Genomic DNA, 72,089 nt, shown 5'->3' with positions numbered 1-72,089 from the left:
GTAAACTAGGCCTAATATGCTCTCGGACACCAAAACTTGAGAGACATAGTACACTTCTGTTTCATTTCTTTGTGATGTCTCATATTTTCTTCAGAGACTCACTTTTTTCACATTTTATTATTTGTGGCTAACGTGATCGATGTGAACCGTCTCAAATTGTCTGAGAGAAACTTCTAGTACACTGGATTTACTATTTACAGTTGAAGAAAAATGGCGACAATATCACTCTTAGTACTCCTAACACAGCACGCACGTTTGCAGACAATTGAGATAATGTTTCGTAAGTTTTCGAAACATGTGTCCCCTTTATTCGTAGTATGTAGAGGGGGAAGAGGTACCTGCAATGGCACGGTACATTTCTTTTTGAGAACAGCTCTACTAATTAACTGTTCGTGTTTGTCTCACCCCTCACACTACTAAAGTGTCACTGTCTTCATTTCTCTAACATTTTGAGTAACACTTTTTCTACTCTCCTTCATACATACACTTAGCTTTTAGGTCCTTACTGCATGTGACTTCCTCTTTGTAAATACAACAGCTGTTCATGTTTCGTTTAATACAGTGATGTGATTGAAAGATACAGACTCAAAACCGTCAGGGACAAGGTTGACGGAAATAGATCACTTCGCCAGAGTTAAACAGAACTAGATTTTTACTATCATGTATTTCATGCTGTGATTTTTGGTCACTGTACAACTTGCAGTGTTAATTCTCCTGTTAGATACGATACAGATTCCAACTACGAATTTAGAGGTAATTATGGACTCAAACTCTCGAAAACTCTTTACTTATCGGCACTTTGTGCTTCACATCGGCATTTGATACACCTCGAAGTACGAAACAATTGGAAAATAAATAGACGTATTAGTGCATATACGCACTTGTTGACATGGTTTCAGTGAAGGAGAGCTGACGAAGGAAATGCCAGCTTGTGGGCGTTGTTCAGCGCACCGTAATAACAGCTTAGGCCTCCGTCTGAGAGGAAAACAGTTCAAGGGTGGGAAGCCTAATCTGGAAATAATTGGCTCTGTTCCACGAAAGAAAACTTCCTCCTTGACTAAGACAACGGCTACAGCGAAATACCTGCAAAGGAATAACACTGTTACTTTTAACACAATCACATAAGAAAACCGCTTCTTGGTTCGTCACACAAATAATTCAAAATCTTCAATGTGCTATCATCATTAACGTTGGAAAAGGATGGGAGGGTAATAGTTGAGGCGTTATATAAATAAAATGTTGCTACAAAGAGTATATGCTACAGAGGTTGTGCTTAGAATTCCTGTCTGGTCTACCATATATTATATTCGAAAAGAATTCAGTCAGTGCCATGTATTCATCTCCATTAACAAATCACCTGAGACCTGAATGGACTTAGTTATTTACACCAACCGCATCAAGACCTCCCCTCGGGTACGGACGAACGCCTTGGATCTGTAAGTAACCGTTATCAAATCAAACACAAGATCTATTTAGATTACTGATCTGTTCACTTAATGCAATATGTTTGTTTCAGAGAGGAATGCATTTAAGTGTGAGTGATAAATAACAACCAAATTCTGAAGACATAACACATCCTAACTCAGATTGAAATATCTTGGAGTATGATAAAGTCCTCGGATTAGAGAAGACATAAAGAAAGAACGCAGTGATTTATTTGGACCCATGAATTGTGTCTGACATACTCCTAATGATGTACACAAATAGTGTTACAGAAGCATAGGAGACGAAACGATACGCTGTGCATGACGCTGTTAAAGTATATCCATCGGATATTGCATAGATTCGTAAAACCTAAACGTTACCGTATAACTGTACCGTGCAAGAAAAGATTTAATAAAAACAATTGTGCGAAGTGACTATTCAGTTGACGATATTAATAATTTTAAGATATTATTATACCTTTTCATGTCGCTAAGACTGGCTACTGCGTAGTTTTCGAACCATGGAACTTAAAATTTTGTGTGAATCATCTAAATAATATTAGTTTGAACAACAGAAACTTTGTTCGCTTCACTTCATAAAACTAACTTACGGCAGGCGTTAAGCATTATTGGAGAATATGCATAATAATGTTCTATAAATATATCATCAATATAAGATCCTGAACTACGTTCTAGGGAAGTAGTTGTGTTGATATCAATCTCTGCAGAAATGTTCGAATGTGTGTGAAATCTTATGGGACTTGACTACTAAGGTCATTAGTCCCTAAGCTTACACACTACTTAACCTAAACTATCGTAGGGACAAACAGAAACACCCATGCCCAAGGGAAGACTCGAACCTCCGCCGGAACCAGCCACACAGTCCATGACTGCAGCGCCTTAGAGCGCTCGGCTAATCCCGCGCGGCCCATCTCTGCAAAAGAGGGCAGAATATAATGCGCAATATGAAACGGATCGTCCTACTTAAAAAAAGTACTCGTTGCGACTGCCCCTTATCAAGTCAGCGTTTTTAAAATCGGAAAATATGGTTAGTTTTCGGAAGGAAGGCACCAAGAAATGAATAGAGTAATGAAGTTTCGGGAAGACTTTTGTTTACGTAGCATGTCTTAAATATAAATTTGTATTAAATACATGTTAATATTCCAAGATCACAGGTTCAAGTAAGTGCGAGATAAGACATTGTAAATGAGAAATGCTGGTACATTAGTGACCGGGTGTAACCAGCACAAATTTGAATACAAGCAAACAAACGTGAAAGCACTGCGTTATACAGGTGCCTGCTACGGAGTGGCCGAGCCTTTCTAGGCGCTACATTCTGGAACCGCGCGACCACTACGGTCGCACGTTCGAATCCTGCCTCGGGCATGGATGTGTGTGATCTCCTTAGGTTAGTTAGGTTCAAGTAGTTCTAAGTTCTAGGGGACTGATGACCTCAGAAGTTAAGTCCCATAGTGCTCAGAGCCATTTCAACCGTTTTTGATGCCTGTTACACTTCGTCGTCCAGTGTGGAGCAATCGTTCGGTGACGTACGATATGTGCTCGACTGGAGACATATCTGGTGATCGATCACGCCAAGGAAACATATTGACCCTCTGTAGAGCGTCTTGGGCTACAACAGAGGTATGTCAGTATACGTTATCCCGCTGAATAATACGCTCTGGAATGATGTTCATGAATGGCAACAGAAAAAGTCGTTTTAAGAGACTTACAAATTTGCAGTTACAATACGTGTGATAACCAAGAGAGTGCTCCTGCTGACACACAAAATCGCACTGAAGACCATAATAATCCATGTGGAGGTCCCGTGTGTCTAACGCGCAGTAAGGTTGGTTTCATGCCCTGGAAGTGTCCTCCTTCTAACCAACATACGGCCATCACTGGAACCGAAGCAGAACCAGGTTTCATCAGAAAACATAACATACCTCCACCTAGCCCTCCAATGAACTCTCGATTAAACGACTGATGTTGTCAATGGCAGTAGTTTAACGACAGAGGAATGTATGCTACAGGGCGTCGAACTCGGAGATTCCTTGAAGCAAACGGTTTGTACAGCTCCTTGTGTCACTGGTGTGCCAACTGCTGCTCGAGTTCCTGCGGCAGTAGTGCCACGTGAAACATCTGAAGCCCGGTCTTCTTGCGACCGTGTATTCCTGTGACGACCGCTACCGGCAGACATACACTCCTGGAAATTGAAATAAGAACACCGTGAATTCATTGTCCCAGGAAGGGGAAACTTTATTGACACATTCCTGGGGTCAGATACATCACATGATCACACTGACAGAACCACAGGCACATAGACACAGGCAACAGAGCATGCACAATGTCGGCACTAGTACAGTGTATATCCACCTTTCGCAGCAATGCAGGCTGCTATTCTCCCATGGAGACGATCGTAGAGATGCTGGATGTAGTCCTGTGGAACGGCTTGCCATGCCATTTCCACCTGGCGCCTCAGTTGGACCAGCGTTCGTGCTGGACGTGCAGACCGCGTGAGACGACGCTTCATCCAGTCCCAAACATGCTCAATGGGGGACAGATCCGGAGATCTTGCTGGCCAGGGTAGTTGACTTACACCTTCTAGAGCACGTTGGGTGGCACGGGATACATGCGGACGTGCATTGTCCTGTTGGAACAGCAAGTTCCCTTGCCGGTCTAGGAATGGTAGAACGATGGGTTCGATGACGGTTTGGATGTACCGTGCACTATTCAGTGTCCCCTCGACGATCGCCAGTGGTGTACGGCCAGTGTAGGAGATCGCTCCCCACACCATGATGCCGGGTGTTGGCCCTGCGTGCCTCGGTCGTATGCAGTCCTGATTGTGGCGCTCACCTGCACGGCGCCAAACACGCATACGACCATCATTGGCACCAAGGCAGAAGCGACTCTCATCGCTGAAGACGACACGTCTCCATTCGTCCCTCCATTCACGCCTGTCGCGACACCACTGGAGGCGGGCTGCACGATGTTGGGGCGTGAGCGGAAGACGGCCTAACGGTGTGCGGGACCGTAGCCCAGCTTCATGGAGACGGTTGCGAATGGTCCTCGCCGATACCCCAGGAGCAACAGTGTCCCTAATTTGCTGGGAAGTGGCGGTGCGGTCCCCTACGGCACTGCGTAGGATCCTACGGTCTTGGCGTGCATCCGTGCGTCGCTGCGGTCCGGTCCCAGGTCGACGGGCACGTGCACCTTCCGCGGACCACTGGCGACAACATCGATGTACTGTGGAGACCTCACGCCCCACATGTTGAGCAATTCGGCGGTACGTCCTCCCGGCCTCCCGCATGCCCACTATACGCCCTCGCTCAAAGTCCGTCAGCTGAACATACGGTTCACGTCCACGCTGTCGCGGCATGCTACCAGTGTTAAAGACTGCGATGGAGCTCCGTATGCCACGGCAAACTGGCTGACACTGACGGCGGCGGTGCACAAATGCTGCGCAGCTAGCGCCATTCGACGGCCAACACCGCGGTTCCTGGTGTGTCCGCTGTGCCGTGCGTGTGATCATTGCTTGTACAGCCCTCTCGCAGTGTCCGGAGCAAGTATGGTGGGTCTGACACACCGGTGTCAATGTGTTCTTTTTTCCATTTCCAGGAGTGTATGTAGTGGCTACACTCCTGCCATGCACAGTATGTCGCACACTTCCTTCTCCATGCTGCGATTTTTTTTTCCGCCAATGTAGATGAGTCCCAGGGACCATTTGAAAATTTTAATCATTTTAAAAATTTTGGCGATTATTATTAGACTATAGACTAAAATGATTATCATGCTAGCCACCACCAGAGGGTGTAACTGCCCTGATAATGTTAACAGCACCAGTTGTCGAATGTGTGATATTGCTTTATCACAATATGTTTCTGGACTACATTTTCTCGTTATCAAGTGCTTAAAGCTTCTATGTCATTATGCACTTAATAATAGGCTATCATAGTCACTAAACATGTTGTTACAAAAATTTCACACATTTGACAATTGGAGGCTGAACACTCTCAGTACGCATTCATGAACTGTCGTACGATGTTCACAACAGATAAAATATATGGAGTGTTTTCTTTGCCTCTGGTGGGATCAGGTCAGTTTACTTTATGGTCCGGGAGTGTTAAGCAGATTGTATATTTCAAATCATATCAAATACATAATATCAATAATGATTAACACTAGATAATGCCATTCCAATTTTCCATTTTCATTAACTGTAGAACAACTATTTTCAAAAAACCCTCGGTTTTCTGCATCGCTTTCGGTAGTAAGGGTGATCGCTCTACAATGGCGTTCTGTAGCCTGCAACTCAACGTCAAAGATGAGTATTACATAGCAACTTATAAGATGCCGTGAGTAGTAATATGCTATATCGCGAGTGATTTACTCCGTAAGCAGGTAGTTGAATCGTTATGAACGCAATGCGATTAACCTTCTGTACTCGTTAGGGAATTTCTGGCGATTGGTGTCGAAAGAATTGTTGTAGCCGCAATATCGCACTATGTAGTACGAGTATAGTGTATACGAATATTCGCAGTTTAACTTCTAACATTCAGCAATATATATATGTTGTTGAAGTAATAGGTCATGCGTCAGATGTTGTTGTTATTAGGTAATGTTCTCACTGTAAAGAATTTATGAAATTTATGGTGGACTCTTATTGTTGTCGTTGTTGTTGAAGTCTTCAGTCCTGAGACTGGTTTGATGCAGCTCCTCATGCTACCCTATCCTGTGCAAGTTTCTTCCTCCCCCATTAGGTGGTAAGTGTATTGATGCATTGTGCCTTCCAGAATCACGAGATAACCCAGGGATACGTCGAAAACATTCCCCAGACCACAACGCTCTCTCCTCCGGTCTGGACCCTTCCAATAATTGTTGCAGGACTTTTCACGCCAACGGCCAGCCGTTCGAGGGAGCGTAAGATGTGGTTCATCTGAAATGGGCTACATGTCACCTCTCAGTGGGCGACCAGTTTCGGTGTTCGAGTATAAAGTCCAGAATTTGTCATCCATGAAAATCAGTCAGCATGAGTGCGTGAAGCAGGCCCTGCTGCAGAGGCCCATAAGCAGCAACGGCCGTTGAGGAGACGCTGCTGGTACCCATTGCTTCATCTGGACGGTCTGTTACTGAACAGTTGCACGTGTATTGGCCTGTACACAACTCTGCAACCGCCGTTCACCCATGTCAGCTATGGCACGTTACGTACTACAGCTGCCTCTGCGCCAAGTTTAAATAGTGTCGTTTTGCCTTGCATGATATATTTAACCAAACCGGCACGTAAACAGATGATAAACTTTTTCGTTTCTAAATCCAATCCATCCCCTCTTGGGCCGAAAGCCAAAAAGCGTACACTTAAGGACGTCAGATAAATCGTTTCGTTTCCGCATTACGACAACGACTGCACCGTCATCCACGTGCCCCCACACGCTTGTATACCCCTCCATTGCTAGCGCTGCCATCTGTCGTGTGTGATTACTGCACGCTGACGTCGAACACAGGCGGTGGTAACATCGTTTATTGACGTTTACTTATCTCGTTGGATCTCTCGGGCTGCTGAGGAGTACCACTAAATAGATTTTCGCACTTTGATGCTGCTGCTTTCTCTCTCTCCCCAGTTTCTTACTGAGATAGCGCACTCTAAAAAAAAAAATCCGAGTCCGTAAGCTAATTTTAAATAATTCTGACACCAATAGAGGGCACTTTTTTTTTCTTTTTGGGAAAAGTGTCAGTTCCGTTAGCCTCGTTCGACGTTTCTAATATCGCTTGCATCCACTTGTCAGACAACAATAATAAACAGAAGTTCCATCCATCTGTATTCTGAGAGGGACGTCAGAGGAGGACAAAACAATTTTCTTTTACGCAGAGTGTTATCATATATTCCATCACAATGTGCAATATACCCTTCCAGATTTCTGAATTCTCCTGAGCATTCTACATCTATCTCAGCAGACGGCATAGTAGCCTCACAACCCGAAACATATGTCTTGTATCTCTTCTTCTCCATCTAGCATCATCACTGCTTCAGACTTATCAGACAGAATTCGCAGAGCAAACCCGATGACAGGAATTTCTGGTCGTCTTCCAATCCTAAAGACATTCGACAATGGAATGTCACAGGCATTGTTTCCGAGAAGCAACAAACGCACTAGACGTTTCACTTCTTTCGGAACTGGATGTTGGTAAAAACGACCAATACCACTAATCTGCGAAAACAATTTTCCAGGCAATACTTTTTAAGCAATTCTGTCAAATTTGGTTAATTCCGAGTGATAGAAGGACAGAACGGAGGCCAAGTAAAGAATTAATTGATGTTAGCAGCCATTCCTGGAACGTCAGTAGCTGCTTTGTTACCAAACTGCATTTTTTCACAGCAAGAACACATTTTGTAGAAGATCATTTTCTGCATCTGCTCGTTAGTTCCGTAAGTGTTCGTTAATGCCTTTTCGTCAAACATTCTACCAGAATTCAGGGTACCAAATATGTCATTAACAAGCTGAAAGAAGTCTGCCGTTTCCTTTTCTTCCGGTGGCAGGTAACCAGCTGCTAGAGCAATTTTATTCGAAAACAGTTGCAAGACTACGTATACACAATCTAAGCTTTCTATGTAATTTATCTACATGTCATATACTGAATATTCTGTATTCAATTAAACTTTCGCTACGTGTAACATGTGCTTGAAATATCGTATTCAAATGCTGAGCAGAACTGTTGGTTGATTCTGTGCCGTGCATGTGAACAGTGTCATGAAACAAAATTTACATCTTAATGAATTGTTGAATTTGAAATAATCAGAATGAATCTAATAAAATGCAAAGAAACTAATTATGTTCTTAGTGAAAATTATATAACTGACACTCGACACTGAAGTACATTATTAAAGCTACGCAAAACGAAGTGAAATGTCTAACTTGAAACAACCACGAAATAAAACACTACTAAATATGAAATAAATGATAGTTTATTATTACCTTTACTTTTCACTGTAAAATAATCTGCTTACTTAGCACAGCAACTGAAAACTTAACGACGTACCGTTTGCTCATAAGAACGCAAAATGGTATTTCCCTTGAAAGAAAAGTAACTTACCTCTTGCATAGCAAACTATTTCGCGTCTGGTGCACTGACGTTTTCGACCTAAATTGAAATCAGCAAATGCGGCAGTTAAAAAAGAAAGATCAACTCTAAGTTTTCATTTACTTGTCAGAAACATTCTGAGGCTGGGTGTGTCGTAAGGTGCAATGCACATACTACAAAATATTTTAAACTTCACTAAGAACGATGGAGGGCGGACGAACTTACTGTAAAGAAAATCGATCTTCAAAAATTAAAGTGTACAACATAAAAAGATACTAACAATTACGAAATTCTCTCTTTATAAAAACACTGGCATCTCGACCAGTTAAGTAATTTGTGAAATAAAGAAAACAAAGAGATCAAATTAACACAAGTAATGAATATTATTAGGTATCTAAGGGACACAGATCTCCTTGAGTTCATAGTTCTGACAAACAAACATTTCATTCTTGAGATACTCCTCCAAATATCTGCTCCGTTGATACAATTATAAATTCTTTGGAAACAACTTCATCATAAAATTATTTTGAATTTAACAACAAAATTCATACCCGAGCAGATGGCGTAGCCATGTGCAGCAGGCACATTAGCCGATATTTACCTTAATTCCCTGGAAGAGAAATTCTTTACCTCTGATTGGCCTATTCTCAACCATATTGTGTACTTTTTTTGTATGTAGATGCTACCCTCATAATGGTAGATAACAGCCGCGCAGATATCGAAAATATTCACCAAAAGCTGAATCAACTGCAGCCTAAAATTAAATTCACTGTGGTAGTTGAGAAGACAATATCATTAACTATCTAGATCTCACAATTGGCAAAAATAATAATCGCCACACATTTGATATCTATTGAGAGCATAACACTTCTGACAATTTTATAAATACCCCAAAACAAGCATTATTTCCATTCCATGGGTAATAGATTGAGTAATCAACCATTATAAAACCAGCATTTCAAAAATAATTTAACACACTTCGTTATGTGGCCTCAACAAATGATTTTGTCCCCAAACATTATCACAAAATTATACCACTAAAGTAAAACTCGAAAGCAGAATACAATACTTAGAGAGAGATCCGTAACTCGAGAAATATCACCGACACAGATAGTAAGAGACGTACCAGCAGCCTACCATGGTAGAATCTCCACAGAATTAATGCACTTTTTAAAGCCACAAATATTCAACAAACTTTTCGATTCAGCAACAATCTTTCAGTAAAATTACGTTCCGCCACCACTAGAACATCGAAATATGGTAACCCTGGCATATGTAAAATTACATGTGGCAGCTGTAATAGATTTTACATCGGCCAAACGGGAAGAAATCTTAACGTATGACACAAAGAACACAGTGGGTGAATATAATTAGTCGAGCATTATTCGACACTTGAAAAATCAGAATCATACTGCTGATACTATCGAAAATGCTCTACTGATTCTGCACAGGATACCGAAACGTTCTGCGGCGAACATTCTTGAAGATTAGAAGTCTGTATGTACACGAGAAAGTACCCACAAGAAATACTGAACGAACAAACAGAATTTAGACACAAATACTATCTCAGAAACTTCATTGAGCCCTTAGAACACGTAAATGGATAAATCGGAAGTAATATATATACAACCAAAGACAATCGTAACAAATTTTAGTTAATAAAATAATATCGCTGTTCATCTGCACGATCTTTGTAAACATACAGCGTTGTAAGAGTGGAACTGTCAAACTAGTGTCACTTATTAACATTTTATTCTCAACATTTTGACATCATTTACCATCTTATTAAAACAGTGTTAGTTATAAGACAGTCGACTAGCGACATATCAATCTAAACCTGATTTCAATACAGGAACTCTAATGTAAATTACACCGAAATCCATTCCTGTTCTCACCAAAATTGTAATCTCAGGTACTTGAAAATGGCGATAAAGCTGAAACAGTGTGTCGTGAATAAAGCTTACTTATTATAGGCAGCTATTTGGTGCATCTACTCTAATAATCAATAAAATAGCTTTATAAACAAGTTTTCATCTCCACACTAAAGTATTCTAGATAATTTCTCCAAATTCACAAATATCACATCTCCTTCCCTAAAACTGAACTGCTTACCACTCTGCCCCTAATAAGAATGGCTCAGCACTGCGTAAGTGACTGGAGATCTGGTGAACCACAGGTTACATTAAACACAGACTGCTCGCGCAGCGTGTTTATGTATCTTTGTCCAGTATAGTAACGGTGAATTATTTACAGTTCCCGAAAACATACGAAAATCTTACATCGTTAGCGCTCTCTGCATTTAACACGGAGATGAAACTGCGACGGTTCGGGGCACATCTTAATTCCTGAGTTACGTGATGACAGCAGTTTCTCGATTAGTGCTTTCGAAAATACTTCCCCACCGGAAGCTTTAAGCCATTGTCAAGAAAATGTGTGCGAAGTAATTTGTCCAAGTGAGGGTCATCTGAAAATCCAGAGCCCTGTGGATGCAAAAACGCATTAACTGAGGTGATCAATATGTCTTTCGTTCGGAACAAATCGATGTTTCGGCCCAAGACCAGAAATGACCGCGACAACACTGTACCCTTCAGTATGAAGGGAGGAGACTATTGACTTTAGCAGCGTTGCTGTCATCAGAAGGTCAAAGTCATTCCATTTTGAACAAGTTACACTAACCATAATCACAATCACGGTACAATGGGGGCCTACAACACGATCCTACAGTCACTCAAATATCGCACTTCCATCGATGTTAATTTCGTCAAAAGACAAGACACACACTCACGATACTAGAAAATGATTGTGCATTAGCTTTCACAAAATATAACAATATAACGAGTCACTCGTTGAATTTCCAGGCAGTGGAAAATCGCGTTTGTTCCTTAAGAAGGTAGAGATAGTGCGACCAAACACTGCTTTGCCTATGTCCGCTCTTTTCCACTTGGCTTGCTTCTTCCCGGAGATCAGACAGCTGATCTAACTTTCAGAGAAAATTTTCTTCAAAACATCCTTCACTTTAGTAACTACTAGATTACTTGCAGCCAATTGACGCTGCCTCTGCTGTGACAGTATAATAGACATGGAAATCACCGCTTCAGTTGTAGGGCTTTTATTTTCAAATTCACGACCGGTTTCGAGCAAACAAATGCCCGGCATTAGGTGCAGTTAGTGAAAATAAACAAGAGAAGTGGGGTAAAAAATAATGTTTACGAACGCTGGTATGCATAAAATAAAGCGAGTGAGGATAATCTAACAATTCTAACAGCGGTCGGGCTAGGGTGTGTCCCTTGTAAGCTGGTAAACCTTGGTGTGACGATACTATGGCCGTCTGTTAGGACGACTGGAAGTGAATGGCCTAAGACCGACTAGCCCAGCCGTTCATATTAAAACTGACAATTTTAAATGCAAGTTAGGGGAGAAAATATTATAAGTTGTGTGAACAACGCGTAAGGCGCGTAGAAAAGTATAATAAGACAAACCATAAAGAATCAATGAAATTAAAGTGAGGAAACAAAACCAATAGGCGATAAAAACCATCAAATGAAAAGCTAGAAGCTCCTAGAGTACTGTGCGGAATAAATCTTAAATTGACAACCCACTTATTTCCGTAACTGATCGGCACCCGCTATGAAGCGGCTATACATTCAGCAGAGTTCCAGTAGCATGCCATAGTCAGAATTGTTTCTCTCACTTTTATAGCATTGCACGTAGGTTCAAGTCTTTTGTTCCTATGATCTAATTCTTTCACGCGATTCCTCAGCTGACGCAATTCTACACATTCTGGACTCGGTAAATAAGTTACCGGGGGCTGATGTACATTCAGTTTTCAGTGTGGCAAGTTTTCAAATATTTCCAGTACCCTTTTCAGACATTCTCCCAGGAAACCTATATTCCCTGCTTCCTTTTGTCTTTCACTAACTGTACAAACACTTGCAGCAAACGGAAAACTCACTTGGGAGTAGGCTGGTTTCAGAGCTTTTCAGCTCTGCTCGCAACTCGTGGACACAATGCCGTGATCAAACAGCAGCATTTTCCACACGGATGTGGCCTTTATGGTAACACTTGACGGTTCAGAATCGCTGAAGCTGTGTATCCACGGGGAACTGATGACAGGAAATTTCCAGTTCCTTTAGTCTTCCTGTTGTAATATAAGCAACCAGCCACAGCACAACCATGCATTCTTGTCGTAAAATGCGTGATAAAACGAAATAAAACTTCCTCGCGCGCGCACAAAACAACGCATTAGCTTCCACCGGCTACCACATTAACAGTAGTTTCCACGCGCTTAGAAGGTGACGTCATGCGCAGAGAAAGGGTTTTATCACTGGTCTGCGCATTCCATTCGTGTACTCTCTGTGGTGCATGATATTGTGGTGTTTCTAAAGCACTGGAATTATTAGTCTCTTCCTGTATATTCTCAAATGGGAATTCCAATTATAAGGATTTGAGTAACACATCGGTAAAATTTGTACGAAGTAGTGTACAGATTATTTTGTAAAACAATTAACAGCCCTTATGTATTCAGCGTCTTCTGAGGGAAATTACTTCAGAACAATGAGTAACAGGGCAGACATTATATACAGGACCATATTAACATCTATCTTAGGACAGAGAAACGCTTTTATTCTGAATTGGGCACGTGATTCTCTATGGTGACTGCTGACGTAATGTTACAATATAATACCGGAGAGTCGTTCGATTGATCAACGACGAACAGGAACCGAAATGAAGTGAAAGATGAGGAAAGAACTGATTAAGGTGTCATCCGGCGTCTGAATGGCTTGTCGCGCAATTGCAGAGTGTTTCAGCGCCTCATTGTCCGCCTGACAGGCGGACCGTATTGCAGCGAATCTCGCACCTGCGCGACGCGTAGCTGACTGCAGCGAGCGCGGTCGGAGGCTGCAGGCCGACGCCGCTCGCAATCAGTCCGCCGTAGGACCGCGGCATTTCCCTGTTGGGCGAAAAGGCCTTAGCCGTAGTAGCCGACAACAGATGCTGTTAACTTGCCTTGTACTGCCTACTACAGTCCTGAAAAGAAACCGAAGTTGCAAATTTAGATCATTAAAGAAGTACGATTTGAGAATATCAAAGCCAAACTTCCTACCGTCGACGTTTTCTTTTGTTTTTATGAGAGAACACAGTTTCACACACATCATATCGACAAGGAGTTTCATTGAAATCTTTTGAAGTTTCTATCTGTTCTTCACTTTTGTAGAGCGTACGAGGAAAGAATTTGATTTTTTTTAATTGATGTTGAACTGAATTTTCCAAATTATTAACATATTTTTCCTTAGCAGGTTTTTAAATATCACTCTCGACTTGGATAATATGGGAATATAAATGAAATATCGTTTTCCTACAGTTTCTGTTTTTATTTACTAACTTGATTATGTTTTCACTGCATAGACTGTAAGGTCCCTATTAGTTAGTTGTTATCACAATTTAATTATTTTTAGAATCCGACTGTTTAATTATAATCATAGTTCAAACATCGTATTTGCTTTTAACAATGACACATGTTTTAAAAAAATCTCTTAATAATAATCTTTCTCATAAAAAGTAACTTTTGATAATCATTCATTTCAATTTAAAGAATTTACTAATTTCTCCAATCCTTGGTCATCCCGATTATTCAAAAGAAAAATCAGTTGTTTCCTTTTATGCATGACAAATCTATCGGCCAGCATTGCACTCGGCTGATCCAGAAAAATTTCTTATAGGAGCAGATATATATGCGTTATCCGGCGACCTTATTGAGGTAAGAATTTTCAATTTATTCAGATTGATCTTTCTGGGCCATGACGCAGCACTGCTGACGTCCAAAATTTACCAGTTTTAAATTCACAGTCAATTATTGAAAGGATATAAGTGAACTAGAATTTTATTGAGAGATTAGTCACATCGTATTATTGGTAGGTTACGGATTTTTATATTTTTTTGAGGTTACGCTGAATGTGAATTATATAAGTAATTATATTTTACTGTTGGGAGGTTTCGGAACTTTTCTGTTGGGAGGTTGCAACCTGTTCAATTTCACTCTTTCTCTCAGCAAAGAGGAGAGGGTGGTGCGGAGGGAGAAGCACAATAGCCGCCATGCTGAGAGAAAGAAGTGTAGGCTGAGACTGGTAGAGTTTTCGCAGTTCTTTCAACGCTCACGGTTTGCACTTGGTACCAATTGCTTGCTATCACATAAATTACGTGCAGGAGAGACAATCTTTGTTGTTACCTTTATTGGACAGCTTATAACTGGAAGGATAAGACCGACAACAGAATCTTCTTTATATACACTACTGGAAATTGAAATAAGAACACCGTGAATTCATTGTCCCAGGAAGGGGAAACTTTATTGACACATTCCTGGGGTCAGATACATCACATGATCACACTGACAGAACCACAGGCACATAGACACAGGCAACAGAGCATGCACAATGTCGGCACTAGTACAGTGTATATCCACCTTTCGCAGCAATGCAAGCTGCTATTCTCCCATGGAGACGATTGTAGAGATGCTGGATGTAGTCCTGTGGAACGGCTTGCCATGCCATTTCCACCTGGCGCCTCAGTTGGACCAGCGTGCGTACTGGACGTGCAGACCGCGTGAGACGATGCTTCATCCAGTCCCAAACATGCTCAATGGGGGACAGATCCGGAGATCTTGCTGGCCAGGGTAGTTGACTTACACCTTCTAGAGCACGTTGGGTGGCACGGGATACATGCGGACGTGCATTGTCCTCTTGGAACAGCAAGTTCCCTTGCCGGTCTAGGAATGGTAGAACGATGGGTTCGATGACGGTTTGGATGTACCGTGCACTATTCAGTGTCCCCTCGACGATCACCAGTGGTGTACGGCCAGTGTAAGAGATCGCTCCCCACACCATGATGCCGGGTGTTGACCCTGTGTGCCTCGGTCGTATGCAGTCCTGATTGTGGCGCTCACCTGCACGGCGCCAAACACGCGTACGACCATCATTGGCACCAAGGCAGAAGCGACTCTCATCGCTGAAGACGACACGTCTCCATTCGTCCCTCCATTCACGCCTGTCGCGACACCACTGGAGGCGGGCTGCACGATGTTGGGGCGTGAGCGGAAGACGGCCTAACGGTGTGCGGGACCGTAGCCCAGCTTCATGGAGACGGTTGCGTATGGTCCTCGCCGATACCCCAGGAGAACAGTGTCCCTAATTTGCTGGGAAGTGGCGGTGCGGTCCCCTACGGCACTGCGTAGGATCCTACGGTCTTGGCGTGCATCCGTGCGTCGCTGCGGTCCGGTCCCAGGTCGACGGGCACGTGCACCTACCGCCGACCACTGGCGACAACATCGATGTACTGTGGAGACCTCACGCCCCACGTGTTGAGCAATTCGGCGGTACGTCCACCCGGCCTCCCGCATGCCCACTATACGCCCTCGCTCAAAATCCGTCAACTGCACATACGGTTCACGTCCACGCTGTCGCGGCATGCTACCAGTGTTAAAGACTGCGATGGAGCTCCGTATGCCACGGCAAACTGGCTGACACTGACGGCGGCGGTGCACAAATGCTGCGCAGCTAGCGCCATTCGACGGCCAACACCGCGGTTCCTGGTGTGTCCGCTGTGCCGTGCGTGTGATCATTGCTTGTATAGCCCTCTCGCAGTGTCCGGAGCAAGTATGGTGGGACTGACACACCGGTGTCAATGTGTTCTTTTTTCCATTTCCAGGAGTGTAAATGACTATTGTTCTAAGTTAATACACAAAAATATATTGTGTGGCAAACTAAATATGTTTCTTACAAGCACAGCACGTACAGAAATATACTGATCAGTCAGAACGTTATGACCACTGACCTCCTATGGACTCCCGTCTAGGCGGTAGCAGCGTCTCATGGCGAGGTATGACTGCTAGTCAGACAAATGCACGGTGCTGGTAGTATCAGTGAGCGTACTGCTAATGTTTAGGATGGGGAAGGAGCACTATCTATGTGAGCCTGACTAAGGGCAGATCGTGATGGCCCGGAGGCTCGAACGAGCATTTCGGGAAGAGCACGACTTGTCGGATGTTCGAGAAATTCTGCACGGAGTTACAAGTGTGTCTGAACACACAGTCCACCAAACTCTCCCAATGATGCCCCTCCTAGGTGACAATGCTTGCATGTGCCAAAGTTAACACCACGATATCGGCGACTACATGAGCATCAGTACTTGACTTAGGCACAATGACAGAGCGTTGCATGGTCTAATTAACCCCGACACTTTCTTCATCGTGCATATGGGAAGGCACGAATCCGGCGTCTTCCGGGGCACACCTCCTTCACACCTGTACTGCGGGACGGAGAAAAGCTGGCAGCCGCTCCATTTTGGTCTGGGGATCATTCACGTGGGCATCAATGAGTCCAGTGGAGCTCGTGCAATGTAGCCTGATGGCCAAGGAGTACCGCGTACTGGCTGCTAACCACGAACGCTCCTTCATGACGACAATGTTTCCCTATGGCAGTGGTATTTTTCAACAACGTAACACGCCACGTCTCAACTCTGGGGTGTGGATTGGTTCGAAGAACCCAATGGTGATTTCCAAATTGATGTGCTCCACCCCCCCCCCAATCCCCCCGACAGATCTAAAACTGATCGAACACTGGGTCGTGATTGAACGTGCCGTCAGAGCTCATCGCCCCCCAGGTGACTTTTGTGTGCGAATGTGATGCCAACTCCCTCCAGCGACATGCTAATGCCTCCTTGCTTCCATGCCATGAAGCGTCGCTCCTGTTACTCTTGCCAAATGTGGCCGTAATGTTCTGATTGATCAGTGTATATCAGCGATACAAACCACAGTTTGACCACTACTTCACACTTCACTCTCCATTAACAAAGCAAGCGAACGCTGAATGAGATTTTCACTATGCAGCGGAGTGTGCGCTGGTATGAAACTTCCAGCCAGATGAAAAATGTGTGCTGGACAGAGACTCAAACTCGGTAACTTTGCCTTTCGCGGGCAACTGCTCTACCTACTGAGCTACCCAAGCACGACCTACGACCCGTCCCCATATCTTCAACTCTGGTAGTACCTCGTCTCTTACCTTCCAATCTTCACAGAAGCTCCTCTGCGAATCTTGGAGAAATAGCACTCCTGGAAGAAAGGATATTGCGGAGCCATGGCTTAGCCAAAACCTGGGGGATGTTTCCATTCTGGGGTGCCATTTCATTTCAGAGGAGAACTCCTTTGGTTGTTATTAGAGATGGGGGATCCGCTCTTGAACTAATGCATAGAGTTGCATCTTTCAAAGGAGTGAACAATCAGTGATTCAGAAAAAAAGAACAGTAGCTCCAAACGTTTCCCATGGCAGAGAGAGAGAGAGAGAGAGAGAGACGGAGCATATCAGCAGCGCCTCTGCTGGTCAGAGCACAGTGCACGCCACACAACACAGCCAGCGCCGGCCTCTGCCCTGCTTCTACCTTGGCTGCCTGCATTGTGCATTGCCCAATTGGATTTTGTGTTTCACATATGCCGTGCCATCTCTGTGCGTCGTCTGCCGCCTGCAGTGTCTGGCACAGCGTAACTTCGCATCGCACTCTGTCGGCGATCGTTTCAGTCGCACGTCCTGCCCTCTGGGCAGTTGATGCGAGCAACAGGACAGAGAGCCACCTAGCGGATAACATAGGAACTACTTGCAACAACCTGCTCGCAAGGGAACGGACGATTTGTCTCGGAGCGGGTGAGTTCACAGCTCCCCCCCACCCTCGAAACTCGCCCGCTCAACGCTCGCCCCACCGTCTCGACTCTAGCCAGAGCATTGAGAAAAGCGACTCAGGTGTCACTCTGGTCTCTGCGGTCTCAGCTCACGCAGTAATACAGCTCACGGCTCGACCTGCTCGACTCAGCGCCTCTGCATCGGAGTTCGTCTCTACTGGATATTGTTCTTCGTAGTAATACCGCTATGTATATTACATTATTATGTTATGTATACATCAATTGTTTTTATTTTATTTTTCTTTGTTTAAACTGATTAGCTTAGGTTCCTGACGACTCCTCTTACTATAGGATTTTTATTATGGACACTCGAATTTATGCTTTAATTACGAGCAAACCGATAAACGTATCGCAAAATGTGATACACCAATATTTTCCTTGTTTTATTCTGCGTAAGGCTATATGCAGCACTTTCGTTTTACAGTCAAATTTATATTTTTTTTTTCTTATTCTGGTACGGATTTTGCGATTTTAGGCGTCTTCGGAAGGAAACGTTCACTTTAAAAATATATGGCTTGCGATGTATTTGTATGAGGTTAATGAAATTTTAATACATTATAGCCAAATATATTGTTAATGTAAATCTCAAGTTACAACATTTTCCGATCTCCCAAAAAACCACGATAGTGCAAAATAAATCAATAATCCAAAACTTTGTCATATCGTGGAAATTTCAATAAACAATACAAAATTCTTACTCATTATCTGTGTTACTTCAAAATAGGATCAAATAAGATCAAAATACAGGTATAGTACTGGAATAAACCAAGTTTAAAGGGCAATGTGCCTTCCATTTATTTTCTATTGTAAATGAGTGGTGAGTCATGAAAAAGAGCTAATTCATTTCAGGGAGTGAACAGTTCTGATCCAATCTCTGAAAAGAACAGTTTTGCCCATCTCTAGTTGTTATCCGCAGCACCTTTACTGTACAGCTAAATGCTGACGAATATTCTACGCCTCGTTTCGTTTCCCTTCATGAGATCCATCCTCGGCTTAGATTTCAGGAAGATAATGTCGGTCCTCACACGGCGAGAATTTCTATTGCTTGTCTTCGTGCCTGCCAAACCCTCCTTTGGTCAGCAATTTCGCAGGGTCTCTCCCCATCCGAAAACGTTTGGGGCATTATGGGTAGGCCGCTCCAGTGAGCTCGGGATTTTGACAGTCGAAGGCGCCAGTTGGACGGAATTTGGCATGATATCTCAGGAGGATATCCAGCAACTCTCAATCAATGTCAAGCCAAATAACTGCTTGCAAAAGGACCAGAGGTAGACCAACGCGTTACTGACTTGCTTAATTTGTGGAGCACTTTATCTTGAATAAATCATCCAATTTTTCGGAAATTGTAACTGTTTGTTTGTCTTTTTGTGTACATCACATTTCTTTGTCTATGAGTGAAGATGTCTGTCCCCTGCCTATTCTGAATAAACCATTGTCATTGATTCGTCTCTCCCTGTAAACTATTTCTCTCATACACAGTTTCATGCTCTTAATTCAATTGCATGCCTCGCTTCCATACACCAGCCCCTTAACCGTGCAGGACTCCACGCTGTCGTGCAAACAAAGCGTAGGGTTCGCACTAAACCATGTGCTGCAGTTCAAGGAAACCCAACGGCGGAGGGTTGAAGAAAGGGTACAGCGCCCCTGGATGAGATGAACAGTACGCTTGCAACTTCATAGATTTAATCACATGTCCATAGAATATCACAGGGTCATGTTAATGGCTACACAAGCCATTATTAGAATGACATAAAAGGCGATACGTGGAAGCAAGTAAGATACACAGTGCCTGCACGATACCTATGATGAAATGTCGCATTTGTCGGGTAGTCACGACCTGCCACCACAATCAAATCTTTTGAGAGAAGTGGTATTGAACATCGATTACATCATCGGTTATAACGTCTGATGATGTACCATTCATGTGACACGTCGACATATTCCACTCCACATCCCAGAAAGCCAGTTCTCTCTCTAGTGTCTACCGTGTAGTAAACTGCTCATCAATTGTCGCCGTTACCAACCCAGAATAACTCCTAATACCGTTCTGCCGTGTTAACATGCAGGTCGAGTAATTAAAGGCGTAATTACGTTGAGTGCGTATTGTAAACCTGCGCCCTAACGACACTACAGGCGCCGACTCCTCTGACGCTGGGCGTAAAAGCTGGCGCCCGTTTAACCAGATCTTTCTGTCCCATTTGTACTCGTAATATATTATTCCATTACCTCGTCGCGGCCACAACAAATATTTGCGGAGTCCGTGTTGTTTAATTAAGGCAATCAATAGGTTGGCTGGCTGAGAGAACTCTGAGTCTCACTAACGCAACAGCGTCTGTACATTCACAGCTGCCGGGCACACGAAACCGTGTTCCAGCTCATCGGGATCAGCGAATCACATATCACAATCGAGGAGCCCTTCTACCAGTTTTACATTCACAGCCCACACCATGTATGACACACGAGAGGAGTTTATTTACGACATTTTTCCGTTCAGTTTCTGTAGAGTATTCAAAATGTTAACGTTCGAGATATGAACTGAAAATACATATGAACTGAAATTCTAACGCAGCAATAACAGTTAAAGTGAATAGGAGCTTTAGGTGTTCGTTCATGAGTTAGTTGTCACAAGCGAATCGCTACTGTCATTTCTGCTTAAACGAGGTTAATTGCGAAATTATTTGGCGCAACGGTTCTCATAATCGAAAAAAATATCTAGATCTTGCTATTTGACGCACAAATTTTTTTTGCCGTTCCCATTCGCTTGGTACAGACACTGAACTGGCAAAAAGAGTAAAAAGAACATTGAATCTACGCTGATGGAAGTAAAAATATTAAAAAACAATTCATTAGAGTAATGAAGATTAAGGAATAGGTTTGTATAGGTAACATGTTTAAGTAATTAACAGTGCAAGATCAAAGGTGAATGTAAGTGCTCGATAAGCAATTGCTAATGTAAACCGCTGGTAGATTAACATATGGTGTAGCCGCCAGAATGCTGAACGCAGGCATCCTAACGTGAATGCATTGTGCTGTACAGGTGGCAGATGTCTGTTTGTGGGATGGAGTTTGTAAAGACAACGGATCACAGTGGTATATGTCGTGATGTTTTAGACCACGTTAATGTATTCTTATGCTAATAAGCCACATGTTATTTCGCTTTCGCTGCCTACATCGATACGAAGAAAATGGATTTCACTGCCCACTTAATTTATTAACAGCACCAGCGCTGGTGTGAAAACACTATTCGACACATTTAAAAGAATGTTTCTGATTGATACTGCGACGTGTCGAGCCATGTAGATAGCGAAACCGCTTTTTCGTGGCCCATTTACGCTCGTCCACAACACATTGTAAGTAGCCAGTAAGTTAGCTGACTTATTCACTGCGTTAATATCACTGGCAGCGCTCTGTGGTTGGACAGACTAGCAGTTAGCGAGTGGGTAGGGATGTGTAAGGACATGTTTTTCTTAGTCTATACTCTGTGTTGGTAGGACACGCAAGGTATAATAATGGATGTATGGTTGATAATGTTTCGGTAGTGGAATTATTGATAACTATGCAGTTATTGGAACTGGATGTCACATGAATAACGTAAAGTTTTCTAAATACATTGTTTTCTCTTCAACAAATCTTTCTTTTGCTAACTATATGCCTCCTAGTAGCTAGAGCCTAAAGTAGTTAGAATCTTTTTATTTAGCTGGCTGTTTTTGCTACTTCCTGTAAATGCTATAGTTCGTGTTATGTAGATTTTATGTGAGGTAAGTGACTTATGAAAAAGAATGGGGTTTCCAAGGTCAGGATTCGTGACTGAAATACGTTTTGGCAATTAACAGAGTTGGAGATAGTTCCATATTTCTTTAATTTCATATTTTTTGTCCCATAGGAACTCACCACAAATTTCGAAAAAATGTTTAGGATCATTAAACAAATTTATCTACGTAGGTAGATGAGGATTTGAATGATATAGATCTTTACTGACACAGAGGAGTACGAGGAAATTAGGAAATTTAAACAGAGTGAGAAACAAATCAATATGCAACACAAAAAGAAATACGGGAAGTACAAGATCAGTTGATACAGGTGATACAAGAATTACATATTTCAGAGGGTACTCGTGCTCAGACACGGGAAAAGGGATTTAGAAGTATGGAAAAGTCACACGCTGTAATAATAATGTATTCTGGAGATCTTGAAAGGAGTCGGCAGGGTGCACCGAACCTTGAGATGGAACCGCCTACATGAAACTAACAAAGACCGATTTGCAACACGTCGACACGATGACTTTGACTATAAGCTTTCCTTCATAACGTGTAATTTTAAAACATTCCAGAATTATAGTAATGACATACTTCCACAAGCGTGGCTTCGTCAATTTTCTCATTGTTTTCCTCTTAACTGGTTATCAGAGCATAGATTAGAATTTATGTGTGACTATTTAGAAAATGAACCAGCTGTAAGAAAGCGATCGGTTATTCGTGACTGTCACAGTGGAGGAGATTTTTATCACGCCTTCCTTTCTGCATATTGGTCTCGGGCTACACAATATCGAGTAAGACACAGTATTATAATGATGAAGGGTTTCGAACAGTCTGAATTTTCCAGTCCTGTAAAATATTTGGAAGTTACATGAGGATCAGTATTTGTCAAACCTGTACAACCCCTCGGAACCTATTCGCATTTGCTTCATTAATTTGCCTGAACACTTAAGACGCATTATCTTGGCTGGACGTTGTAAAGATGGCATCGAAGCTTTTCAGGGACTTTTGCAAGAACTGGAAATCGACACAGACAGTTGCATGATGCGAAAACAGGAGAAATTACAGGTCACGTCCACCACAATTTCATGACAACAGAAACAATAACCATGTACGACAAGTCTACCGTTAGAAAGCAAATCGTGACCAGAACAGACACCACCCATGTGACAACCATTGGCAGAAGAACAATAATTACAGAGACAGGTCACATTTCCGTTGTAATGACTATGACAGAGGCAACCGTACAAATAGACAATATAGGAAACAGAATAATTTTTATCAAGGGAGACAAAATTACTTTAGATGCAACACCCCACCCTGTAATTACGATACCGGGAGAAATCCTTCACCACCTAATCGACAAGAAAGAAACTACAGAAATTACCGACAAGACCAAAGACGCTATAGTCGTGAGAGCAGACCTGAATTTAATCAGAACTGGCGTGATTGGAATAGGGCAGGATCCTCTCGATAAGTTGAAATTGTAGAAATTAGACCTCCCAATCCCAGTAAAGATGCCTGACGACAAAGAAATAATAGACAATGACTTGCACCGTAGACAGCTACAAAACGTACTTTTGAGACTGACAATTTAACTACCATGGCAATCGATTATTTGAAAATGGAAGACACAGGGACATTTTACTTTAGGAACATATGAAACAGAACAATACTGCTTACCCTATGTAATTCATATCAAAAGAAATAACATAAAATTTACAGCAGTACTTGACTCTATTTCGGTTATTAGTGAAAGAGCTTTCAGTAAATGCAACAAATCGAACGATTGCACCACACGTTCTTTATGTAAAATTAAACTACAAGGTACAATTTTTGGAAGAAGTGTAGATGTACGCCAATAAACAAACTTAGAGTACGTTTGTAAAAGCCACCAGTATATTATGAATTTTCTTATTATTCCATTATTGTCGACGGATTCATATCCTGTGTAGATTTTTTGAATGAGTATAGAGCAATTTTAAACTTTCACGACGCTGAAATAAATTTAGATCAAGAGAGTAAGTCAATATCTTTGAAATTTGGAGAGTGGCTTTCAAACCATGACGAGGAAATCAATCGCGTTTCCATTTTTCGGGTCACAGTTTGGAACTTTCGACGCACTTTGACACAAATGATCACTTTGCAAGTACTGACAGGGATGATATTGAAGACATATTAGATACTAACGTTTCAATTCAGAAAAGATTCAAACAATTTAGAACTGTAATGACACTGATAGGCAGGACATTTCCGACATCTTACAATCGCATTTCATAGGTTTTACTCACAAAACAGGAACAATTATTTGAGTTCAGTACAAATTTCGTGTTCGTAAGCATATAAAATTTTGCGTCAGACCACACGTAATTCTGGCACATTATAGGGACCGTGTTAGAACGGAAATACAATATATTCTTGACGAAAGCATTGTTGAACCAGCGGTAAGCTCATACAATAATCCATTACATGTTGCTGAGAAGGAAAACTTATCGATCAGGCTTGTCTTATATTCCAGGCAAATTAATACCATAATCATTCCTCAAACAGACAGGCCGCAAACGTTGGAATAACTTCTTCAAAATTTCAATGGCGTAAATGTGTTGTCTTCTGTTGATCTCAGATTCAGCTTCTGGCAAATTGAACTTCATCCGGAATATAGAAAACATACGGCTTTTCTTTGTTTCAGCGTTTGTTATCAATTTCGGAAACTTACTTTTGGTTTGAACATCTCTTCGGCAGTATTCATTCATAGGCTAAATTCAATATTACCTGAGTTCTTAAAACTACACGTCACCTCGCAAGTGAACGATACTGTAATAGTTGAAGCCTATTAGGTACAACATAATCGTATCCTCAACAGATTGTTACGTATTTTTGCTGAATCTGGAATTACAGTTAACTTGGTAAAATCTGATTTCGGTAGGACAAAGGTGAAGTTTTTGGGACACATTATTTTTGTTGAGGGCATTCAGTCGGATCCTGAAAAGTTGGAAGCGATCAGAGCTATTCCAGTTCCACACTCAAAAAGACAAGTTCGCCGTTTTCTAGTTCTCGTGAATTTCTACCCTCGTTTTCTGAATATGCAAATTCTAGTTACTCCAAAACATTGTCTCTCACTGGCAAAACACAATTTGGAACTGGAACGAACAGGCACAGTTGGAATTTGATTCTCTGGAAGGATCGCTACTTAACGCGTCAATCTTAGCTCACCAACAACTGTCACATAATTTCTGTCTTGGCACTAAATCTTCTAGTGTTGGTCTTGGTGCCCATTTATTTCAAGAATAACAGTGACATTACTGTTCAGAAAATTATCGCTTTTGCTACCTGCGTGCCAACAAAATATGAGAAAAATTATTCCGTCACTGAATTGGAAGACTTAGCTATCGTTTGGGCATTTCACAAATTTTGTTTCTTTCTTCCTGTCAAACATGTAAAAGTTTATAGTGATCATCGAGCATTTCAATTTCTAATTTCATCAATATTAAATCGTAATAGGTTGAAACACTGGGCATTATTTCTGCAAGAACTCCGCTTCACAATAGTCTACATTCCTGGCACTGAAAACATCGTTGCAGACGAACTTTCACGTCCACCGGCGGCATTGAGAAAAGCGTCACAGAAGCTAAACTTGAGAAAAATTTTTATATTCAAAAACTTAGCTTTTAAAAACTTCGTCACCGCATCTTTAAAGGACATTGCTCATGAGCAAGACAAGGATCCGATATGTAAAGCTATTAAAAGTAAATGGCATGAAAAGACACACACATGGATTCGTCATTATTATCTGGTTATAAATATCATACTATTCAAACGCTGCACTGTTGATGACAAGCTATGGGTACTTTGTATTCCGGATGATTTTGTTAATAACCTCGTCTGGTACACTCATTTAACATAAGCTCATTTTAATCCACGAAAATGTTATCATACACTTCGGACGACTTGTTATTGTAACAATATGGAAAAGAGACTTAGGAGAGTTCTGTCTATTTCCAAACATTGTCAAGACGTTAAACCGTCTACCATCTAACATCGTGCTTCATTGTTTCCTATTATTCTTACTAGGTTAAAAGAATTAGCTGCAGTTAACATTCTGGGTCCCTTTGTTAAGACATTGAATGGATTTTCGTACGCTTTCGTCACTGCTGAACTTACTTCAAAATCTGTTTTCTTCACACTGTCACACAAAGCCACTGGATATTCTGTATCCAACGCCTTTGTTAAAAATTTCCTAGGTGAAGTTGGACACGTTGACAAGGTCATTTCAGATAATGGACCACAATTCAAATCTGCTATCTGGTCACGCATGCTTCGTAATCGTAAAATCAAACCTATTTTTATTTCATTGTACTCTCAACATTATAATCCTTCTGAACGTATTATGAAAGAAATTAACATGCTTTGTAGACTTGATTATAACGGAAAGCATAAGTATTGGTGTAGATACTACACTTATTTCAAAATGTACTGAATGAAATGCCTTGTGACTCCACTGCTTTACCGCCTATTCTTGTACTGAAGAAAGAGGAAGCACTGAACAGAATGAGAGAGTTTGTACCTTTTCCGAGCACATGTAAACTTCAACATCAAGACGTAATTCATTTGGCTATCAAAAATATAAATTCTGCTACAGACAAAAGGAGAAAACTACACAATATGACAAATGCAAAGAAACTATACATTGTTCAAAACGTTCTCTTTAAAGCCCATTCATTGTGACATAAGAAGAAACATTTTAACCACAAATTCTTTCTGATTTACGATGGACCTTACAGGATCCGACGTATACCACATTATAGAATCGTTGAAGTTGAAACTTTGCGTACTAAGAAAAGTAAAGGATTACACCACGTTTCTCATGTAAAACCGTTTTTGAGAAATAATTTGCTTTCTGACTTAGTCTTTGCAATAAAGTTTTCTCCTGAAGGTAATGTTACAGTTTTTAACATTTAGAAACTGTTAGCATGCATCGATGTTTCGAAGTTAATTATCCACTCACGAACCTATGGAACATATTAGTACAGTAATTTCACGAGTAAATTTTTAGAGGGAACGTACGACACAGTCTTATTGTGAGTACATTTTCGCTAGTCAGCTGCATGGTTATGTCACGACTATAATTCTCCATTCTTGGAACATACACGAGTACTGTTAATGAGGTTTTACTGCCACATTTTGGTTTTCTTGAACAAATATTTTTAATTAAAGTACTTTGTGAGAGGTCACAAATGACACAGCGTTCGGTTTGTTGGACAGCTACACGTTTATATCACTACGCTACTTGTCAACACTACGTTACAGTACAGTACTTTCTAGATCATGGCAATGAACGTAGTAACTACGATATTTATACATATACGTTAGCACTTTACGTATGTATATGACAAGGTAAGTACACTGATTTTTGGCGAACTTTCCTTAGGAACGATGTTAACTACGACACTTGGCAAATTTTTTCCGTTAAGCAATGACAGAAGTTTTCTTACAGCAAGACGTACAGTTTAGCGCTACACGACACGTATTTGAGTGATTACTTTTTGTACTTGAAACATTATTAGAAACATTTTTGAACTGAACTGATCCAGAGAAGATTTTCGGCGATACATGTCATTCGACAGTCTTAATCTGTAAGGTCTGAGGTATAATCACATTATCCCTCTTGGGGGTATGCCTACTTTGTTTACCATGCGTGTGGCAAGCGCAAGGAGCCCTAGCTAATATGATATTTGCTTATACAGTTTTATACTTCGGTACCATATTTCCCTAACACAGAATTGCACATCTATCTGGTCTTTCAGCAGAGAGAAATGATCATTTTTACTACATCTCTGACACATGTCTAGGTAATTATGCAGTTGGATTACTTTGTATTTATGAAATTGTACTTCGTCTGCACTTTTTGAATTGTTCATATATATTTTCGGAAGCACTGTGATACTGCGAGACCTTTGAGTGATGAATATTGTATGGAATCATGATTTTTGAAGTACGTTTGAGGTATAAGACACTATTGAAATGAGCAGAGAGCATTTTTTAGAGGTTTTTAGATTATTGAAGGAAGCTACAACTATTTTGAGATTTGATTATGTGTTATGAAGATATTACTACAACAACGATGTGTATTGTGACGTCGAGATATACTTACGATCAATATGAAAAGTGAGTATACACGTGACTGTGAGTACCAGAATGCCATCGGAAATTTTTTCACACTGTTGTTGACAAGATTTCGTTTCTGCACACTTCTCCTCTAATTTTTCAACCTGTGAAATTTATTTGATTTATATGAAACTGTCACTGTAGTTGAAACTGCTGTCGTAAATATTTTGATAAAGAGTACATGTGAGCTTGGCCTAATGATCTTCTGTGCTGGGCTGCGCACTAGCCGGCTTGGAATATACGCCTTGTTGTGTTGCCTTTCAACTTCACTGGTGCAACTTCAGCCGCTTTGAAGCTCACCGCACTCCTGGAAGCATTTCCATAGCTGTAGAAAAGAGAGACCATTAACCACACTGTTGAATTTCATTGCAGAAGTCACCACAAACACGACATACACTACTACTTGTAAACATATGATTACACTTTGGATTTTAACTTTGTGCTACTTACTGAGATGCTTATGAATCAATGAGAAATATTCTTACATTTAGAGACCTGATCATGACAGGTGTCTCTCTACGAAAGTTGAGAGAATTTCTACTGACTTACGAAATGCCACATGGCTGTTGAATGACGTTTTCAGCTTTGCTTTGTACTTATTTGCTTATTTTGTTTGATATCTGGTCTCTAGCTGAGCTGCAACATTGGGTATATAAAGTAAAATGTAGTACATCTGGTAATGTGAATACTTTCTGTCAACTAAACCATTAAATAATAATTTTAAGATCCACATTCCTAAAAAAGAGCACTTGGAAAGGAAAGAAAAATAAGAAGGAGAAGGGTCTAGTAACGAGAACTGCATACATAATTTTCTTTCCTTGAACTTGGTCATCTTTTTGGTAGAAAAAGTTGTTGTGGTGCACCACTTTAGTGTTAAGATGTCACATAGAATCATAGCATTTCACATGGGAGATAATATAGATCTTGTTCCTCGTGCTGGCGCTTTGCATAATTTTCATGATCGCAGATGCTGACATACTATTGTAAGCATACACATACATTTCTCTTATCTGCATTGCTGCCTTTGCTGTAATATTTATCTGCTTGTGCTTTGTCATGTTTAGGTATAAGTTATTGCATTTGCTGCTGTTATTTGTCAGGCAATGTCCTACTGAATTTTACTTTGTTTTACTGTGCTAAGTTTTCTGCATATTGCCTTATATTAGTTGTAACGTTGCTTTTGCTTTGCTAATTTAGATGTGCCGCTACTTGCTTTTCCAACTTACATACTTGTTGTTGTTGCTTGAGTTAATTTTTTTGTGCTGCTGCAATGCTCATTCTCTAGTTTATTTATCCTAGGCTCAGTAACATTAAGTTAGCTAGAGAAGGGGTATGTTATGCAAGAAAATGAGTTGTGTTGAGCTGAGGAAAAAAGCGTTAAGAAGCTATAAGGAAAAGGACTGAGCACAGAGTATTGTATAATAAGGAACAACTATTCTGAAAGAGGAAATGAACAGATTTAAATATGGTATAGTGACAATAGGAAACGAATCATGAGGTAAGAAAAATATGGAAGTATAAGCTGTGGCTGGAAGTATAAACACAGGTCGCGTGCTTAGGGAGAATTTTTGTGGAAACAAATGTCGGAGTAAGAGAGGTCTGCGAAAATTAAATGAAGTTTTAGTAGGAGATGAAGTAATTTTGGTTGAAAGTAAAGGAGGGTTGAACTTGAAGTATATTAGGTATAAAATGCACACCACGAGTACTGCAGTATCAAATGTTACACTTAGTCACATCTACACTTGAAAACAGGTCCAGTTCTTTCCTTTGTGTTATTCCAATATGTTTATGTGCACCCTTGTGTCTCTGTGTTCTCCCTATCTCTTTGTGTTTACCTGCTAAGAAAAATTTGGTAGATTCTTTTTTTGCTTCTAGTACTAGGCTGCATTCACTATGATGAAGAGCACTATTATCTTCATACCTACTCTGTTCTTTACTTTAAGATGATGTTCAGACATCATTTATTCTGTTACGTTTTCTTTTAATATTCATGTGTCAAGTTAGTGCTTCTACTGATATTCTCATTTTTCATTTATTTACTTATGTCATAATTTCTGTAATACTCATGTATGTGCTTAATTCTATTCTTTCTATAAAGCCTCTAATACTATAAATGTTACTTTTATTATCATGTTCAACACTATAATAATGTTTTCTTTACATTTGTAATTATATCTTATGCTCTAAAATTGGAATTGTATAGACAGCAGTTCTCCAAGTTAGGTAAGTAGTAGGGATTCTTTTTACTGCACACATTTGTCTGTTGGTCATACTACATTTATCAAATCTCAAAGATTATATGGCTGTGTTAGTGCCTGCACATTTGTTGATAATTCAGCAAGAGACTGGTTATCAGCATTGCTCATTGTAAGGACACTGCCAAAAAGAAATATTAGTGAGTGCACAAGTGGTGGCTCAGGCACTTGACAAACGCATCAATACTGACTACACAGTGGTAGCTCATGGACTTTTTATATTATCCCCAAGATTCTTCAATTGTGAATGTGCACCCACACGGTCGCAACGAATGGCTCCTGGCCATCTTTACAACGACTACAGTGTGTCTGCACCTTTGATGGCCTGCTACTATCATAATGTTAACTGAGACTGTAGTGGATCTGCTCTGTGGTGACCCACCAATCCTACCAATATTCTTCCAGACTTCAACTGATACTGCTCTGAGTCTGCTCTGTTGTGCCCCATTACCAATTTTACGACGCCAACTGAAATCTTCGTGTCAAGAGGCTGCACTGTGCTTCCGTGTGGAGGACAGCACTAGTTCTTGCAGACTGCATGGTTGTCCACTACGTACTTGCGCATTTTCATATACTGCTCAGCCTTTGTGCGTAACCCTGGCGTAGACGTCTTTTCTGATGAACTATTAGGACTGTCTTTAGGTACTGTGAGGAGAATTTAGAATTTATTGACCAACAGCGTATTATTTAACCGTGTGCATCTGCTGTGTTTGATATCGTTAATTTATAGTTTGTAACAACTTAGACTTTGCCATTGCCCAAAACACTTCGTAAAATATTTTGAGGGGAGCACGTTGCTATGTAAGTAGCCTGTTTGTATGTTGGCAGCGCTGTGGACTGTGCAGATAGAGCTGACAGCGCTCTGTGCCCACGGCAAATTATGTGGTTGGACGGACTAGCAGTTAGCGAGTGGAAAGGAATGTGTATGGACATGTTTTTCTTAGAGGAAACTCTGTGTCAGTAGGACATCCAATGTAAAATCAGATGATTAAGAAAATATGCAAGGAAAGGAATGATAATGGATGTATGGCTGATAATGTTTGGGTACTGGAATTATTGACAACTATATAGTTTCTGGAACTGGATGTCACACGAATAAGGTAAAATTTTCTAAATACATTGTTCTCTACAACAAAATCTTTCTTTTGCTAACCATATGCCTGCTAGTATTTAGAGTCTATAGTAGCTAGAATCCTTTTATTTAGCTGGCTGTTGTTGCTACTTGTTGTAATTGCTGTAGTTCGTATTACGAGGATTTTCTGTGTGGTAAGTGACTTATAAAAAAGAACAGGGTTTCCACTATCGGGATTCGTGACTGGAATGAGTTTAGGCAATTAACAGAGTAGGAGGTAGCTTCATATTTCTTTAATTTCATATTTTTTGGATTTGGATTATTAGGATTTCTTGCAATTCAAGGTTAATCTTTATGTTAATTACTGGAAGTCATGTTGTCAAAGTGTAGCAGTCACATTGCGTTGGGGTAACAAATGTGGGCAGTAAATGAATAGCTTAAGTCTGAGTTGTCTTTGTCAGGGAAAATTGGTCAGTGTTTTATAAAAAAAAAGTTTATGAGGTAGTTTCAACATCAGTTGCTAAAGACAAGACTGAGCGCGGTAGATGAGTGATCAATGCTAGCTGCAGTCAGTCTCAGCCGGTTTGTACTTTGCATTGTATTTGTTAAATTATTTCTTGATTTACTGATAACAATAATCATACTGTAAGACGACTCAGTGTCCTGGTGTAAGTATTTCGCTGTTGCATAACACGGAGCACAGCCCTTAAATGTATTCCGCATGAACTCCGAGCCGGCCGTGGTGGCCGTGCGGTTCTAGGCGCTTCAGTCCGGAACCGCGTGACTGCTACGGTCGCAGGTTCGAATCCTGCCTCGGGTATGGATGTGTGTAATGTCCTTTGGTTAGTTAGGTTTAAGTAGTTCTAAGATCTAGGGGACTGATGACCTCCGACGTTAAGTCCCATAGTGCTCAGAGCCATTTCAACCTTATTTTTGAACTCCGAATTTTCGTTGGGCGTCATTCCCTTCAAATGAAGATATTCAATCACAGCACTGTTCTTGATCCATTCGATATTTGCCATTTTGCTCACAGTGTGGTGTACAACGCATCGTACCGGTAAATCTAACGAAGCTGGTGCCGCGAAATTTGACTTTCATACACACAAAGGGTCACCATAAAAGTAGGTAACTATGTCGGTTTAGACACTTTTCCACCGTCTCTGGTATAAAGTAAAATAAATAAATGAAAAACATCGCGTTACTGCTAAAAAGACAAGATGGCTGTCATCTCGTAATGCTGTCACTTTGTATCGCTCAGCACCTTGTCGCAACCGTGTACGGCCTTCTTCTCTCAAATGGTGCTACATTCTCCTCACTGTTGAAGCAGCGTGCTTGTACGAGCCGAAATGTCGCGGAACGACAGAACCACCTCCGGAGACAGTCATACTGCTCCGCTGGAACGCGCTCACAAGCCGATTTTCCACCCTGTGATGTCGGATAGGCATAGTGGCACTTGGTTACACGTTTCCATTGCGTATGATGGATCGACACTGACCGAGTGATACCTAACATTCAAGGATCTGGTCAAAGAAAAGAGGGCGCGGTTGGGCTTAAGTGCACACCACCTCATTGCCATTTAAATCACTTACTATGGTACCGCTGCTCTGCACATCGTCTTACCATCCCTCGTTCCAGACCACTGCTTGTAACAGTTTACCTTTTACAAACAGCATTGTACACGACATCTTGGGTTGTCGGGTGTTCTGCCGGATATCAGCGTCGTACTTGCACGATATTTCGGTCACGTAGCTCGTGACCTTCATCAGGTGCGACCTGAGCAGTCTCAGGTCGCACCTGATGAAGGTCACGAGCTACGTGACCGAAATATCGTGCAAGTACGACGCTGATATCCGGCACAACACCCGACAACCCAAGATGTCATTAGATCGCCGGGAAAGCCTGAAGAGTTACAGCATTGTACACGCTAGCAACGTGTGGACAGCAACAGTGGATACACCGGTTCCCGTGAGATCGCCGAAGTTAAGCGCTGTCGGGCGTGGCCGGCACTTGGGTGGGTGACCGTCCAGCCGCCATGAGCTGTTTCCATTTTTCGGCGTGCACTCAGCCTCGTGATGCCAATTGAGAAGCTAATCGACCGAATAGTAGCGGCTCCGGCCAAAGAAAACCATCATAACGACCGGGAGAGCGGTGTGCTGACCACATGCCCCTCCTATCCGCATCCTCAACTGAGGACGACACGGCGGTCGTATGGTCCCGATGGGACACTCGTGGCGTGAAGACGCAATGCTTTTTTTGTTGTACACGTTATGGACATGAACCACAAATTCAAGCTGCCCGCCAGAGACCGCGTCACCAAACGTGTTCTTCATTTGCTTTCATGTAAACCGAACAAGAGAACGATGCTAAAACTGGACATTTGGCGGCACTAAGTACCGAACCCGAGAATAAGACAGTCTCGTGCGCTGTCATTTACGCTACAAGAACGATTAACATTAACTGTGTGTGGCAAGTCACCTGAATTTGGGTTCCCAGCTGCCTGATTGGGTAACTTCAATTGTAATTAGCTCGCAAACTGCGCAGCTTATTTGTCATCACAACTTATCCTGCTACAACCTTACTAGATTTTTCAGACTCTTATCGAATATCCTGTATATATTTAATGTGTTAAATCTATAGAAATGTATGAGCGACAACAAAATTGTTTGTATTAACATATGAAATTTCTCTACATTTTGTTTGACAGCAGTAAATGAACTCACTGACGATAGTGAAACTTTTCAGAAAAATTTTGGGGTTTTCGCAACCTGACATGGGTCTGGTCAGTCTCAGCATTAGATTGAAAGTGATGTGGGATTTTACGTCTCGATACGCGGAAGGGCACGTGCAGGACTGAGATATCGACGGGGATCGAGCTGAAGTCTTTTAGGTCTCCGTGGTTGGAGAAAGACTGGGATGTCAGACTAAGGAAGTAAACGCTCTGCTAATACAGAAATGGGTCTGCTTCTCGTCTGCGTCTAATACTTCTTCACGTGTTTGCATGAACATGCGGAAGGGAACAGGCAGTGGTTAGAAACTAGAGTCCAGGGATCCAGTTAACGTAAGTATAAACCGAGCTATCACTAGATACTTCAACCAATTACCAGAGAAAATTGCCTCACTGGCCCAAAATTCTATTAGAAACAGGTTGGATGCATTTACATCTAAAGGTAATATTCAGACCATGAAACATGATAGGAGCCACTTACTACAGCTATGTGACAAGCTGTGCAACGTAGCAAGTTATTCCGTCTTATCATAGGTGCAGTGAAGTATGGAGCCATGAGCGACTCTGGTCCAGTAGCTGCAAAAGATACCGACACAGCATGCCAGTAGAACGCCAATAGTATTTATACTTCCTACGAATATAAACAAACTACATCATATATTCTCCGACTTTGTTCAAGCTTTACACATTGCTTTTCGTTTTTGCTAAAATGATACTGCCCACACTTGGATCCGTTATTTAGCATAATTTCGATGATAGGAAAATTTACCTGACAATCACAAAAAAACCAGTCTGCTATTTCAACATTGATGTAGTAACGGCAACAGATTAACCTTTGGCTTCATATGGAACTATTATCGAAAGTTCAGGTCTTAAAAATCAATTAACAAAAATCTTTCACTTTATGACATTTCTAATTTTTATTTGAAGTAATGTATTAACCTTTAAAATTAATATTCATTTATACTGTGTTATGTGAGTGCGTGGGAGTGATTGAGAGAGTGAATAAAAGACATATGAAATTCGAAATGTTTTATTATGTGGAGATCTATGTTGAACTTAAACCGTGGTGAAAATTCCTGGTAAGAAGCACAAGTCATGTGACATATTGTATGTCTGAGTAAGCTTGCTTTTGTGAAAGGCTGTTAGAAATGAAAATCACAATGAAATAAGTTTGTTATTTAATTTTGGAGTTATTTCATACTTTATTTGATTTATAATTAAGTCTAATGTAATAGATTTAAATTTTGGTTCCGTAAAATTAGTTTCTGAATTGTGGTAGGATAAGAGAGGACTTTGTCTCGAGAATTATCTCGGAAGAATGTTCTGACTGGTCACTCATATCAACAGTCAGTCAGAACTGGGAGCTGCCCGCGTGGAGAGAGGTGTGCTTTATGTGCGAGGATACTACCTAGGACAGTCGCTTACGAATCACTGTACCCAACAGGTCATGTTAGATCTTTCTTCGCTAACAGCATCTAAAACGAAGAATTACAGACGTTATTCAGTTCAGTTATCGCTAAATGAAAGCGACTTAACTAGGAAGCATAACTGGTCGAAGTTAGAAAATCCGACTGGGATTCGTGACCCGAATACTATGGCGAGTAAAGGAATACCACTGAATGGGCTAAATGTTTAACTCGCGTAAAGTTATGGGTCATTGACTGTTTAGATCATGAATGATATTCGGGTTGAACTTGCAAAATTTCTGGCTGCTTACATGTGACTATGTGTAGCACATCTTTATAACTGTACACTTGTAGAGTCAATATTAGCGCAAGCGTAACTACGGACTTGAAAACAGTTTCATCAGTCTTAGTAGTAAGAAATAGTCAATAGAACTTTAAACATCTGAAACATGACAGTAGAACCCGAACGCGAACGCCCGATATTCATCATTAATTTTCTGCAACTGATTTTCAAGTGGAGATTTGCAGCCACTATCTGCTAAGTATTAGATGGCGTTTTCTTTAACGGTGCTTTGCACCACTTAGATAGTACCAGCAGACAATAAACCTGTCAAAGTAGGTGGATTGAACTGTGTGAATGTCATAACAATAGGAAGAGATCCCTTCCTGGTATAGGGTCGCGGTAGACGAAACTCTTCTCTTCCTAAACGTTTCGTCTACAACTGAGGTGGTCGCCTTCAGAGGGGTTGCTTCTCCGTTGAGAAGCAGTAATTATAGAGGAACAAATTCAAAATTTCAATAAAATCTAACTAAGAGTAAAATTATCAACACCAAAATAATATGTAATTCTATTCACATCAGCATGAGAATAAACAAAAATAATAAAAATAAAAGTTGACAGAAACATCAAAGAATGTGCCACCCATCAACAACTGTTTAATAAACGGAGAGGAATGAAAATATGTAAGTTTCGTGGCCGTTGTCACTGAAGTAAAAATCTTCTGGGTATTTAGGGAGCGTCATATTTCCTCTCAGATAATCGACGTTTAGATCCCTCGGCTAGGATCTAAACATCGATTATTACAGAGTAAATATGACGTGGCCTAATAACCCAGAATATTTTAACTTCAGGGATAAGAACAGTCATAAATAAAAATTTTAACATGATGACAAACCAAAGGAATTAAAACAATCATGAGAGAATTTCGTGGAACACGGCCTTATACCTCGAAAGGTTTACTACCAACAAGGTAATCCGGCCGTTAAAGCCTTCGTTCTAGCAATAGAAGAAACCCGAACCCCGCACCGCCGTAGCTGATGTAAATATGCATGTAGGCAAATGTACAAAGGAAATAACCATCCGCAGTGCCGAAGTACAGACAGACAAATTTTACAAGTCCTCTTTACCAGGAAAATTAAAGAGACCTTTGGAGAAAAGAAAACCGCTTGCATGAATACCAAGAGCTCAGAGGAGAACCAGTTCTAAGCAAAGAAGAGAATGCAGAAAGGTGGAAGGGTCAATACAAGGGCGATGTTCTTGCGGACAATATTATAGAAATGGAAGAGATGCAGATGAAGATGAAATGGGAGATATGACACTGCGTGAAGAGTTTGACAGAGCACTGAGAGACCTATGTCGAAACAAGGCCCCAGAAGTAGACAAAATTCCATTTGAACTACTGACAGCCTTGGGAGAGCCAGTCCCAACAAAACTCTACCATCTGGTGAGCAAGATGTATGAGAGAGGCGAAATACCCTCAGACTTCAAGAAGAATATAATAATTCCATTCCCAAAGAAAGCAGGTGATGACAGATATGAAAATTACCGAACTATCAGTTTAATAAGTCACGGCTGCAAAATACTAACACGATTTTTTTACAGACGAATGGAAAAACTGGTAGAAGCCGACCCCGGCGAAGATCAGTTTCGATTCCGCAGAAATGGTGGAACACGTGAGGCAATACTGACCCTACGACTTATCTTGGAAAATAGATTAAGGAAAGGCAAACCTACGTTTCTCGCGTTTGTAGACTTAGAGAAAGCTTTTGACATTGTTGACTGGAATACTCTCTTTCAAATTCTGAAGGTGTTAGGAGTAAAATACAGGGAGCGAAAGGCTATTTACAATTTGTACAGAAACGAGATGGCAGTTATAAGAGTCGAGGGGCATGAATGGGAAGCAGTGATTGGGAAGGGAGCGAGACAGGGTTGTAGCCTATCCCCGATGTTATTCATTCCGTATGTTGAGCAATCTGTAAAGGAAACAAAAGAAAAATTTGGAGAAGGAATAAAAACTTTGAGGTTCGTCGATGACATTGTAATCCTGTCAGAGACGGAAAAGGACGTGGAGGAGCAGTTGAACGGAATGGATAGTGTAATGAAAGGTGGGTATAAGATGTACATCAACAAAAGCAAAACGACGATAAAGAAATGTAGTCCAATTAAACCGGGTGATGCTGAGGGAATCAGATTAGGAAATGAGACACTTAAAGGAGTACATGATTTTTGCTATTTGAGGAGCAAATTAACTGATGATGGTCGAAGTAGAGAGTATTTAAAATGTAGACCAGCAATGGCAAGGAATGCGTTTCTGAAGAAGACAAACTTGTTAACATTGAGTATAGAATTACGTGTTAGTAAGTCGTTTCTGAAAGTATTTGTATGGAGTGCAGCCACGTATGGAAGTGAAACGTGGACGATAAATGGTTTAGACAAGGAGAGAACATAAGCTTTCGAAATGTGGTGCTACAGAAGAATGCAGAAGATTAGACGGGTAGATCACATAACTATTGAGGGGGTAGTGAACAGAATTGGAGAGAAGAGGAATTTGTGGCGCATCTTGACTAGGAGAAATGATCGTTTGTTAGGGCATATTCTGAGGCATCAAGGGATCACCAGCTTAGTATTGGAGGTTCTTACTTCTATGAGGAACCACAATACACAGCCTTGTCATTCTCTACCAAATCTTGCAAAATATCTAAGAAGCCTGAAGTGAAATACAGTTCGGCAGTGCCTCTCTCCATCCCATGAACGACTGCAGGCTGCGGTTGGCGACACGCTATGGGGAACCCTGGTGGCTGCTACCGTGTGTGGTCGCGCCGCCGTGTACCAGGCCGCCAAGAGAACGGCGGGTCTGCCCGCAGTACCAGTCAACAGCCGCGGTCTGGACAAAGCACCTTACGTGTCTTCATTATTGATGGGGAGCGCTTGATGTGGCTGGAGCCATTTTACCTTACTTCTCCCATGAATAAAATATGTAAGGCGTTTTACATAACTAATCACTCCTAACGCTTACACAATACCCATAAAAGCCTCTTCAAAACTTAATCTCAGAAAAGCTCTCGGGCGTAAAGTTGATCTTGCATTGTTTGGAATATTAATAAATCTTTAGAAGCAGCAGGAAATCTGGTTACTATCGAAATTCGTGCCTTCTAACGTTTCATTAAGGTGAGTGCACGAAGAAAGACACACACACTCACTCACTCTAGAGAACGCACACACAAACTCGCAGCCTCAAGACATAAAGGAAGTAGTCGTCCTGTATCAGGAATGTTCAGCTTCACTAATTCTACGGGAACGGTTAGGGCTAGTGCCCGTGGACGGGATACAAAGGATAATACTGCACAATGAAAACTTTTTGAGCGTATGAATGAATAACGTAAGTGATATGAAGATTGGGTTTCCAAAAGTAAATACACCTATGATGAGGACATTAGGGATGGATGTTGCTTGATAACGGGTAAACTGTGAGGTCTGGAACAGTAGTTGCAAGAAAATTCACTTGATTTAAATAATCTGGATCCATCTTACTTCCAGTCCCCATGTTTGAAAAAAGTTGCTGGAAATGTGTTTCAGTTCAGTGAAACGGCAGCTGTAAACTGACACTTCTTAGTATTCCAGAAAAAACCTGGCAGGAGATCAATACGTTTCCTAAATGTAGCATACATCTTTAGAAATGTGTAACGCGTGAAGAAACCTTCGTCTTTCAATTAAATAAAATCGGCCTTATTGGTTTGCAGCTTTGATGTTTTGTGTTTTCTGCCCAGCAACTCTCTTTGTATAAGCTTTACCCGCAATTGATGGTCAGCGCAGATGGCTGCCTTGCGGGGGACTTAGAGCAGGTACCTGGATTTGCCAAGGATTTTTTATTGGTAGGAGGGCTGATAGGGGATGCACTCAGCCTCTTGATGGCAAATGAGGATCTACTTAACCGAGCATTAGTGGCTCCACGGTCTAGAAAGTTTGCAAAGCGACTGGAAGAGTGTTGGTGTTTACCACACGCCCCTCCACGCCCATCCACGTGATGTCGCAGAACAGAAGACGACAAGGATGACGGTAGACATCCCTTAGGCTTCAGCACGTGGTTAGGAACTCATTTGATTCTATTTGTATACATGACGAATCATTCGTCATTTTTATACGTGTGGCTCCGCTGGACCACGATTCTTAAATCGAAAATTATGAGTATAACTAATATTTTATGCCCAGAAACTGACATTCCAAGGGCCCATTTCCTCTCCCCCAAGCTATCCAGGCACGCCTCAAACATTTTCTTCCAACAGTAGTTCATTTTAACTCTCCAAACTTCTCACAGGTTTTCCTTCAATCCTTTCTTGCCGCTTTAAAGCTTTGTTCTGGTAGGGACTCGAATTTGGAACCATGCTAACGGGCAATGCAACCATGAAGTTTCAAACCAGCGCACAACTTACTCAGAACGAAATATTAATATTCGAGGCCCTCCTCTTCGTTTTCGCTAACCCTTTTCTCTGCAATATCCTTTCGTTCAGGTGGGCTTATTTTGTCCCCTCAATACCGTGAGAACTCTTTTGAAGTAGGGCTTTTTTTTCTCTAAAATAAATGTTGTTCTATGGTCCACAAAATTATGAATAAATTGGACTTTCCATAGACTGAGTAATAGTTTCATAATACATTAAAGTGAGTGTTTCGATATACGTAGTCTTGCAGAACATCATGTTAGAAACATTGAATACGATTAGGGTCTTATTCGATCCCACTTCTCTCTAATGGTTTTATAATATATTAATGTTGATATACAATCTATAATTGTTTGTGTATTTGTTTTGTATAAAATGGTTCAAATGGCTCTGACCACTATGGGACTTAACATCTATGGTCATCAGTCTCCTAGAACTTAGAACTACTTAAACCTAACTAACCTAAGGACAGCACACAACACCCAGCCATCACGAGGCAGAGAAAATCCCTGACCCCGCCGGGAATCGAACCCGGGAATCCGGCTTTGTATATTCTTGGAAACACTGTTCAAATGTGTTACTGTTGAGAGGTCATAGTATGCCATCAGTTAGTCGTTTCACGCTTGTCCAAATTGATTCTTTTTCTGTTGCATATAACTGAAAATTGCTCGTCACCTTTCCGAAAAGAAGATTCTCGAGATATTACTATAAGAGAGCCTCTCTCTGCAGCGTCGCATAGTGATATCAGCGATATAGATTCGGATGTCCCACGCTGTGATGGAGAAATAGACATTTTAAAGAGAATATATCTGAATCAGACGGCCGTTCGGAAGGAGATTTGGCAGTGCAAACTTCCAGCCTCTTAAAGGGAGTGACACATACTTCTGACTTTTATAGGTAAATACGTATTGTATTATGAGTTACTACATACGTGCGGTAGCGTCTGCTGCCACGATCTATATATTTTATCTGTTTCACATGTGTCAGAGAAACAAAGAGGAAGTGTGGCACAAAGAAGAAATTGTGGAACAGAGGAAGGATGCAACATAGTGGGAATAAAGCTGGGCGCAACTAAATTCGCAGTAGAAAATGTGTGTTTTATAGAATCAGGTTTTCAGTTGTGTTTTAGGAAGGTCGTAATTAATGAAATACAAATAAGAAAGGTGGAAGACTAGTTTACAGTAGTACAATGGAATCGAAATGGTTCAAATGGCTCTGAGCACTATGGGACTTAACTTGTGATGTCATCAGTCCCCTAGAACGTAGAACTACTTAAACCTACCTAACCTAAGGACTTCACACACGTCCATGCCAGATGCAGGATTCGAACCTGCGACCGTAGCGGTTACGCGTTCCAAACTGAAGCGCTTAGAACCACATGTCCACACCGGCCGGCGATGGAATCGAATTTGTGCCACTGAACTGAAATGCTTTATCGATGTCTTGATCCCAGGAGATGCATACAAGACCCGTAACGAAGTAGTTACACAAGTATTATGGATATGGCGGAAAGGGACCACTTTTGTTATCACACTGATATGCAAATAAATTAAACTGATCAATTAATAACCCCCCAACCACGCACATCCCTACAACCAATAACCCCACCAACTCCCAGACGACGTCATGTGTTTTCCTCATACTCATCCTCATCCCCGCATCCTCCTTCCCCACATACCCCATTTGTGGGAATTCTGAATTTTTGGGAAATTCGAATTCTTTTTCCCAGGGCGGCACTGACGTCGCACTCCACCTCTCCCTCCCCCCCCCCCCCCCTTCCTCACGAGGGAGCCGACGGCGAATTAAAAATGACTGTGCCATTTCCGTACATGAACATCAGTCCTCCTGGAAGAAAGCCCAAGTGCACCCCCTAACATAATTATAGCACCACAGGCGTTTGAAACTGGCAGCAGCCAATAGGAACGCAGCATCCGATCTCATTGGGGATATAATGTGGGCCCAGCAGCTCTGCAGCCTCAGTTGCAGTCATTTAGCAAGAAGTGTCAACCGGGATCGTCGAGCGTGAACCAACAACAGCAGCAACAGAATGGGAATAAGCTGCGGAAGACTAGTATCAACAGCTTGGTGTCTGTCTTTACTGTAGTGTGAGGAAGAGGAAGTCTTTGTAGTTCTATCATCGCTTGTAACGGCTTTTCTTCTTTGTTCATCAGTGGATGCGATGTCCTCTAGCTTGTCGGGGTCTGTAATAGAGACGCATCCCAACTCGTCCGGACCCGCAGCAGCCGCAGTTCCGGATCTTTTCGCGCACTTGATCAGCTTGATGAAGCAAGACAATCAGCTGTTATTGTCCGTTGATGACACCCACTGGATCGTATCACATATGCCTTCGCAGAATATTACAGTGATACTGCATGGACAAAGTGAGGATGGAGGGGATGAGATCAATTATGCCCTGTGCACCACTACTCTTCACTTCAAGGTATAATTTAAAAGCTTCTAGTTCGAAGCGATTACATTCTGGGGTAGAGGGAACTACTGATAGAGACTAGCGTGTTGTGATAGAGATCGACAATGCAGCCAAAAGTATTGACTGCGGTTTACGGTGGTAGAATGCGGTAAACTGTGCAGTACAAATGTCTACATCAAGCGGCAGTTCACCGCCGAGTATCACCCAACCCGTCCTCTTCCGGAAATTTACTATGCTCCTCTAACCTTATCCATCACAATAGTGTACAATGTCTTTGCACTCTGCGTGAAATCGGGTGACACATACATTTATCCACAGCACTCCACCGTTAAGAAGTTTTTCGGTCTACAGATGATGTTATTCATTGCGTTGGAAAGACTCAACAAATGGTTGAGTGTGAATAGAGATATTGCAGATTATTTAAGTATGAACCATGTGCATGTAGAAGACTTCCAACAGTGGGTCAATATGGTGACAACGATAACTAATGTACTGCAGAAAAGTTTGAGAGAAACACATGATGAATTCTGTGCTTACAAGACAGCTTTACTTTCTATATTCTGTACTTGAGAAAGAAAAGCGTTCTACGGGTCGGATCGTGGATTGTCAGATCCCTTAATTGGGCAGGTAGGTTAGAAAATTTAAAAAGGGAAATGGATAGGTTGAAGTTAGATATAGTGGGAATTAGTGGAGTTCGGTGACAGGAGGAACAAGTCTTTTGGTCAGGTGAATACAGGGTTATAAATAGAAAATCAAATAGGGGTAATGCAGGAGTACGTTTAATAATGAATAAAAAAATAGGAGTGCGGGTAAGCTACTACCAACAGCATAATGAACTCATTATTATGGCCAAGATAGACACGAAGTCCATGCCCACTACAGTAGTAAAAGTTTATATGCCAACTAGCTCTGTAGAAGATGAAATGTATTATGAGATAAAAGAAATTACTCAGGTAGTGAAGGGAGACAAATATTTAATAGTCATGGGTGACTGGAATTCGAGTGTAGGAAAAGGGAGAGAAGGAAACATAGTGGGTGAATGTGGATTGGGGGAGAGAAATGAAAGACGAAGTCGTCTGGTAGAACTTTGCACAGAGCATAACTTAATCATAGCTAACAGGACTTGGAAGAGCAGTTGAACGGAATGGATGGTGTCTTGAAGGGAGGATATAAGATGAACATCAACAAAAGCAAAACGAGAATAATGGAATGTAGTCGAATTAACTCGGGTGATGCTGAGGGAATTAGATTAGGAAATGAGACACTTAAAGTAGTAAAGGAGTATTGCTGTTTGGGGAGCAAAATAACTAATGATGGTCGAAGTTGGGAGGTTATAAAATGTAGACTGGCAATGGCTAGGAAAGCGTTTCTGAAGAAGAGAAATTTGTTAACATCGAGTATAGATTTAAGTGTCAGGAAGTCGTTTCTGAAAGTATTTGTATGGAGTGTAGCCATGTATGGAAGTGAAACATGGACGATAAATAGTTTGGTTAAGAAGAGGTTAGAAGCTTTCAAAATGTGGTGCTACAGAAGAATGCTGAAGATTAGATGGGTAGATCACGTAACTAATGAGGAGGTATTGAATAGAATTGGGGAGGAGTCGCTGGCACAACTTGACAAGAAGAAGGGACCGGTTAGTAGGACATGTTCTGAGGCATTGGAGAGCAGCGTGGAGGGTAAAAATCGTAGAGGGAGACCAAGAGATGAATACACTTAGCAGATTCAGAAGGATGTAGGTTGCAGTGTGTACCGGGAGATGAAGAAGCTTGCACAGGATGGAGTAGTATGGAGAGCTGCATGAAACCAGTCTCAGGACTAAAGACAACAACAACATCTTGTACTTGTGTTAAGATAAAGAAAGAACCTGTTGAATAGCTAATTCACATGATACAATTAAAACCATATTGTCAGTACCGAGAGAAGGCTCTGGGCAGCAGCACAAGGTCGACAATATAAAGTCAGTTTGAAACGTCCCTTTACTAAAATTAGTGAATTACTGTGTTGATAAATCTCTTAAATTATTTGATTTTCAAACAGCTGAGCAAAACTTAACGTACTCAGACATTTCGCTCTTTACCTATTCTGAACAACACTACACAGACACACTATATTTTTTAGCGCAACGCAATCAGACTTTCAATGATCCCTACAAAAGAATGGCGCTAACAACAACCTATAACTTTCACAAATCACTTACCTCACAAAATCTTCGTTACTCGAACTACTGCAATACAGCGAGCGCCACTCCTGCCAGCTAAATGAAAGATTTAATCTACTGAAGGCACAAACCGCTGATAGGCATAGTTAGCAAATTAAAGGTTCTGATAGAGAACAAACAATGTATTTACCTTAATAGTGTTCAAAAGTAATAATATATATAGCAGTTCATGACATCCATTCTTACAAATGTACTGTTTCTGATGGACACACGTCCTGATCATCCGCTCTAAAAAATCCGCCATCTCACTTCCCCACATCCACTACTGCTGGCGGCTCACCTCCAACTGCGCAACACTATGCGCTGTTAACAGCCATCAGCCCAACACTACAATAGCGAATATTACAACAATGCCACCCAGCCACAGACTGCACACAGCACAGCCAGTGAATTTCATTACGTGGCGTTATCAATATAAGAACCTAAACAGCCTACTTACATAGCCCCCATGCTCCCCACAAAAAAGTTTACAAGTTTTTTTGGGCAGTGGCCAATACAGATTTGAAAGAATTTTTCATAATTACAATAACAAAGAAATCAAATGCACACACTTATTGATACAATGTTGGTCAAAAGCTAAAATTTTCTTACAGTCCATAAAGACAGTCCTGGTCGTTCAACACAGTAAAATTGCAGTGTATTTCTCAAAGTCTGAGCTGTAAAAGAAAATGCACACGGAAGTAGTGGATTTCCACCTAGTCTTGAAGAAGTAGTGTTGCCCTTCCAACGGAAAGACAGTGCTGACTCTTGAGATGCAGACAGGTAATGGGCCACAACAGAGCAAACCCACAGCAGAGTCAGTCGAAGTTTTGAAGAATATTGGTAGGTAGGTCATCAAAGAGCAGACACGCTGTTGTCCTGGTAGAGATTACAGTATTGGTGGGAATCTAGAGGTGCAGACCCACTGCAATCCTTTTAGAAATAATGGTATTGATTAGTCATCAAAGGTGTAGATCCACTGTAGTCTTTGTAGAGATTGCTAGCAGCCATCCGTTGCAACTGTGCAGGTGCACAATCACCATCGAAGAGTCTTGTGGACAATATAGCAAGTCCATGAACCACCACTTGTGCACTCACAAAAAATTTTTTTTGAAATGTCCTTAGAACCAGCAATGCTGTTATCCAGTCTTCTGCTGATTTATTAACACACGTTCCAACACTAACAGTCCCAACTTCTCACATATTGTGCATTACTATGACCAACAGAGACGTGTGCAGTGAAATTTAACTTAATTTGAAGAACTGGTGTCTATACAAATATAAATTTACAACATAAGAAAACAATTACCATCAAAATATATCATTAAAGCACATAATAGTACAGATAACATTTGTAGTAATACAGGCTTTACAAAATAATAGAAATAGATGTATAGATCAGTGTTACAGGAATTATGACATAAGTAAATAAATAAAATAATGAGAATAGTTCTTGAAACATTAATTTCACATATGAGAATTGAAACAGAACAGAATTAATAATGTGTAATCATCTTTACAAAGAAAATGACATATAATTAATGCAAATTATATTTGAGGATAACAGTATTCCTCATCATAGTGAATGTAACTGAGTATTAGAAAAATTCTACAACATAAGTCTTATCAGATAAACATATAAAGACAGGAAAAACACAAATACACAAGGGTACACACACACATAGCGGAATAACACAAGAGGAAAGAGCAGGGTTTGTTTTCAGTGAGACTTCTGGTACTGCAGTCCAACCCAAAACTTCATTTCATAGATCTTTCCTCTTATTTCAACATTTGGTTCCACCAAAAAAAATCCTATCCAAGCATGCTTTCTGTATTTATTTGTTCACGTATTTCTTACCTCAATATTTATTTTCCATTATCTTACCTCATCATTTATTTCCAAGAAAATCCTACCTATACCTGTTGTCCCTAAACCCTACTTTTTTGTTCGTATCCTATTTCAGAAATACTTTTTTGGCCAAACCATTTTCGTATAGCTTCTCAATGCATTTCTTCCAATTCACCACAACTCGTTTGTTAAGCTAACTTAAATCTACTGAGCTCAGATGCAAAACTAAGGGACGAGGCAATGCAGCAGCACAAAACAATTAACACAAACAGCAAAGACAAAAAAATGGAAATTGGCAAAGCAAGCAGCAGTATATCTAAATTAGCAGAGCAAATGCAATATTACAACTAGTATAAGGCAATGTGCAGCAACAAGAAAAAGAAATCAGTAGTAAAGCTAGCTTAACAGAGTAATACAAAGTGAAATTTAGTAGCACTATGCCTGGCAAACAGCAGCAGCAAATGCAATTACTTATACCTAAATATGACAAAGCTGAAGCAGAAAAAATAGTACACTAAGGACAACAATGCTATCTTAATGTCTATGTAATTAAAGTGGTGCACCGCAAAAACTTATTCTACAGAAATTACCAAGTATTTGAAAAGAAAATTATATATGCAGTTACTGTTATTAGTCCCTTCTTGTTGTTCTTTCCTCTCCAAGTGCTCCTTTTTCGAAGAATGTGGATCATAAAATTATTATATAATAGATCTGTATACAGAAAGTCTTGACATTAGCAAATGCATTTAATTTTATTTTATAAAACCAATGCTGTAACACAGTGGGAAACCAGATATCAAACGAAATAAGCAACTATCTAAAGCGAAGCATAAAAATATCATTCAATAGTCATGTGGCATTTCATAAGTTAGTAGAAATTCTCTCAACTCTCGTAGAAAGACACTTGTCATAATCAGGTGTGCAGATGTAAGAATATTTCCCATCAATTCATAAGCATATCAGCAAGTAGCACAAAGTACGATATGTTTCCAAGTAATGAGCGTGTCGTATTTGCGACGTTTTTCTACAAAGGAATGTCAGTAGCGAGGTTAATGGTCTCTTTTTTTCTCCACCTAATGGCTTTTTGTCCAGGCGACTCGCATAGCTGGTCGTCCATAACACATTACGTCAAGCTCACTTAGCTTTCTTACCGAAATATTTAAGACACCAGTTTGCACTACACTGACAGTCTCATATAAAATTTTCACAGGTCGAGAATTTGCGTTGCAAATGTGTAGAAACAAAATCCTATAAATATAACAGTGTCCAAATATTTTCGCCGGCATTGTGATACATTCACACATTTACACACATTTCATAACGCTTAAAGTACGATTCTTGGTTTCCAACATCCTTTTTCACATATCATAGACCCTAACCACTACTCTTTATTCCTTACCTTATTACACATATACATATTCGTCGACACTTCTTCAATATTTCATCACAATAAATACATAGCATAATCAAATTCCTCATATAGCATCAGCTTATTGATCATAAACATACCTCAACAGCATAATACACATCGTCATCGTAATAATAACATCATAACACCTTAGTCAAATCTCAAAAACATTGTAGCTTTCTGCAATGATTTCAAAACCTAAAAAATTCTCTGCTCATTTCAATAGTGTCATCTACCTCAAACGTACTTTATAAATCGTGATCTCATACCAAATACATCATTCAAAGCTCTCATAGTATCACAACGGTTCTGAAAAAATATGAAGAGTTCACAAAGTACAGACAAAATACAGTTTCATAAGTGTGAAGTTAACCAACTGTGTAATTGCATAAATATCTGTCACTGACATATTAAAAAAAATGTTTGTCTCTCAGTTAAATGGTCAGATAGCTGTGTAATTTATGTGTTAGAGAAATACGGTACCGATGTGTAAAGATGTATGGGCAAATACCATATTAGCTAGGGCTCCTTGTGCTTGCCAGACACATAGTACACAATGTAGGCGTGTATCCTTTGAGGATGAATGTAATTATACCCTCAGGAGTTACAGATTACAGCAATTGAATGAAATGTATCACAGAAAACTTTCTTTATAATTCAAAAATCTTTAAAAATAAATGTTTTAAGTACAAAATTAATCACTCAAATGCGTGTCCTGTAGCGCTAAATGTGCGTCTTGCTGTAAGATAATTCTGTGGAAGTGTTGTAGTTATCGTCCTCTGTAAGCAAAGTTCTGCTGAAGTCAATGTACTCACCACATCATAAACAAAAGTGAAATGCTTTGCGTATAGATATCGTAGTTATTATGCTTATTGCTGTGATGAAGAAAGTACTGTACTGTAATGTATTGTTGTGCTACAGAAAAGGCTGTCTCATTGTAGCTATACCACAAAAGTTACTACTAAAACATGTTTTACTTTCCAGAATAATACATATAAAGTGTGCAGATATAAAACAGATACACCGCAAAAGCAACAATGTAAATTGTGTCACGCATTAGTAGTGTCGTGATATAATCGTGTGGCTGTCAAAGACACCAAATACTAAGTCACCTTTAATCTCACAGAAAGTACTTCAAATAAAGAATGTCTTTTCAAGTAAACCAAATGGTTCAAATGGCTCTGAGCACTATGGGACTCAACTTCTGAGGTCATTAGTCCCCTAGAACTTAGAACTAGTTAAACCTAACTAACCTAAGGACATCACAAACATCCATGCCCGAGGCAGGATTCGAACCTGCGACCGTAGCGGTCACGCGGTTCCAGACTGCAGCGCCTTTAACCGCACAGCCACTTCGGCCGGCTCAAGTAAACCAAAATGTTGCATTAAAATCTCATTAGCAGTATATGTTCTAAGTATGTAAGCCTTATAGTCGTTATGTAATCGTGCAATTAACAAGCAAAAATGTACACACACAATAACACCGTGTCCTCTGTTCACTTATAACAATGCATTCGTAATTTCTGTTTAAGTAAGTTCTCTTGGTTCTTGACTGGATATTTCACTTCAAACATTTTTGCATGTTAGCAGAGTCTAAGTCTGACAAAGCATACTAATAATGTAAAATGAAATAATTTTATAGCAGAGACTAAGTTAAAAAAACAGATTATCTCTCAATAAACGGTCTTACATGTAAAATGTGGTGCAATCCTTTACCCTTTGAAGTAATTATCATCTTATATACGTCAGTAGGGAATGCTAAAACTTTTCTCAAGGTTAGCGTCTATGTTATTTTTCGCTGAGCTAGCCGGCGCACGTGCCTGCCTGCAGTGCGAGTCATTGTCTGTCTCTTTGTTGGCGCGTGTCGTTATTGGGATTAGGAGACCTAACTTCTACAAATTCACTTTGCCAAGAGGGCCCAGCCCTGTTTAAATCCTACCAGTTCTGATACAATTCAGGTCTGTCGTTACAATTATGTCGTCTGTCGTCATGTCGGTAATTTCTGTAATTAATTTCTTGTCGGTCACGTGGTGGAGAACTTCTCCCTGAGTCGTAACTGTGCGGAGGACCGTTGTGTCTGAAGATATTCTGTCTCCTTTGATTATAATTGTTTTGGTTCCCACATTGTCTGTTCCTATGGTTGTCTCTGTCACCTTCATTACGATGGAAATGTGATCTTTCTCTGTAATTATTACTGCTCTGCCAACGGTTGTCATACGGGTGGTGTCTGTATTGGTCACGATTTACATTGTAATAATATCCTTGTCGTGTCCATTTATTATTTCTGTCATCGCGGAATTGTGACAGATGTAACCTGTAATTGTTGTGCTACTGTTTTCGCGTTCTGCCTTTGTCAGTGTCAATTTCCAATTCTTGTAACAGTCCCTGAAAAGTTTCAATGTCACCTTTGCAACGTCCTACCAAAATAATATGTCGTAAATGTTCAGGCAATTTGATTAAGCAAATGCAGATGAGTTCTGAGGGGCTGTATGGATTTGAAAGATACTGATTCTTGTGTAACATGTCTTCGAAATATTTCACAAGACTGGAACATTCAAATTGTTCGAAATGTTTCATCATTATGATGCTATGTCTTACTCAGTCTTGTGTTGCTTGAGACCAATATGCTGAGAGGAGGGCATGGTAAAATTCTCCTTCACTGTGGCAATCGTGAGTGACCGATCGCATTCTTACAACTGGTTCATTCTCTAAGTAGCCACACATAAATTCTAATCTGTGCTATAATGACAGTTGGGAGGAAAACAATGAGCGAATTGATGAAGCCACGGTTGTGGATGAATGTCGTTGCCGGAATTCTTAAATGTTTTGAATTTACGTGTAGTAATAAACAGCTTATAGTCAAAATCATCGTGTCGGCGAGTCGCATGTCGGTCATTGGTACGTCGTTTCGGCGGTTCCATCTCAAAATTTGGTGTACCTTGCCAATTTCTTTCATAATTTCCGAAGTGCGCTGTGTTATTATTTAGTGACTGTTCTGTATTTCTATGTCCCTCTTCCCATATTGGAGTGCGAGTGTCCTCTGAAATACGTAATTCTTGTATTATCTGTGTCAACTGATCTTGTACTTCCTGGATTTCTATTTGGTGTTGCGTATTAATTTGATTCTGATTTTTTTTTTAATTTCCTAATTTGTTCGTACTCTTCTGTGTCAGTGAAGGCTACAGGTCTTGTGTCATTCAGAACATCATCCATCTTTGTAGATAAGCTAGTGAACTGATTCGAAAGTTAGGCTACTTTCTCCGATAGTGAATTTGTTTCCTCAGTGTGTAACTCGGAACCAAGTTTCAGAGTGTCCATTTGTGTTGAAATCGTATCTACTGTGTCCTTTAAGTTTTCCTGAGTTTTTGCAAGTTGCGTAACCGAATCGGTAGATGCAATTGAGTCAGTATTAGCATGCAAGGTCTCATGATTTTCATGAAGAATAGTTTGCAGTTCTTTTATGGCTGCTTCGTGATTCTGTAATGTATTTTCATGCCACGAAAAAATAGGTTGGAAATGCTCACAAATTTGTGGTTTACGTCATTACAGCCTTTTTGACATTTCGATTCGATTTTATGTAATTCAGTAGTTAAATCTTCACGTGTTTGTTAAGGGGGTGACTAACCTTTGAAGATTTTGTTCCATTGTGTCTACATTTTGAAGATTTTGTTCCATTGTGTCTCACTTTCGAAGATTTTCTTCCATTGTGTCTAACTTTTGAAGCTCTTGCTGTGTTTGTCCCATTTGTTGTATTAATTGTAATAACAATGCACTGGTGGCTGAAACATGTTCCTCAGTACTTTTCGGCAGTGAATTTGCACCGACAACATTCACATTTTGACAAGCAGAAAATGTGTCTTGACTTATTTGAGAAAACGGTGAGGACCCGAAACCTGAATTTACAGTATTTGCGAGATTGTGTCCTGTCATTTCGGATTCCTGAGGCGAGCTGTTGCTGACCTATCGATCGATAATGCTTCCCTGTTCAATAATTGTTTCACTGTCTACGCCATTATTTGCCGCCCGCTCCATTTCCCTATGTACAATTACCAAATTACCACTTTGAATGTCTGTTAATTCATTACACAATGGTGCTGATAAGCTACGCTTGTCTTCACTATTATTTCTCAGTTTACTTTGGAGCCTAGTGTTACGTTTTTCACACGCCATTATTGTCACAATATTTCACACGATTACACAGAAAAGGACAATATGAAGAGAAAAATAAGAAAACACATTAACATAGCACTGAAAATAATATCTAGTTAATCGTAAGCGCAGCTGCGAAATACTTGGTGCAAATAAACATGCATGCCACAACTGTTTTACTGTACAACAATGAAAAACTACAACTACAAAGGAAATTCTATGATTACACGCTAGCAATAAACAATAGCTACACTAATTACACAAACTACAAGAAAAAAATCAGAAGATTCCAGTGAGGAATCCTCGGCTAAGGGTCGACATATGAAACGTCCCCTTAGAAAAATTAGTGAATTACTGTGCTGATATATCTCTGACATTATTTGATTTTCAAACAGCTGAGCAAAACTTAACATACTCAGACATTTCGCTCTTTACCTATTCTGATCAACACTAAACTGACACACAATATTTTTTAGCGCAACGAAATCTGACTTTCAATAATCCCTACAAAAGAATGGCCCTGACTAACATTAACCTATACCTTTCACAAATCACTTACCTCACAAAAATCTTCGTTAATCGAACTACAGCAATACAGCGAGCGCCACTAGTGCCAGCTAAATAAAAGATTCAAACTACTGAAGGCACTAACTACTGATAGGCATAGTTAGCAAATGAAAGATTTTGATAGAGAATAAACAATGTATTTACCTTAATAGTGTTCAAAAGCCATAATATATGTAGCAGTTCATGACATCCAGTCTTACAAATGTATTATTTCCGATGGACACACGTCCAGATCATCCGCTCTCAAAATTCCGCCATTTCTCTCCCCACATCCACCACTGCTGGCGGCTCACCTCGAACTGCGCAACGCTACGCGCTGTTGACAGCCAACAGCTCAACACTACAGTAGCGAATATTACAACAATGCCACCCAGCCACAGACTGCACACAGCACAGCCAGTGATTTTCATACAGAGCGCTATGTGGCGTTACCAATATATGAACCTAAACAGCCTACTTACAAGTTCGTAGTAAAATATTTCTATTACTGATAAATTGGATATATGTATAGTATTTAAAAATCATTTTCTTAGCGTTGCTGATGAATTTTAAAAAAATTCGTTTACACAGGGAATCGTATAACTCTCTTGGCAAATACATTTCCGATATTGATGTCTGAAATACTTCTCTGTGATACACACAAGGTGGAGAGCGAGTCAATAATTAAATAAATGTACACTAAGGACTCTCATGGATATGATGGAGTGGCTTGCAGAACATTAAAGTACTATACTGCACATATTAGCCCTGCATTAAGCAGTATTTGTAATTTTTCCTTTAGGAATGGTCAGTTTTTTGAACGATTGAAGTACTCGGTAGTAAAGTCACTTTATAAAAAGAGAGAAAGGGATAATACAGACAATTTTACATGTACTTCTATGCCATCAGTGTTTGCTAAAGTTATTGAAAGGCTATGTATGTAATTATATAAACGATAATTGATCATTTCATATCACACAATTTTTCATCAAATGTACAGTTTGGCTTTACAAGTCGTTTAACAACTAAAAATGCTGTATTATCTTTTTTCTATGAGGTACTGAATGGATTAAACAAAAGGTTTAGAACGCTTGGAATATTTTTTTTATTTAAGTAAGGCGTTGGACCATTACGGAATATGAGGAGTAGCTCACAATTGGTTCACCTCTTACTTTAACAACAGACAGCAAAAGGTCACTGTTCACAGAGTTGAGAATGGCTGTGATGTGGGGTCTGAGTGCGGTACTGTCAAGTGGGGGTGACCCAGGGATCAGTGGTGGGGCCACTCCTGTTCCTTATTTATATAAATGATATACGGGTAACTCTAGAATATTTCTATTTACTGATGACACTAGCTTCGTAGTGAAGGATGTTGTGTGCAATACTGGTTCGGTTTCAAACAGTGCAGTTCATGACATAAGTTCATGGCTTGTAGAAAATAAACTAACGCTAAATCACAGAGATACTCAGTTTTTACAGTTTCTAACACGCAATTCAACAAAACTCGACGTTTTGGGCATATGAGCCGGCCGGAGTGACCGAGTGGTTAAAGGCGCTACAGTCTGGAACCGCACGACCGCTACGGTCGCAGGTTCGAATCCTGCCTCGGGCATGGAAGTGTGTGATGTCCTTAGGTTAGTTAGGTTTAAGTAGTTCTAAGTTGTAGGGGACTTATGACCACAGCAGTTGAGTCCCATAGTGCTCAGAGCCATTTGAACCATTTTTTTTTTGTCCATATGATTAGTGAAACTGGACAGTTCCAATTTCTAGGTGTTCAGATAAATAGATAGATAGTAAACTGTCGTCGAAAGCCCACGTTCAGGATTTTGTTCAAAGACTTAATGCTGTAAGTTTTACTATACGAACGGTGTCTGAAGTAAGTCAGCGTTCGACACGAAAATTAGTCTACTTTGCTTATTGTCATTCGCTTATGCGTATGGCATTAAATTTTTGGGGTAACTCTTCCCATGCTAAAAGGATAATTTTGGCTCAGAAACGGGCGGTTCGGGCAATGAGTAGTGTAAGTTCACGAACCTCTTGTCGATCCCTGTTCACTAGTTTGCTTCTCAGTATATATGTTCCTTACTGACGTTTCTTGTTAACAATATCGGCGTATGCCTAAGAATAAGCAGCTTTCACTCAGTTAATACTCGGCGGAAATCCAGCTTGCATTTGGATTGGACATCCTTAACTCTTGTGCGGAAAGGTGTTCGATATACTGCTGCATCCATTTTCAATGAGCTAACACAAGAATTCAAAAATGTAGTGCATCCTGTGCTTGATTACTGAATGAAAATATATGTAACTGTGTATGTGTCTCTTATTTCTTACCTCTCATTACATTGCAAATACTGTAGCTATTGCCACCAGTATTTTCACTGCAAACTTGCAACAGGAGAGAATAATATCATTTAACTAAATTCATCTTAAAAGCCCACTGCAGGCCGGTAGCTGGCATAGTCGGTATCATGGAAGGGCATAGGGTTAAATAATTAATTTTACAAAAATCCACCGAGCGAGGTGGCGCAGTGGTTAGACACTGGACTCGCATTCGGGAGGACGACGGTTCAATCCCGCGTCCGGCCATCCTGATTTAGGTTTTCCGTGATTTCCCTAAATCGCTCCAGGCAAATGCCGGGATGGTTCCTTTCAAAGGGTACGGCCGACTTCCTTCCCCATCCTTCCCTAATCCGATGAGACCAATGACCTCGCTGTCTGGTCTCCTTCTCCAAACCAACCAACCAACAAAAATCCAATGCACGCCAATAAATGACGTGGTAGGTATCATGGCAGGGTGCGTGAAGCATCAAGAATTTTTTTGTAAGCGACTGGAGCCGTGACGGTATGCAAGAATTTCGGAAGAAGAAAGGCGCAATCCTGCCCAACAACATAGTGCAACAATTGTAGGTCCATCCAACTGTGGCAAAAAATATGTTCTCAGGTAGCTGCTAACACATCCGAATGGAGTCCGCTCTGAGCATGTGTGTCTATTTTCAAAAACACTGTTTCAGCCCATATAATACCAACTGTTACATGAGATATTGCAGGGTGTATATGGTGTGACATACACGACGTTCAGTGAGAGCAGTGATATCCCTCCCCTGGAAAAATTAAAGCCAAACACAGTGGTTATATTTGAGGATGTTGCCGTGGAAAACCAAGATCAAATTCGGCGATATTTCTGTTTCGGTCGCCATACGGCTGTTGATGTATTTCGCCTTAATAAGACATACTCCAGAATCCCAAAACAGCTGATGAGGGAAAATGCTAACAAATTATAGCTTTTAAACAGGACAGTCTGCATTTAAAACACATTTACCAAGCTAATATAATAACCGATATGTCATTCAAAGCTTTCGTAAAGATGTAGACTGCCAATGTAGACTACTGGAATCACTCACAGTGTGGGTTTCTCGTTATTGACAGAACAAGGAAACTGAATGTTGTCAGCTACAGATGCAACGTCCAGGAGTTCATATATATGGACGCGAAAATTCAAACTCTCGAAGGTAAAGTGGGAGGCGTACGCAGGGAACTACTGACATACTGTCATACCCTTCTTCTGAACAGTAAATGGAATGATCGGGTTAATGCAGTAGAGAAGAAAGTAAACGACGTAGCTCAAGGGGAAACAGCTGTTATTGAGAAAGGAACGGGTTAGCACAACTGAAAAGAAAGCAGGTGACTTAACTGAACGGAAAATAGCTGGTACTAGAAAGAGAGAGCAGCATCAAAGGAAGACGAGCGGGTATATGAAACCTCACGCTAGGCAGAAGTTCCATTAGTACATAACGAGATATCGACTAAGAATAAAATTGAGACACGGAAGGCTGTTCGCAAGAAGTTACGGTTTCTAAGGTTATGGTATTTGCAGAGGGAGCAGACATTGACAGAAACCTTTAAACCAGTTAGTGTATCTCTCGATGATCTCTCAGCGAAATTCCACGATGGCAGCGATGACACATTTTGCCGATTTCATTCATCGTCACAGAGACGCTAGATAGACACAACATGCCGCGTCAGTGGTGAGAAACCATACACGTTGGGCACGCAGTCTGTCACTTTGAACGAAAAATACAATACAAATCGGCGATAAACAATTTCAAAGAACAGTACGGCTACAGAACCTTATTTTCCAAAGACTCATAAAAACTGTAAATTATTCGCCTACAGGTCTGGAAATGTATTGCGAAATACTGCTTTTGACCGAATTCCATAAGATGCAAAGTCCGGGCAATTTGACTCGTATAAATCAATTATAAAAGGAATAATTCATGGTGGAAAATAGCAGTGGTGATGGCATTGACATTCAGAATAAAAAAAGTGAGCTATCGCATGCCGCAATATGTATACCAGGGTTGTCCAGAAAGTAAGTTCCGATCGGTCGCTAAATGAAAACAACCGTGAAAATCAGAAACATTTTATTTGCAACAGTTATCTACATTTTCCAGATACTTCTCTACACAGCCGCTGCCCGACATAGACATTTTGTCGGAGCGTTATACCAAATTTCCAACACCATCGTCACAGAAGGCAGCCGCCTTTGCTTTCTGATAATTCTCTATGCTGGTGTATAGTGCATGGCCTGCGCCTAAGTGTTGTCTTCGTATCCAGCGTTTCATGTGAACAGAGATGATACTCAGGACGAGTCAATTATGGCTGTGTTGTGGGTGATCGAATATTTCGCATCGAAAAGGTTGCAGGAGTGCCTTCACTGCTCCTGCAAAGTGCGGCTGAGAATTGTCATGAATTGCGTGGCAGTAGTGTTAGGTGGGCTGGATACATCAAGGCGAAGCCTCTCAGAGGGCCCTCCTATTTGGCTGGAGACATCGTTGGCCTATGCACCTTTACTCGCTCACAGTGCACTTATACCTGAAAAGAGCGCTTTGATGCATTGGACGGTCGTACTAGAGGCACTAACCCACACATCTGTGCAAAGCTTCATCAGATTTTCACTGTGGTGTCCATTTCGCGACCGATCGGAACTTACCTTCTGGACAACCCTCGTATTACGACGGCCCCAATGAGCTAATAGACCAGCTACGACTGCTCATTGCTTCAGCTGCTGTGGATAATACAGGTCATTCGAAAGAAGTAATTTCAGTAATTTCTAAGCTTAGAGGGAATGGTACCATCGAATAAGTATGGAGACTGTAGTTTGAGAACTGCACAAACTGGCGAACAAAACATACCCTAAAATGTTATGATTAAAGCTTTGGACTATCTGCAGCAGGCGGATCTTATCGACGTGAGGGAATATTTACGTGTGAATAACGGATTCAAATATACTTTAATGTATTAATGGTCATTGATACTTTTCTAAATGTGCCTGGGCATTACCCGTGAAATCGAAAACAGGGAAGAATGTCGCGCTTGTGTTTGATGGATTGCTACAGACGCGGACGAATAAAAGCCCAAACAACCTTCAGATCACAGCGGCGAGTTTTTCAATAGATATTTCAAGACTGTGATGGAGCGGCATGGAATACATCATTACTCGAAGTTCACCCACCTAAAGGCGAGTATCGAGGAAGGTGTCAACAGAACACCCAAATGTGAATGCGATTAAATCTTCATGGCCAACACAAAAGGGCCGATATCCTCTCGCAAGTAATTGCACGGCATTATAGAACCAACCCCCCTCCCCCCTCCATGAACCATGGACCTTGGCGTTGGTGGGGAGGCTTGCGTGCCTCAGCGATACAGATAGCCGTACCGTAGGTACAACCACAACGGAGGGGTATCTGTTGAGAGGCCAGACAAACGTGTGGTTCCTGAAGAGGGGCAGCAGCCTTTTCAGTAGTTGCAAGGGCAACAGTCTGAATGATTGACTGATCTGGCCTTGTAACAATAACCAAAACGGCCTTGCTGTGCTGCTACTGCGAACGGCTGAAAACAAGGGGAAACTACGGCCGTAATTTTTCCCGAGGGCATGCAGCTTTACTGTATGATTAAATTATGATGGCGTCCTCTTGGGTAAAATATTCCAGAGGTAAATTAGTTCCCCATTCGGATCTCCGGGCGGGGACTACTCAAGAGGATGTCGTTATCAGGAGAAAGAAAACAGGCGTTTTACGGATCGGAGCGTGGAATGTCAGATCCCTTAATCGGGCAGGTAGGTTAGAAAATTTAAAAAGGGAAATGGATAGGTATAAGTTAGATATAGTGGGATTTAGTGAAGTTCGGTGGCAGGAGGAACAAGACTTCTGGTCAGTTGACTACAGGGTTATAAACACAAAGTCAAATAGGGGTAATGCAGGAGTAGGTTTAATAATGAATAGGAAAATAGGAATGCGGGTAAGCTACTACAAACAGAACAGTGAACGCATTATTGTGGCCAAGGTAGATACGAAGCCCACACCTACTACAGTAGTACAAGTTTATATGCCAACTAGCTCTGCAGATGACGAAGAAATTGAAGAAATGTATGATGAAATAAAAGAAATTATTCAGATAGTGAAGGGAAACGAAAAATTAATAGTCATGGGTGACTGGAATTCGAGTGTGGGAAAAGGGAGAGAAGGAAACGTAGTAGGTGAATATGGATTGGGGCTAAGAAATGAAAGAGGAAGCCATCTGGTAGAATTTTGCACAGAGCACAACTTAATCATAGCTAACACTTGGTTTAAGAATCATGATAGAAGGTTGTATACATGGAAGAACCCTGGAGATACTAAAAGGTATCAGATATATTATATAATGGTAAGACAGAGATTTAGGAACCAGGTTTTAAATTGTAAGACATTTCCAGGGGCAGATGTGGACTCTGACCACGATCTATTGGTAGATTAAAACTGAAGAAACTACAAAAAGGTGGCAATTTAAGGAAATGGGACCTGGATAAACTGAAAGAACCAGAGGTTGTACAGGGTTTCAGGGAGAGCACAAGGGAACAAATGACAGGAATGGGGGAAAGAAATACAGTAGAAGAAGAATGGGTAGCTTTGAGGGATGAAGTAGTGTAGGCAGCAGAGGATCAAGTGGGTAAAAAGACGAGGGCTAGTAGAAATCCTTGGGTAACAGAAGAAATATTGAATTTAATTGATGAAAGGAGAAAATATAAAAATGCAGTAAATGAAGCAGGCAAAAAGGAATACAAACGTCTCAAAAATGATATCGACAGGAAGTGCAAAATGGCTAAGCAGGGATGGCTAGAGGACAAATGTAAGGATGTAGAGGCGTATCTCACTAGGGGTAAGATAGATACTGCCTACAGGAAAATTAAAGAGACCTTTGGAGATAAGAGAACCACTTGTATGAACATCAAGAGCTCAGATGGAAACCCAGTCCTAAGCAAAGAAGGGAAAGCAGAAAGGTGGAAGGAGTATATAGAGGGTCTATACACGGGCGATGCACTTGAGGACAATATTATGGAAATGGATGAGGATCTAGATGAAGATGAAATGGGAGATACGATACTGCGTGAAGAGTTTGACAGAGCACTGAAAGATCTGAGTCAAAACAAGGCCCCCGGAGTAGACAACATTCCATTGGAACTACTGACGGCCTTGGGAGAGCCAGAACTGACAAAACTCTACCATCTGGTGAGCAAGATGTATGAAACAGGCGAAATACCCTCAGACTTCAAGAAGAATATAATAATTCCAATCCCAAAGAAAGCAGGTGTTGACAGATGTGAAAATTACCGTACAATCAGTTTAATAAGCCACAGCTGCAAAATACTAACACGAATTCTTTACAGACGAATGGAAAAACTAGTAGAAGCCGACCACGGGGAAGATCAGTTTGGATTCCGTAGAAATACTGGAACACGTGAGGCAATACTGACCTTACGACTTATCTTAGAAGAAATATTAAGGAAAGGCAAACCTACGTTTCCAGCATTTGTAGACTTAGAGAAAGCTTTTGACAATGTTGACTGGAATACTCTCTTTCGAATTCTAAAAGTGGCAGGGGTAAAATACAGGGAGCGAAAGGCTATTTACAATTTGTACAGAAATGAGATGGCAGTTATAAGAGTCGAGGGACATGAAAGGGAAGCAGTGGTTGGGAAGGGAGTAAGACAGGGTTGTAGCCTCTCCACGATGTTATGAAATCTGTATATTGTGCAAGCAGTAAAGGAAACAAAAGAAAAATTCGGAGTAGGTATTAAAATCCATGGAGAAGAAATAAAAACGTGAGGTTCGCCGATGACATTGTAATTCTGTCAGAGACAGCAAAGGACTTGGAAGGGCAGTTGAACGGAATGGACAGTGTCTTGAAAGGAGGATATAAGATGAACATCAACAAAAGCAACACGAGGATAATGAAATGTAGTCGAATTAAGTCGTGCGACGTTGAGGGAATTAGATTAGGAAATGAGACACTTAAAGTAGTATAAGAGTTTTGCTATTTTGGGAGCAAAATAACTGATGATGGTCGAAGTAGAGAGGTTATAAAATGTAGACTGGCAATGGCAAGGAAAGCGTTTCTGAAGAAGAGAAATTTGTTAACATCGAGTATAGATTTAAGTGTGAGGAAGTCATTTCTGAATGTATTTGTATGGAGTGTAGCCATGTATGGAAGTGAAACATGGTCGGTAAATAGTTTGGACAAGACGAGAATAGAAGCTTTCTAAATGTGGTGCTACAGAAGAATGCTGAAAATTAGATGAGTAGATCACATAACTAATGAGGAAGTATTGAGTAGGATCGGGGAGAAGAGAAGTTTGTGGCACAACTTGACCAGAAGATGGGATCGGTTGGCAGGACATGTTCTGTGGCATCAAGGGATCACCAATTTAGTATTGGAGGGCAGCGTGGAGGGTAAAAATCGTCGGGGGAGACCAAGAGATGAATACACTAAGCATATTCAGAAGGATGTAGGTTGCAGTAGGTACTGGGAGGTGAAGAAGCTTGCACAGGATAGAGTAGCATGGAGAGCTGCATCAAACCAGTCTCAGGACTGAAGACCACAACAACAACAACAAACAGAACGAAGCATCGCACAATAACAATGAGACCATTCGATGTTCGTGATAACAGACTTCCAGACAAAGTATAAAATCGTATTAAAATGTTAGATCCGCGCAAACAAAAATTTAATGTAGATTGTTTAGTATGTATTTCAAAAGACAAGGCGGGATTTGAGAAGTCATGTATGGCAAACTGATCAACCAAGATATTACAGTTTCCAAACGCAGAGAACGAATCCTAGAACCCATCTCTTAAAAGACAGCGGTAGTACTAAAACTGCAGGATGCTTTTACACAGAAGAGCTTGCAACCAGAAGTGTATCTCTTAGAGAGAGGGTCGTACGGCGTCGAGATAATAGGGCGTTAGTTAAATGGCTTGCATTTCTAGCATCGCGAAACAGCTGGATCGACGCTGAAGATTTGCTATTATAACAGGGTGCGCTGACCTCAAACATGCCACTAGCATAACATGTGTGGTAAGAGACGCAATAGAGGAAGAGGCGGTATTCTCGACAAACTATCACTCGAATTACACTTTCCTTGATATAACTACTGTGTACCTGGAACAAAATTTCAAAAACGATTGGCATGCTATGAAAAGCTTGCAAATCCGCCGGACAAAGCGAGTATCGAACATGACACCATGAGGTGAAAGTGGGATAAATCTGAGGGACGAAGCGTGTATGGGCTATGATAACGCATACGCAGCAAATAAAGATCGTCACACCGCTGACTGAATTTTAGCTGATAATGGTAAGGCAATACGTACGAGAAAGGATACTGATATATGACAACTACCATTTGCAGCTGAAAAAACTGTGCGTGCTTAAGTTGGGCTTGGGTGTGAAGAAGTTCAGCCAACTGATCAGCAGTGCACTTATTGCGCTAAGGAAGAAGACGACAACCAAAGGGTGCATGAAAAACTGTTCCTGGCAGCTTTGTATGCAGCTAATTACGTCCTGAAGCCGAAAGGAGTGAGACAAAGAAGGATCGATTAAACTACCCAGGGTTCTACCAGTACTAAGACATAGGGTGGACATATTCCCTTCCTCATTCCTGCCCTAGCCGGTCTGTCAGCGATGGGTTCACTGGCTGGGGTGCTGCCGCTATTTCCAGGACAATCAAGAATGGACAGAACTCTCAGGAGCAACTGTAGGAGGCACGATGGGCGTGATGGAGACAGCCGCCATCGAAAAGGGCTATGCTTGACACCATACAAGAAAGGACTAGGTTTCTTCATAAACAAATAAAAAGCCCCCTAGCAGTCATGCAGTCCTACCAGGCAGGACATTTACAAACAGAGGTCTGCTTAAGTTTGTTGAGAAGAAATTCAACATTCCAAGATTCCGAGGTGTGTTTATGCGGAATGCATTACCGAAGACTATGTGGAAATCAGCAGAATGCGGAATTGTGAATCTGGATGTAGCAGGAGGACCTGGAACTCACTAGATATTAGAAATACAAATAACGTTTACTATTTCGAAGCATTCTGCGCCGTGCAACCCCCAATAGAATTACAATGATACTTCTACAGTTTTTGACGCTACCATGATTTTAATACATTCCTGTGTCGTTATCTACGTATCATATTCCTCCTGAAGTTTAAGAATGATATGTAAGGACGGATATTAAACATCCATTTAGCCCACCCGGTTAGCCGTGCGGTCTAACGCACCTCTTTCCGGGCGGGAAGGCGTGGAGGTCCCCGGCACGAATCAGCCCAGTGGCTTAGTGTCGAGGTCCGGTGTGCCTGCCAGTCTGTGGATGGTTTTTAAGGCGGTTTTCCATCTGCCTTGGCCAATGCGGGCTGGTTCTCCTTATTCCGACTTAGTTACACTATGTCGTCGTGTACGTGTACACCATAATTACTCTACCACGCAAACATTGGGGTTACACTCGTCTGGTGTGATGGTGTGAGTGTGAGACGTTCCCTGGGGGGGGGGGGGGGGGGAGCACTATCACTGGGGGCCGAACCACACAATAGTATTATGTTCGGTGTGGGGCGGCGGTGGGGTGAGTGGACAGAATGGGCTGTTGACCACTGAGGGCTATGGCGGGGAGGAAGCCTCTCCGTCGTTTCTAGGTCCCCAGTTCCATACAAAACAATACAAACAAGTATCCATTCACCAGTTAAAGTTAAAATGCAATGTCGTACATTGTAACTTTAAAAGGACGATCGTCTGTAGTACGTGCGGATTACTTCCCACCAGTTGATATAAGCATTGGAGGCTGGGGTATCGCGCTGATTGGACTAAAGTCATACAACACCATCCCAAATAGTACAGAGGCTAGCAATAAACTCCATCGGGAAATTAATGGTAAAAAAGAAATCCAATAGGCCTACTTCTGGGCTCACAAAGGGACGGGTTTTGAAGACGGATCGCACTAAATTTTACAAATCTGATGAGACAGTAAATATTTTCCCTATCAGTACTACCTGTGTTGAGTGTAACATCCCAAAGAACTCATATCTCAACGATAAATTGGTTCACTGAATTTGCGACATCGTCCCATCAGCTGGAACAGGGATAAGGTTGTTGAGTTTCCTACCAACGCTATATACCTACCAGTGACTGTTCAGACGTTAGACTATCTGAAGGTGCGTATTTTGAATAAGAACAACTAACTTGTTGACTTTCGTGGTGAGGAAATCTTTGTTCTATTACATCTAAGACAAGTTATAAAACCAGTCCACACACCGCACAGCACAGCCCTTCGCAACAAAACCGCAAAGTGATAACAATTGCGAACTACGAGTTTCTTAAATCAGTAGGCTTGAAACTTCGAAATGCTCAATATTTCTCATTCAGTGGAATATGATGAGCCAATCATACGGCAGGAATACTTCTCGCGTAACCCTTATGCTTCAACGACATGTAACAAGAACGATGAATTTATGACTGTTATCTAGCACCGAAGCGCTTTAACTCTTCCATGCAATAGTGTCATATATCTGGATGGATCCTTTAAGAAGAAGAATGGTGGCCCTACATCTTGATCTAGGCTTACACGTAATTCTTTGGCATTCCTTTTCCAGGAAATGCGTTATAAACTTAATTAAGTAGAGACTGATCGTACACGTAATGTCGGCGTAGCATTAGCCCTTAAATCGCATGTCTCATCATCACGTCGGATTTCAATGGTTTAGAAAATGCAAGATGATTGACAGAGGAGCTTGTGGGCAGAACAGGAGAAGAGTACCTCCAATTTGCGGCTGGGTTGGAGATTTTCTCCGTTCAGGTACTGGGTGTTTGTGTCGTCTTCATCATCATCATCTCATCCTCATCGTTTCACAAGTCGCAGAAGTGACGTCGCCTCAAAAGGCCTGCACCTTGCACCAGGCGATCAAGTCTACTCACCATGAGGCCCTCGCCACACGACATTTCATTTCACTGCATGCATACCTCTCAAAATACTTATGGGGTACTTTGAGGACATACAGCGAATTATCATAAATGTTAAACACGAACTTATTCTGGTACGAAGTGCAAAGATTATATTCAAAGAGCTAAAGAGCAGAATCGGATCATCATCAATAAAATAATGAAGAAGTGCCACACACCACTGTGACAGACGAGGTGCGTTTGAAACACTTAAAAGTTCTGTATACCGATACATATCTGCCATTAACGTTCCTCTCATGGGACGTTTTTGAGAATACGGTGCTACCGACAACGAACAGACAGTCGTGGCCTATTAAAACCTACGTGCAGCTGGAAACGCCGGGAACCATCATACATCCATTTCAGACCAATAAAAGGGGGAATTCAGCAAATGATTCCACCTCATTTCACAAGTGTAATTTAACTAACGCCAGAAACTACTTGAATTCAGAGTTCTATCCGTATGACAATTTACTGCTGCAGTGGGATTAGAATGTATACAGTCTAGCATTTGACATGTATGCAAGGTCCCGTGCTTTCTACTATGAAAGTGTTGAAGAGGAAGCATACCTACTCAATCCACGGAAATTCAAGGACCTGGCACCAATCATCGTAATTGACTGTTCTAAGGAGAATGAGATAATTCAACCAGGACCAATGGATGTACGAATCGAATATGAACCCTCATCAAATTTACCAGAACACACTGCAGTGTATTCTCTGGTTCTACATGACTGTTGCCCATTTACTGCTGTTGTGTGGCGCGTTGCATAAATGACCAAGTGCTATGGCATACCCAAAGCATTTCACGATAGCAACTTGTAGTGTGAACGGCTTTGCCGATGTTCAAGGTTTCTGTGATGGTGAGTATAGAAAATTCAGATTTAAAGATGTTGCATTCGAAGCATACACATGTGATGCTGGTATAATAGAGACATTCTCAGCAAGAATTACATCACCGAGGCCTTTCAAGGATGCGAATTGTGCTAAAACACCGAGGAGTGCAAAGCGGTCAACACGTTTCTTTCATGAACTCCACTGGGGCGATCCTAGTATATCATATAAAGAAATGATGACATCACTTCAAATATTCGATCATCACGAGACCAACATCTACGTCAAAGGTGGGTAGAAGATCACAAGGAGGCAGCGAATCTTCAAGTTTGCATCTATTCAAGACCTGGACTTCTATGGGTGCCCTGGTATCCATCAGCTCAAGAAGAAGATGTGTGAAATTGTGTTGTATGTGTTCATAAAAATTTAAAATTACTTTTAAGTTGTACTAATGAAAATAAACGAATTTTTTGCCTCACATTCGGTGTTCTTCTTTCTTTCTACCTAGCTCCTACTTATATAGTATGTAGCTTTGCGCAGATCCTACTTCTCCGACTTTGTTTAAGCACAGGAGATATTATTTGAGCCATGTTTGTATGTCTTTGGAAGCGGTCACGATCACGTGCCGCCTGTGCCCAAAGCACATACCTGCAGCAGGATTGGCAAAATCCCATGCAATCATTACATATATTTTGTCTTCCTCGATCTTAAACGTCATCTTCCTCTTGCTTGAAACTAACATCTTGTTCGTAGGGCACAGCCTTTATATACATTTGTAAGGGTAGGAATTTGTGAAATAACATCATAGACTTTTGGTAACGAATAACAGTTTTTTATCCAGACACAAATAGGAAGCGTGACATACACAAGTCATGTTGTTTTTACGGTACACGGAGTAATACTGCTCATAAATTCACAATTTTTTGTTTTAAAAATAATAGTACTGGTTGAAAACAATTTTTACTTGAAATTTCAGTACTGATAACAGCTATTGCAGAGATATACTTTCTCTTACACTAATATTATTACTAGTGAAATTCCAACCAAACAGAAGACTTAACTTATACGTTCAACAAAGTGGCTCTAAACATATTCCACCTCAAGTAGCTAAAATAATTTAGTAACACAATGAAGTGGGTGACTCTAAAATGTTCACCCCAAACAGCTACACTAAAATGAACTGGGTGCAACTCACACTTAAAACTAGTATGACTTGTACAGCTAGGGTTAGGTTAAACCAAAAAATTTAATCTGTTTGCACTAGCATTCACATAATCCCACACGCCCATGAAGTGCAAAAGAGAGAAATATGGTGAACTATTTTCTTCCCTCATTTAAAGTTTTTCAAATTTTTTATGATTTCAGTAAAAAATTTTAATCTCTTTTATGTATATTGCCCATTTTTAACTTTTTATAATTTTTGTAACTTTTTTTCAGGGACATGCATATTATATATTCACTCACGGATATTATGTTACTGTTCGTACGCATGTGGATACATATTTACACAGATATCCACACTCAAACGCGCTCATAAACGTACGCACAGACACACATAATCACTCACACATGCAGCACACACATAAAATTTTTACACTATGGTAATAGAGCTGTACAATTCGGCACAAGCTCTCATTCAGCTAGTCACTCATTCTCTCTTTCAGTCACCTCGTCGGAGTCGCACGCCCCCTGTCGCGCATCAAGTAAATATTGTGAGTGCGGGAGGGTTTCGAATCCATCATCACAAATGGCTCTTTTAGCTTCTTGAAGTGACAATCCGACTTTAGATTCCAGCACAGTGTACACTTCGTGACCTCGCTGTCGAATACTAGTTTGCTGTTCCAAATGCAGAGGTTGTGGCGGAGTACTGTGAACGTCACAATAATGGCACTACAAGTAGTCTTCGACCGTAAGGTCAGAGATGCCACACGTAGCACACCCTTAGCTCACCTCTGTGTAGTTCCATCTATTGTACGATATGCATACATTTTGGATCTTAGGCCCCCATACTCCGCAATCATCAATCCATCCGCCTCATCTTTCACTAAACTAATAACCTCCTTGGTCTGAGGAACAATACCGTAAGGATTATCGGCAAGGATTATCGGCTGCTTATCGCGATGTGTCAGATTCATTACCGTGACACCTAATTACTTCATATGGATAGCAATTCTTCGCCCAATATCTGAAGCTATCTGTATCCACACAAAGTAACTTGGGTTCCAGGAAATGAGTCTTAGCAATCTGATTGTGGAAGCAGTACATGTGGAGTTTGGAAATGTCCATTATATGCTTACCCAAATAAACTGGTTTCGTCAACTCTACTGAAACCTTCACATCTCCACAGCAACAAAGTACTCATTGAAAACAGTGACCGACTTAAAATTCGGTCTGGCAACAAAATTCTCATCGAAAATAGTGACCCACTTAAAATTCGGTCTGGTCATGCACCTGCTTATGATCAGACTCCCTTCCCATTCGGTCCTAATCAAAATATGGCGTTCATGTCTTACTTTCTGCATGGTTTTACCGAAAATGGAAGTATTCAACAATTTATAAAAATCTGTTTTTTAACTCACTAGTCGCGCCCGTCAGCTTTTCGGTATTTAGTTCAATATACTCCTTCAACGAGGGGATCTAATTGAAGGAGAAAGCACGGGTGATTTACCTAGCTCCATCACTAAGCTGAGGTACTGCTGGAGATTACGACAGTGAGTTATATACATCTGCTTGTGTCCGACAGTGGTCATCGCTTTAGGGATAGTGATTACTTGTAGAACTTGTTGCTCTGGACATAACGACAAGCCGCTAGTCATTTCATGCATACTGACAGAGTAAATGAAGTCTGCCTCCACCAAATACGCTACATCAGAATCAGCATCAGACCCAATAATTTTCCACCTAATCCATCTAATTCGTTTTCCATTGAAACACACAAACTGGCTGCGCCTGCATCATGGTGTGAACGTATAATTCATTCATATCCAAATATAGAACATAACTTGAATAAAGGGATGCTTTGAACCCCAAACCAATACATGGATTATTTGTCTTGATGTATCTATGGACAAACTGGCAAAGCCCGCACAGATCCCGTGCTCAAAGAAAAGAAGCATATCAACATCAGTCAAAAGTTTGATGCTGCACCTCGTTTTTTTGAGCATTCCGTCCCCGTGTCATAAAAGATGAGGTCCAGAAAGTGCGTGGCCTTGCATACGCTCCGGAACTTTTTAAAAATAACAGCAAGCAAGCACACGTCATTGTCCATATATAGCCTTGCGTCTTCAGCCACTCTGGGAATGTTCAGTTCCCGCCAGACAATCATGGCAAGTTCATAAGCTACACTAGTTTTGGAGTACTGGTAAAGGCAGATATGTCAGGTAGCCTGGTTTCATCGAGTATCGCCTTACTATCCAGATACTCATATGAGAAAACTCCTTTCCTAGTCACAAGCTGAAACTTTTCCCTATTAGGGTATGCAGATCTGTTGATATGCATGTCCTCTCAAGATAGAGTTTCAACTAGTTTCTAGAGTGGCGCCTGCATAAAAAGTAGTGTGTCAAGGAAGCGCAGTGTAATTTTTGGCGTTTGCTTGAAGAATGAAATATACTTCTCAATACTCTCAGGCAGGACATTGACCTGATTTTTCTCCCAGCCAAAATTAGCCAATTGCTGAACTAGAACGTGAGCGTCACAACCACTTAAATTATGGAATGAAATGGGTATGTGTCGTGGTCAATGCGTTGTTAGCTGCGTCCTGAAAGATGGCAGTGGTCCCTATGGGGAGTTTCAGCTTTTCCATCTAACGGCAGCCCATAAATATGCCATTTAACCAAGATATTGTATAATCTTTATCCTCCACCGATTCGGGTCTGGGGATGTTGGCGCTGTAAAGCCTATCAACATCCCATGAGAGTTTTCAAACCTCAATAAGCAACCAAACTGAAGGATTATCCCAAACATAATATTAATAGCGGTTAAGACTTGAATCATATGAACATGCAATTTGGAATGTTGACAGATACTGTACAAGTTTTTCCGTGAAGGTGCTCTGTGCGACTAAGGGGTTCCCATCACAGCAAGTGGTGGGGGCAAGGAGAATTTCAAAATCTGCGTATGCTACGAATGGACATTATCCTGGTGGTGACCAATCTTGGATTTAATGAACTTGTTTTCGTGTGTAGGGATAACCACACCTATTGGTTTCTTGGATTCACAGTTCTCTAGATGCATTTTTACATACATTTTCTGTGAAAAGGTATTTAGGCATCTGAAGCAAATGTGCTTCTTATGTTCACGTTTCGATAAGTGGCTGCTGTGAAAGCTAGATATCTCTTTGATTCATACATTATGCTGATTATCGCCTTCGGAGGAGAGCAGCATGTTTACATGGAGCTCACGCTCACCTGAATACTTGGCAAACTGGAGTGGTCCAGCTGCAGTATGCTGGTCCCGCTCATCTGGCTTGCTTTTCTGCTTCTTCTTCAGGCCATTAAAGTGAAGTGATATTCCGTGGTTTTGTGGCTCCAATTTTAGTATGTCCTGAATCTTTACGGGGACCTCGATACCATCTGAGCTATTCCGTATCAATATGTGAGCTGTGGATGTTTTTTGTAATTTCTTTCGCAAGCCAGGACTGACCATGCAAAACATGGATCATTCTAGAATGAGATTTTCACTCTGCAGCGGAGTGGATCATTATTTTCTTTCTAAACCTTAATACAAGCCTGCTTGTTCTTAATGTCCTCAGGGAGTTTGATATAACTGGATTCTCCATATGACGGATTATAGGTATGAATATAGATATCGAGTTGTGGTATTTGGCTGCGTGCTTTAGCTGACGCTCTTACTTCCATCTCGGAAAACCATGTCAGTACAGGACCCAAGGTGGGTTCACAATAGCACTCAGCGATTGATGTACTCTGAGATATAACGCCTATTTCAGTACAGATGCTGTGCAGGGTTTTCTCCTCAGCAGCACCCTACTGCAAGGAGGGGGGGGGGCGGGGGAGGGTAATAAACTTACAGCAGAGTACTGCGTTAAATTTAATGACATTATGTCTCAGATAATCTTATCATCTGAGGAGCTCTGCCTCCAGCACCGGAAGGTATTCCAGAAACCTGACTGGGTCACAATGCCCCCAATCCGGATTCTCAATTCTAGTAAACGATATACGCCCCTCCCGCCCTAAGGGCCTAGCAATTGCTGAGTTTTTGAAGGGGTCATGACGCCGCTTTTCTGATGTCCTTCACTGTAAGAACTAGATAGATGAGTATCGCTGCCCATAGGTTCAGCATCATTAATACTACAACTAGGAGACGGTGGATGAGGGCGCTGAGGAGGAGGCGCGTTGAGGGGAGGAAGGGTACGCTCCAAGGGACACATACCTTTCGAAGCCAGAGATGGAACAGCTGGGGCCGGGGTAGGAGGAAGTGGTGGCAGTGAGCTCCTGTGGGAGCAGCCTGGCTGTGGAGGGGGCACTCGTTGATGCTGCCACATGCTGCAGCCTTTAGCGTAGCCATCCTGGTGGGTGGGAGATAGTTTCTCAGACACCCACGCACGCCAAAGAGTGTGGTGTGCGATGGCGTGGGGGCCGGTATTGCAGCAGGCAGCAGCCGCGGCTACCTTCGCCACAGCCTTTTGTGTGGCAACAATCTGTACTTTGGATAGCAGTGAATGTCGCTCGGGTGAGTGTTTGATAATTGCTATCACAAATGCTACAGGTACATGTGCCACAGCAAACTATTGTCGTGGTGGTGTTGATGGCATCTCTGTAACATACGAATCACGAAAAAAATAAGTACAATGCTCAAGATTTTCTTTAATGTATGCTGTAAACATCAGCTTTTCAGAATAATAATTACGTGCTGTAATGATGACGGCTAAATTACAATCACCTTTTACACTCTGGGTCCCAGGATTGAGCAGTTCAGTCGGTCTTTCTGTTAGTTCTCCCACACAGTCAAATATCTCCACCCCCTCTTCCAGAAGGGAGAGATCCCTCTGCCTTTCAGCAGTCATCATCTCACCAGCCCAACCTGGAATTTCACCCTCGATGGAATTG

This window comes from Schistocerca cancellata, chromosome 8, assembly GCF_023864275.1.
Source record: "Schistocerca cancellata isolate TAMUIC-IGC-003103 chromosome 8, iqSchCanc2.1, whole genome shotgun sequence".
NCBI classification, from domain to species: domain Eukaryota; kingdom Metazoa; phylum Arthropoda; class Insecta; order Orthoptera; family Acrididae; genus Schistocerca; species Schistocerca cancellata.
This window is presented reverse-complemented; position numbering follows the sequence as displayed.